The sequence below is a fragment of the Falco peregrinus genome, chromosome 18 (genome assembly GCF_023634155.1).
Source record: "Falco peregrinus isolate bFalPer1 chromosome 18, bFalPer1.pri, whole genome shotgun sequence".
Lineage (NCBI taxonomy): Eukaryota > Metazoa > Chordata > Aves > Falconiformes > Falconidae > Falco > Falco peregrinus.
The window spans coordinates 1,668,388-1,734,353 of record NC_073738.1 but is presented as its reverse complement, the minus strand read 5'-3'; the positions used below and the strand labels follow the sequence as shown (position 1 = coordinate 1,734,353).

General features: G+C 67.0%; 7 protein-coding genes across 8 annotated transcripts; 3 read left to right on the top strand and 4 right to left on the bottom strand.

Annotated features, from left to right (window-relative positions):
* Positions 1-537: 537 nt before the first annotated feature.
* On the top strand, positions 538-10,942 carry TBKBP1 (TBK1 binding protein 1). Its single transcript, XM_055790070.1, is given in 11 exon segments — positions 538-1,249; positions 1,323-1,445; positions 1,525-1,629; positions 2,139-2,292; positions 2,382-2,392; positions 2,394-2,543; positions 2,633-2,682; positions 7,811-7,929; positions 8,845-9,590; positions 9,825-9,836; positions 9,838-10,942. Coding segments are annotated over 11 exon segments (2,217 nt in total). The 5' UTR covers positions 538-619; the 3' UTR covers positions 9,955-10,942.
* A 14,180-nt stretch (positions 10,943-25,122) lies between these two features.
* Positions 25,123-34,559, top strand: TBX21 (T-box transcription factor 21). The gene is given in 16 exon segments (XM_055790011.1): positions 25,123-25,494; positions 25,496-25,570; positions 25,572-25,682; positions 25,684-25,877; positions 32,231-32,385; positions 32,476-32,516; positions 32,518-32,595; positions 32,677-32,826; positions 32,828-32,836; positions 33,406-33,467; positions 33,567-33,714; positions 33,716-33,814; positions 33,816-33,884; positions 33,886-34,044; positions 34,046-34,145; positions 34,148-34,559. Coding segments are annotated over 16 exon segments (1,833 nt in total). The 5' UTR covers positions 25,123-25,422; the 3' UTR covers positions 34,459-34,559.
* Positions 34,560-34,736: 177 nt separating this feature from the next.
* Positions 34,737-42,653, bottom strand: OSBPL7 (oxysterol binding protein like 7). The gene is given in 25 exon segments (XM_055790010.1): positions 34,737-35,238; positions 35,343-35,465; positions 35,544-35,670; positions 35,747-35,888; positions 36,521-36,665; positions 36,757-36,835; positions 36,924-36,987; positions 37,072-37,209; positions 37,748-37,812; positions 37,815-38,024; positions 38,110-38,200; positions 38,781-38,912; positions 38,990-39,070; positions 39,288-39,412; positions 39,525-39,654; positions 39,755-39,847; positions 39,940-40,043; positions 40,130-40,250; positions 40,343-40,462; positions 40,535-40,648; positions 40,769-40,822; positions 40,973-40,999; positions 41,001-41,096; positions 41,321-41,521; positions 42,576-42,653. Coding segments are annotated over 24 exon segments (2,583 nt in total). The 5' UTR covers positions 41,414-41,521; positions 42,576-42,653; the 3' UTR covers positions 34,737-35,129.
* A 503-nt stretch (positions 42,654-43,156) lies between these two features.
* Positions 43,157-45,411, bottom strand: MRPL10 (mitochondrial ribosomal protein L10). Its single transcript, XM_055790027.1, has 5 exons — positions 45,310-45,411; positions 44,953-45,122; positions 44,390-44,554; positions 44,115-44,259; positions 43,157-43,850 (listed from the first exon to the last, which is right to left on the bottom strand). Exons 1-5 carry the CDS (start codon positions 45,344-45,346, stop codon positions 43,486-43,488), a joined length of 882 nt encoding a protein of 293 aa, XP_055646002.1. The 5' UTR covers positions 45,347-45,411; the 3' UTR covers positions 43,157-43,485.
* Positions 45,412-45,797: 386 nt separating this feature from the next.
* LRRC46 (leucine rich repeat containing 46) lies at positions 45,798-48,911 on the top strand (the record flags this gene model as incomplete). Its single annotated transcript, XM_055790028.1, has 7 exons — positions 45,798-45,979; positions 46,055-46,163; positions 46,898-46,944; positions 47,133-47,242; positions 47,960-48,029; positions 48,317-48,477; positions 48,612-48,911. Coding segments are annotated over 7 exons (963 nt in total), but the record flags the coding sequence as incomplete, so codon positions are not given.
* A 97-nt stretch (positions 48,912-49,008) lies between these two features.
* Positions 49,009-51,818, bottom strand: SCRN2 (secernin 2). Of its 2 annotated transcripts, XM_055790026.1 has the most exons (9): positions 51,778-51,818; positions 51,194-51,365; positions 50,912-51,093; positions 50,624-50,823; positions 50,328-50,543; positions 50,041-50,206; positions 49,723-49,900; positions 49,427-49,596; positions 49,009-49,309 (listed from the first exon to the last, which is right to left on the bottom strand). In XM_055790026.1, the coding sequence occupies exons 2-8, from the start codon at positions 51,362-51,364 to the stop codon at positions 49,438-49,440; spliced, it is 1,272 nt and encodes a 423-aa protein (XP_055646001.1). In that variant the 5' UTR covers position 51,365; positions 51,778-51,818; the 3' UTR covers positions 49,009-49,309; positions 49,427-49,437. The 2 variants fall into 2 exon arrangements, with proteins under 2 accessions (XP_055646001.1, XP_055646000.1); XM_055790025.1 differs by having other exon boundaries at positions 49,009-49,596.
* Positions 51,819-57,497: 5,679 nt separating this feature from the next.
* Positions 57,498-58,582, bottom strand: SP6 (Sp6 transcription factor). The gene is given in 3 exon segments (XM_013298459.3): positions 57,498-58,115; positions 58,117-58,239; positions 58,241-58,582. Coding segments are annotated over 3 exon segments (1,083 nt in total).
* Positions 58,583-65,966: the final 7,384 nt, after the last annotated feature.

Below are 65,966 nucleotides of genomic sequence, written 5' to 3'. Positions count from 1 at the left end.
AGTGGGGCTGGGCTGGCCCCAGTGCTCGGGGGGGGGGCTGGGCTGTCGTCCATCGTCCCCCCCACCCCATCACCCTGCAGATATCACCTTCCTCTCCCAGCTTTGTGCTATGAATTATTTGTGCGGTGGCTCCCAGATGTCTGCCCGAGCCGCGAGGCTGCGTGCGGCTGCCCCAGTGCCCACGGGGTCCCCGGCTGGGAGGGGGGGACAGTGCCACGGCACCACTGGCACCGGCACCCGCTGCCGCCTCGCTGGCCCGAGTGTGCCAAAAAAACAGGGAGCTGCAGCAGAGCCACCGGTGGCCGCCCAAAATCCTTGACCGGGGACAAATCCTGCAGTGCTGGGCAGTGCGGCAGAGTGGGCTGGGCAGGATCAGGCCCCCCCGGGGCTGGCTGGGGAGCTGTGCCGTGGTGCAGGGGACTCCCGGGGGGGTGAGCGGCAGTGCCGGTATATAGGGCACGGCACGAGCTGCGTGTGCCGTGGGGGCGTGGGAGGGTGGGAAGCCGCTCGCGTGCGGTGCGGGGTGGGAGGCGGCAGCACCAGCCGCTATTTCTGGCACTTGCTCCCAGGGGGACATGGGGAAAGTCACTGTGTCCCCCCCGGGGATGTTCTGCCAGGGATGCTCTCTGCCACCGCAGCTCCCAGCCTCATCCCGGGCGGTGATGGTTACAGCTCTGGGGGTGCTGGGACCCCTGTGCCCCCCATTCCCCGGTGGGGACAGAGGTGCTGGGTGTCCCCCCGCCACCCAGGGAAGGCTGTGGGGTTGGAGCCACTGCCGGTGGCAGCTCCCAGGACCATCCCTTCCCCCATCGCTCTGCCACTGGGACATGCTGAGCTCCCGCAGACCCCGCTCCATCCCCAGGACCCAGCCAGGCAGCACCGGTCCTTGGCCCCCCACGGCCAGATCCTGCACCCGGTGTCCCCACAGCCCAGCCTGCTCCGGGGGCTGCCCCTGGCCGGGTTCATCCCTGCCGTGGGGTCACCGGTGGTTGTCTGTCCATCCGTCCGTCTGTCCCCCAGGCAGGACATGGACTCCATGTTCGAGGACGACATCAGCATCCTGACGCAGGAGGCGCTGGGGCCGGACGAGGACTGGCTCGACAGCCCCAACACCGACCTCTCGGGTGAGATGTGCTCGGCCTCCCACTTCGCCCTCATCACCGCTTACGATGACATCAAGAACCGGCTGACGGGGCTGGAGAGGGAGAACTCCACGCTCAAGCGCCGGCTCAAGATGTACGAGGTCAAGGTGAGGGGCCAGGGGGGGTCGGGGGGGCGCGGGGCCGGGGGTCCCCGCTGATGTCTTTGCCCTGCGGCCGCAGTACCCGCTGATCAGTGAGTTTGGGGAGGAGCACATCTTCTCCCTCTACGAGGCCAAGGAGACATCGCTGCTCAAGAGTGAGAAGGCATCGCTGCAGCAGCAGCTCAACCAGTTCCAGCATGAGGTGAGCGGGGCCGGTGGGGTCAGGGGTCCGGGGGGGGTCCCCCTGAGCTGCCCACCCACCGTCCCCACCTCCCTCGCAGCTGCAGAAGAGCAAAGAGCGGGAGGAGCAGCTGGAGGAGATGATCCAGGCCTACGAGAAGCTCTGCGTGGAGAAGGCTGACCTGGAGACCGAGCTGGGAGAGATGGTGGGTGCCGGCAGGGACCGGTGCCTGGGGACATCAGTGTCCCCTTCCCCTCTCTGTGGCAGCAGCTGGGCAAATGGCACCGCCATCGTGGTGCTGTTGCTGGGACGCACTGGGGATGCAGGGCTTGGGGGGCCGTAGCTGCTCGCCCCTGTTACGGCCACGCTGAGGGGTTGTAGTGATGCACGTGGTGCAGCTTTATCCCTCTCAATTCCCACTCCTGCCCTGCCAGGGGATGCTCCTGGCTCCAGTGTGGTGCGTGTCCGGCGCTGCTGGGCATCCCTGGCATCCCCTGGGATGATGCTCCGCCAGCATCACCCGGCACGATGCTCTGCCAGCCCAGGGGGCCACCCCTGCCATGCCACCCTCCTCTGGGCTGGCCACGTGCTGGGGACACATCCCCCCATCACCCCGCCACTGCAGCCACCAGCTCCGTGGGGACCCAGAGCGCCAGGGCGGGGGGCAGGGTGGACCCGGGGGACGGGGTGCTCAGCCCTCCCCTCCCCGGGCAGCGGGCGCTGGTGGAGACGCACCTGAGCCGCATCCGGAGCCTGGAGCAGCAGCTGCGGCAGCGCGATGGCAGCGCCTTCCCTGGGCTGGGTGCCCCGCTGCCGGGCCAGGAGGTGCCATTCCTCACCCTGCACCCCAACCCCGGCCTGAGCCACGGTGAGCAGCCCCCCTCCCCACCCCACGGGACCCCCGGACGGGGCAGCCGGGGGCTGTGTGCCGGGGGCTGAGCCGAGGGCTGCCCGCAGTGCTGGAGCGGGCCGGGGGGCTGGCAGAGCCGGGGGCTGGAGGCCGAGCTGGAGGCGGCACGGCAGGAGACCCAGCGCGCCCAGCACCGCGAGGAGCATCTCAAGGCCGAGTGCGAGCGGCTGCAGGCGGAGCTGAAGCATCTGCAGGACACCCAGGAGCAGGTACGGTGCAGGGTCTGGCCACGCGAGACCACCCCACATCCCCCACGGGTGGGGGTCTGGGTGCTCACAGGGTGTCCCCCTCTCCCCAGGACCAGTCGGAGCGGGACATGGCCTGGGTGAAGAAGGTGGGCGATGACCAGTAAGTGCTGGGGGTCAACGGGGGCAAGGGCTGGGCTGTGGTGGGGGTCCCGGCAGGCAGGGCTGGGGGGCACACGGGGCTGCACTGCGGCACCACTGGGCTTCCCGTGCAGGGTGTCCTGGGGGGGACAGGGTCCCTGTCCCTGGGGGCTTCCCCCACTGCAGTGCTGCAGGTGGGTGCGATCCTGCACCCCAGGGACACCGGGGAGCTTGGGGCTGAGCTGGGCTCCGGGCGTGCGGTGGCCACAATCCGGTGGCCACAATCCGGTGTCCAGCACCGTCCGGGCTGCGCGGTGCTGGCTGGGCGAGCGCCGCCGCCTCCAGAGGGCACTGACAGCTTGTGGCTGCCGAGCAGCCACCGCACAGCACCCATCCGGCACCGCACAGCACCCATCCGGCACCCTACCGCACCGAGCCGTGCCATGTGGCCGTGCCAGGCTGCGGGATGTCGGCAGCACCGGGAGGCACCGGGAGCGTGTCCAGGCTGCTCGGCGCCACAGGCTGCCCCTTCTCCGGCTCACCGGCTCCACATCAAACCCCACCAGGGTATTTCTGGTGGCACTGGTGTAACTGGGTGCGGAGCCCTCGTGGTGCTGGGGGACCATCCCTTGTGCCTCTTCGCTGAGCCGGGGGCTCTGTCAGCGCAGCCCCCGGCACCGCGTGGTGCTGGACAGGGACTGCGCACCTGGGATCGGCGGGGTTTGAGCCAAAACACCCCCAAATCTGGGGAGGGCTGGGGCGGGGGCGGGGGGGCAGCACCGCTGTGCCAGGGCAGGGGGGTGCTTCCCGTGGCCGGAGCCCTGCACCAGCATCGCGGGGGGGGGTGCAGAGCAGCTCCGTGCCGGTGCTGAGCCTTCCCCTCAAAGCAGCTGTCCGTAACCTGGTTAATTAGGCAACAGCCTCGTTACCCCCCGCTGTCTTCGAGGGGGGCTGCTGGGCGGCAGCAGCAGGACTTCGCACCTGTGCCCCCCCCCCCCACTCCCCGCCGTGATTCCGGGCGGGATGTGCCGGGCTGGCATCACGGCTCCTCCGGGCACGTCGGGCTGTGCCGGGGCCGCCAGCCCGTGCCAGGCTGTGGACAGATACGAGGTGACACGCGGGGCCTCGCCTGGGAAGGTGCTGGGGTGTGGGGGTGAGAGGGGGGTGTCCCCCTCCTTTTTCCTGAGGTGTTGGATGCTTTTGCCGTTTCTTGTCTCCCCGGCGTCAATCAGCGGGGCGGGGGCGGCCGCATCCGCGCTGGCACCCCCGGGGGCTGCGGCCGGGCGGCTGCCGCCCTGTCTCTCCCGTGCATCCCGGGGGGCGACCCTTGGTAACCTTCCCCAGGGGGGGGTGTGTGTGTGTGTGTCCCTTAATTCACTTTATTTGTCACAAAACTGAGCCCCACTGGCTGGGAGAGCTGAGCTCACCCACCTGTGCCCTCCCCCCCGCAGTGCCCCCCCCCACCCCCCGTCCCCCTGCCCACGATATCCAGCCCCCACCGGGAAATAAAACTTCAGATTTATGTATGAATATACCCCAAACCCACCTTGCTCAGCCAGCCTTCCCCAGGCCAAGGTGGGGAAACTGAGGCACGGCTGGTTCCGTGCCCCTCACCCCCAGGCCTGGGGGCACCTTCCCCCCTCCCCGGGCACAGCCCTCCCCTCCCCGGTCTTTTCTTGGAAATACGGCTCTTTTTTGTAACCCGCTCCGCTCCACCACGGGGTTGGTGTGAAAGGTGCCTTCTCGGCGCTTTCCGTCGCTTTGCCGAATTAGTCACCGGGCTGCCGCGTGTGAGCAAAGCGGGGGTCCCTCTGGCCCCCCTTTTTTCTTTCTTTTTTTTCTTTCTTTTTTTTCTTTCTTTTTTTTCTTTCTTTTTTTCTTTCTTTTTTTTCTTTCTTTTTTTCTTTCTTTCTTCTCCCCCCTCTTTCTCCCCCCTCTTTCTCCCCCCTCTTTCTCCCCCCTCTTTCTCCCCCCTCTTTCTCCCCCCTCTTTCTCCCCCCTCTTTCTCCCCCCTCTTTCTCCCCCCTCTTTCTCCCCCCTCTTTCTCCCCCCTCTTTCTCCCCCCCCTTTCTCCCCCCCCTTTCTCCCCCCTCTTTCCCCCTTCCTTTCCCCCTTCCTTTCCCCCTTCCTTTCCCCCTTCCTTTCCCCCTTCCTTTCCCCCTTCCTTTCCCCCTTCCTTTCCCCCTTCCTTTCCCCCTTCCTTTCCCCCTTCCTTTCCCCCTTCCTTTCCCCCTTCCTTTCCCCCTTCCTTTCCCCCTTCCTTCACCCCTTCCTTCACCCCTTCCTTCACCCCTTCCTTCACCCCTTTTTTCCCCTCTTCTTTTCTCTTTTTTCCTCTTTTTCTCTGCTTTTGTCTCTTCTTTTCTCTTCCTTTTTCTTTTTTCTTCCTTTCTGAGGCCACAGCAAACCCCATCCACGCTTCCTCAGGAGGGGGCCAGGGAAAGGCCGGGAGCCAAATCACTGGGAAAGCCCCGGGGGGAGCCAGGTGGGGGTGCTGGGGATGGAAGGTGCTGGAAGGCTGCGGGGCTTTGCAGGACCCCCTCCCCAGGACATCGCTGCTGACACCCAGGGCTGACACCGTGCCCAAAGCTGGGGGTGCAGGAGGTCGGAGCACCCCCCCACCAGCCCCCTACCCTCTCGCTGCCCAGCTGCTGGCACCGTTTTGGGGAGATTTGCTGGGGTTTAATGACTCTTGCGCCCATGGGTGCCTGTGCCGGGGCTGCCGCCGTGCTCACCACCTCCTGTGCCAGCGATGCTGGGACATCCCCGTCCCTGCTCCCCCGACCCTGCGGCCAAGGGGGGGCCCGGCAGGTGAGGGGGTCATGCCTGGCCCCCCAGCCCACGCTCCCCCAGCCTGGCGATGGCAGCTACGCCTGCGGTTCCTGATTTTATTTCAGTCTTCACCGGCTTCTTGTTTACCAGGTGTGACTCGCTCGAGGTCACCCCTTCCTCCCCGCCCCCCCGCGCTGGCCCCCACCCAGGGGGGCTGTGCCCTGGCCAGCACCCCCACACTGTGGGTTAACTTTGCCGCTAAGGGTGGGGGCCAAGCCCCAGGCCCGGCGGTATGAAGACACCACCATGTGTTGTCCCCCCACCCCCCAGGTTCCTGGGGACCACGCGGTGCCGGGCGGCGGGGGGGGGGCACAGCCCTGCGGTAGGGCTGGAGGGGTGTGTGATGTGGTTGGCATCTCTCCGGGTACCAGCTGTGCCGCAGAGGCGATGGGTATCATTTGCCGGGGCGAGGCTGTGCCGCTGCCCCCCGTAACTGGGTCTGGGGTCCCCCACTGGGTGCTGTCAGCAGGGGACACGCAGCACTCCGTCCCCACCGCGTGTCCCCAGCCCCTCGCTTTGCTGGTCCTGGCTGGGGGGGGTCTCAGCGGTGCTTGGCAGGCCCCCACCCTGGCCACAGCATCGCTGGCAGGGGGTGAGGATGGGGCGCGATGCTGGTGGTCCTGGCAGGGCCACGGGGGTCCCACGCGGTCCCGCTCCCGCCGCAGCAGCGATGCTCCGTGGTGCTTCGGCAGCCCGATGCGCGTAGGCGGCTGGTTTTCGGCGGCTGTTTTGTTCTCACGGCTTATCTGCAGTTGCGTATCAAAACCCCACAGTCTACCCTGAAACAGAGGTTTTTTGGAGGCTGGGGGGCACTGAGACGCGCCCCCCCCCCCCCCCCCCCCCCCCATTTCCCTCCCCTGGCACCAAACCTCTGGAAACCCCTCGCAGCCCCCCTCGGCCACAGAGGGACCCATGGGGCAGGGTCCCTGCCCTCCCTCCGGTGCAGGCAGGGGTCCCAGCAGCGTGGCCTGGGTGGGGGCAGGGGCTGCTCACACCCCCCCCCCCGGCAGCACTCGCTCCTCCGCCCCGGCACTGCGGTTTGGGCGCTTCCTCCCTGCACCTCGCTGTGACTGGGGGGGGTGGGGACTGGGGTGGCCCCTCTATGGCAGCGGCCACACTCCAGCGGTGGGGCTGGGGGAGCGGGACCCCCCCCACTTCAGGGAGCAGCCGCAGACTCGGTGCTGGGTCCCGGGCTCAGAGCCGGGTGCCCACAATGGGCCACAGAGGGGAGACTGAGGCAGGAGAGGTGGGAGCCGGCGGGGCTGCAAGGGGGGGGTCCTGGGGGCAGCTGTCCCCAGGTGCTTGTGTCCTCGGTGCCACAGCAGCAGGGCCGTGGGGACTCTGGGGACACAGCATGGGGACCCGGCTGGGGAAATGGCTTTTTCTTTTTCACTTTCTTTTCTTTTTCTCTCTTTATTTTTCTCTTTTTCCATCTACTTTTTTGCTCTATTTTCTCTGTATTTTCTTCCTTTTATCTATTCTCTTCCTTTTCTGTTTTCTTTCTTCCTTTTCTAATTTCTTTTTTCTTCCTTTTCTATTTTTTCTTCCTTTTCTATTTTCCTTTTTCTCCCTTTTTCTATTTTCTTCTTTCTTCCTTGTCTATTTTCTTTTTTCTTCCTTTTCTATTTTTTTCCTTTTCTATTTTCTTTTTTCTTCCTTTTCTATTTTTTTCCTTTTCTATTTTCTTTTTTCTTCCTTTTCTATTTTTTTTCTTTTCTATTTTCTTCCTTTTCTATTTTCTTCTTTTCCAATTATTTTTCTTATTTTTTTTTTTTTTTTTTTTCCTTTCTTCTTCTTTTTCTTCTTTTTTTTTCTCCCCCCAGTGAGATGGCAGGAGGGCGGCCAGGGGCAGACCTGTCAGCTGCTGTTACGAGCGGCGGCTGCTGGGTCCCGGGGGTGTCACAACGGCTCAGCTGAACTCCGCGCACGGCGCGGGGCGCATCGAGCCCCCAGCCCTGGGGGGGCCTGGGGAGACGGCTTCTCCCTTCGCATCACCGCGGAGGATATGGGTTTGAAAAGCGACACCGAAGTTGGGGAAGAATTGATGACTTTGTCAGGGCTTCCAAGAGCTGGGGATGGGGGGGGGGCACACAGCACCCACCGCCTTCCCGCTCCCGGCTGCTCCCAGTGCCGGGGGAGGCTGCGGGTACACTGCTGGGTGGTGCGCAGCCACAACTTTTTTCCTTTAGAGTTAAAAACCTGAATTCGGGTTAATTCTGGGTGTGCCCCACAGCACCCCATGGCAGGGTGGCCCCCCCCCGCCCCCGCTGGGGAACCGGGGCTGCTTTGCCCTCAGTGATGGTTTGTCCCTGCCGCAGAGTGAACCTGGCGCTGGCCTACACCGAGCTGACGGAGGAGCTGTGCCGCCTGAGGAATCTCAGCTCCCTGCAGAGCCAGATCCTCCGTGCCTTGCTGCAGGAGAAGAACCTCAATGGCGGTAAGCAGGGCAGCTGGGGGGGGGCTGGCACCCCGTGGTTGGACAGGGCCGTGATGCAAAAACCAGGGAGACCGTGCTGGCTACCCTCATCCTGCAGCTGGTGCTGAGCTCTTGTGTGTGTCTGTCCCTGGGAGCATCCCTACCAGGGAGCATCCCTACCAGGGAGCATCCCTACCTGGGAGCATCCCTACCTGGGGAGCATCCCTACCTGGGGAGCATCCCTACCTGGGAGCATCCCTACCTGGGAGCATCCCTACATGGGGAGCATCCCTCCCTGGGGAGCATCCCTACATGGGGAGCATCCCTCCCTGGGAAGCATCCCTACCTGGGGAGCATCCCTACCTGGGAGCATCCCTACCTGGGGAGCATCCCTCCCTGGGAGCATCCCTCCCTGGGAAGCATCCCTACCTGGGAGCATCGCTACCAGGGAGCATCCCTACCTGGGGAGCATCCCTACCTGGGAAGCATCCCTCCCTGGGAAGCATCCCTCCCTGGGAAGCATCCCTACCTGGGGAGCATCCCTACCTGGGAGCATCCCTCCCTGGGGAGCATCCCTCCCTGGGAAGCATCCCTCCCTGGGAAGCATCCCTCCCTGGGGAGCATCCCTACCTGGGAGCATCCCTCCCTGGGAGCATCCATCCTGGGGAGCATCCCTCCCTGGCAGCATCCCTCCCTCGCTGCATCACTCCCCGGGAGCATCCCTCCCTGGGAGCATCCATCCTGGGGAGCATCCCTCCCTCTCCCTTGCTGCATCACTCCCCGGGAGCATCCCTCCCTCTGGGGACCTCTGCGGCTGCATCCCCCATCCACCTGGGGAGTGCATGGGTGAGGAGGGGTATTTTCTGTGCCGCTGAGCTGATGGGGGGTATTTTCTATGCTTCCCCACCACCACCTCCTGCCCCATTTTCTTTGCAGGCCAGCGCCACTCCCCACTGTCCCAGTGCCACTCGCCAGCCCAGCAGCGCCGCTCGCCTGCCCCACAGTGCCCCTCGCCCGCTCCACCGGGACGTGCCGCGGCGCCCCAATGCCAGTCGCCAGCACTCCAACGGCGCTCGCCGGGCCCCCCCAGCCAGTCGCCAGCCCAGCAGCGCCGCTCGCCAGCCCCTGGTCCCTGCCAGTCCCCTGCCCAGCAGCGCCGGTCCCCAGTTCCTCCTTCCAGCCAGTCACCTGCCCAGCAGCGCCGGTCCCCAGCACCACCAGCCTGCCCGTCCCCAGCTTCGGCATCACCGCACCGGCTGCCTGGCGAGAGGATGGAGCTGGGCTACGCCAAACCCTCCAGCCGCCACATCAAGGCCGGCTTCCAGGGCCGCCGCAGCTACTCGGAGGTGAGCAACGTGGCCCTGTACCAGCAGAGCCGCTCGCTCTGGCTCCAGCCCGAAGCCTCGACGCTCCCCAAGCACAGGCCCTATGGCGAGGTGTACCTGGGGGGTGCGGGAGCCCCCCTGAGCGCCCGGGAGCCCTTCGAGGAGCATGTGCGTTTCGAGAAGCAATCGTCGGATGAAGAGGAGTGGGCGCTCCCCAGCCCCCCCAGCCCCGAGGCGGGGGCTATCCGCTGCGCCTCCTTCTGCGCCGGCTTCCCCATCCCCGACGCCGACGCCGCGCACCGGACGGCTGCTGCCTATGCCCGGGCAGAACACGCTCAGTCCTGGCCCTCCATCAACGTACGTGGGACCCCCCCCCACCCCCGGGGCTGTGTTACGGTGGGTTGCGGGGGGGGGGGGGGGAAGAGGCAAGGGAACCCCCCCACCACGCAGGCGGGGTGGTCACCCTGTGGTGTGCCTCAGTTTCCCCATTTCGGACCGGCTGCAGGGCATGGCAGCTGGTGGGGGGAGGGGGCCGGGGAGGAGGCGATGGGCAGCGGGGGGTGGGCTCAGCGCTGCCCTGTGCCCCCGCAGCTGCTGCTGGAGGACGGTGGACTCGGAGGTGCGGAGCTGCCCGCTGTGCCAGCTGGCCTTCCCCATCGGCTACCCGGACGATGCCCTGGTAAAGCACATCGACTCGCACCTGGAGAACAGCAAGATCTGAGCCTTCCCCCCCTTCCCGATCTTTGGATGCTGCATGGAAAACACACGAGGAGCAACACGGCTCCCGAAATACCTCCAAGTCTTCAGTAGCTACAGAAAGACTGAGCCCCCACCCCCACCCCAGAGCCCCTGGCCCCCCATCAGCGGGCCCCTCCGCTCCTGCCTCGCCCCATCCCTGCATCCGCACCGGGTTTGGATGCTCAAATCGGGGCGCCAGGATAACGCCATCCCCGGGTGGCGGCTGGAGGGGACCCCTCTGCACCCTTGGGCGTCATCTGCACCCTTGGGTGTTGCTGCTTGATCTCAGGGAGGATTTGAGGGGCTGGGTCCTGGATCCAGCTCCCAGGACGCAGGTGAAGGGAAGGGGCTGTGCCTTCCCCAGCTCCTCGGGTCAGAGTTGGGTTTGGGGGGGGTGGGAGGTGGGGGGGCAGCTGCTTGTTCTTAGTCCCCCTTGCCTTGTCTCACCGGTTTAAGCATCTTTCCACTCTTTTACATTGAAAGCCCCCTCCCCATTTCTCCCCCCTCCCCACAAGGATGCTGCTGAGGGATAAACCCCGAGGCACAGCATGACACACACACACCCCCCCTTGCACTGGGCTCTGTGGCCTGAGGGCTCTCCCTGACCCTGACACACACACACACCCCAGTGTGGGGACAGTGCAGCCCCCCCAGCGCCCCCCCTCCCTTCCTGCTTTAGCCCAGGGCTGCAGGCGGCTGCTCAGCCTGAGCCCCCCGCCCTCTCACCCCCATTTCCCCCACGTTCAATCTACCTCACAGCTGCCGGGAGAGGGGGAGTTCACAGTGCCGTGCCCCCCCCCCGAGCTGCTCTGCGCTGCATGTGTCCCCCCCATACCACGGCGTGCACCCCCCATGCACCGCCAGGGGCTTGACCAAGTGCAGCCCCCCCACTGCACCGGGACCCCCGGGCAGAGGGATCCGTGCTCTCTGCAACACCACCAACTCCAATAAAACCTTTCCAGCGCCCAAAACGCTGTGGGGGGGCGAAGCCATCTCCTCTTTTTGGGGTCCCTAGGGAGGGAGCGGGGGGCCAGGCTGTGGGTGCACCTCCCCCCAAGGCTGGAGCAGGGGGTGAGCCTGGTGCTGGCACATCCAGCCCTGGCAAAGCCAACTGGTGTCACCAGGGCCCAGCCGCAGGGGTGACGGGGTTCAGGGTGCCCATTGTGGGTGACCTGCACCCGTGGCCCCGTTCCCGGCACGGTGGCACGTTTCAGGTTTAGTGGCCCAGCAGGCAGCAAGAAATGGGACAATCAAAAGCAAAACAAAAACCATTGCCAGCCCCACGGGTGACAGCAGGGACATGGCCAAACCCCAGGCCCCGCCAGTTCCAGCACCGGCATGCAGCCACACCGGCACCTTCAGGGTCCCCTTGTAGCTGGGGACATCCCCCCCTGGGCTTGTCCCAGGCCTGGGGGGGGCTGCAGGGTGGGCGCGGGGGGGACTGTGGTTGTGATGGTGCTGGCACGGGTGCTGGGCTCGGCTCACCCACAGCGCCCATGGCACAATGGCACAGCCCTGAGCCACTTACCTTGGTGATGCTCGTGGGGTGGCCCACGGGGGATAAAATGGGCATGCCCCCCCCCCCCCAGCCCCACATGGGACCCCGGTGTGGAGCAGAGCTGCCCTTCCCTGTTATTTGGGTGAGGGGAGTGGAGGGGCTACGCCAAACCCCCCAGGAGGAGCCGACGGGTGAGCAACATGGCATGCGTCGAGCGTGCAGTCCCGAAGGTGGCAGGGCTGGGACCGTGGAGGAAGCAGAGACCCCTGGTCTCTGATCAGGTGAGCAAAACGCCGAGTGGGGTGGGAGGGCAGCGCCGGGGGGAGTGCGGAGGGAGGGGATGCGCTTGGGCATGATGGCAGGGTGATGGTCGCAGAGCATCGCGGGCAGCTGGTGGGAGTGGGGAGGGCTGCCAGGCTTCACACCTGCGGTGTCCTGCTCGTCATCAGCCTCGCTAAAGCTGCTCCTCCTCCCCAACGGTGCCACCAAACCAGCCCAGGGTGGGGACACCCCACAGGGCTCAGGGGGTGGGGAGTGATGGCTGGGGTGAAGGTGGCGGTGGGATCCTCCTGGTTGTCCTGGGGGGCTGCCCGGGGAAGCCCACTCCCACCGCCATGGGTGCCACTGCTCCGGCAGCACAGCCGAGACCCGCTCCTCCGTGTTACTGTAGGGCCTACAGCCCCCCCGCCTGCGGGCTGAGGGGCAGGGGGCTGCAGGGGCGGCCCTCGGGGGGTCTCGGTTGATTTTGCACCCTGGGGGATGTAGGTGCATGACCTGGGTGCCGAGACACCCCTAAACTCAGCCGCTCGTGGGAAATCCCAGCTCTCATCTAGCCTGGCTCCGGCAGGGAGCATCCATGTGATGAGTTGTGACCGTCCTCAGTCCCCTCTGCCCAGGGGAGGCTGCAGGGTGGGGAGGGGGCTCTGTCCCCACTCCCCAAGCAGGATACGAGCTGGTTCCCCAGCCGCTGCGGCACAGCAGGCTGTGGGGCGATGGTGTGAAGGAGATAGGCTCGGTGCTGCCGGCGAGGCAGTGGCACGGCGGGCGTTATCGCCGGCTGATCTCTGCATCTGGCAGGGGAGGGGGGGGGAACAGCAGCCCCGAACAGCAGCCCCTACCCCACGGCTGAGCCGGATCTGCCCCCCAGCTGGGCACCGGCTCGTGCCAGGCACCAAGGGGGCTGAGCCAGGGGGACACACGCCGTGACCCCCATGGGGACATGATGCTGCAGGGAAGGGTCCCAAAAAGAGCAAATTGGGCCGGGGGGTTGCACCCACCAAGGATGAGGCCTGATCCATACTCGGGGTGGTGTAGAGGATGGCCAGGCTCCTTCTGTCCCCATCCACCAGTTTAGACTGGAAATGCACTGGGATGGGGGGTGGAGGTGTGGCCCAACAGCGGGCAGGGGGTGTCCAGCCCCCACCCTGCCCTGCCACCCACTCCCCCCCCCCCAGCTTCTCTCACTTTTTTTGAAATCACGTGATAAATGTCAAACGGCGGGTGCCGTTACTCATCCTGCCACCGACTCAGCACCGCTTTCCTCCGGGGGCGGCAGCCGCTGAGTCAAGAGGCTGCAGGGCTCCCCCGGGGGCACTGAGACCACCAGACCCCCCCCCAAAACCACCAGCCCCTCGCAGGCTCCTGGGCCCTGTAGGAGGAACCAGGCGGCTTGGGGACATGTGTCACCCCGGGGCAGATGCGCCCCCATCCCGAGTGCGTGATGCTCGTGTGACTTCGGGGGGTCCCAGCACCTCTGCTTTGGGGTGTTCAGCTCCGAAGCCTGGGGGCTGCCCTTTGCATGGTGCTGGGGGGGGGGAGGGTGATGATGAGGGGCTGGTGGTGGCCCTGGGATGCTCATGCAGAGCACAAGGCTCCGTGCCCGGTGGCTGTGCTGTGGCCTGTGGTCGCGGTGCTGAGCAGCTTGCCACGTCCCGTGAGCAGGATGCGGGCACATCACCCCCTGCACACCCCACCCTTCACCAGTGGGGACCACCCTGCCTCGTCCCCGCTCTGTGTGGGGAAACCCTGAGACATCCCCACTGTGAGAGGGACCGCTCCCCCCCACCCCGATGCCTCCCGCAGCCTGGGACCGCCGTGCCTCAGTTTCCCTCACCCACCCCGCTGCGGCTCCGTGGCCCGGCGTGCAGGGCAAGCGGGGCTGCCCGGGGAAGGGGGGGGGCTGCTCTGTGTCTGTGTGTGCGGCCCCGTTTTCCTCTGACCCCCCCCCCCCGGGTGCTGCCGCCTCCTCGACACCTCGCAGGAGGGAGCTGCAAACCGCAGCGCTGGGCTGTGGTTTTGGTCTCACCCTCACCCCCCCAGGGTGGCAGGGCTTTAGGCTGGGGCACCCACCCAAGCCTGAACCGGGGGCTCCTGGGGGCTGCTGCACCCTGGGGTGCCCGACCACCCCTTGCAGGGCTCAGGGTGCCACGATGCCACCCGTGTGTGACACCCCTCCCTGCAATCCCGGCCCCCAAACCCACCCTGCAGTGCCTCTGCAGCTGCCCTGCCCCCAGGGGTGCTGGGGGGGGGGCGATGTGGCCCTGCTGTCCCCATGGCTTGGGGCAGGGGACCAGGTGGCTGCAAGCATCCCCCTACTGCCACCAGCATCTCACCCTGCAGTGGTGGCTGGCGACCAGGATGGGGTGGTGGCCAATGCCTGGGGCGGGGGTGGGGGGGTCCCGCTGGCAGCGAGGGGTGGGAGCACCCACATCGGCGTTCAGGGGGTCTTGGTGGGCGAGGCCTGTGGTCCCCAGTGCAGCTTGGCTGTGCCAGCTGCAGTGACAAGAGACAAGCCACCATGAGGGGGCTGGGCAGTGGGGGGGCTTCCCGCAGCGCCACGGGCTGGGGTCCGTCTCCTCCAGCCTGTCCTGAGGGCAGCGGGAGCATCCCCAGGGGAATCATCCCCGGAACACCAGGGATGTCACAGTGTCTGCACAGGGCATCGTCCCCAGGAGCCCCCCACGTGTGGGCAGCCCCCTCCCCACCCCGGGGCCGTGCCCCCCAGCCCTGGTGGGCCAGGCTGCAGCACGCCTGGCTCCGTGCCAGTGTCCCCGGTGTCCCCAGCCCCTGTGCCAGCCTCGCAGCAGGTCACACCTGCCATTTCCCATCCAGCAACTTTCTTTTTCTTACTATTTTTTTTCCTCTCTCCCAGCAAAAAACCCCTCTTATTTTGGGCAGGTTGAAAAGTTTCTTTTTCCAGCAGGTTTTCAGGGTTGGTTGTGGGTTTTTTTTCTTTTCTCTTTTTTTCTTTTTTTCTTTTTTTTTTTTTTCTCAGCCTTTCTATCTTTTAGGGGGAAAATGAAACGCTTCTCACTACTCGGGTCCTGCTTTCTCCAGCAGCTGGGTCCTGCGGCACGGGGAGGGGGGCAGGGGATGGGACCAGGGATGCTCCTGCCCCATTGCTGGGTGTTCAGGGCCAGATCCAAGCAGGGAAGACAGCGTCCTGGTGTCCCTGGCTGTGTGTGCCGTGAAGGGGGATTCTCTGATGTCTAGTAAGGGTTGTGCTGATGTCTTGCCCTGGGTGTTCCGCACTCCTTCCCGCTTTGCCCGCCGAAGGGCTCCGTGCACTCATAGGGATCACCCACGTGCACCAGCCGATCCCCTTTAACCGAGCTGCAGGGATCCCCCCGGCTCCAGGAAGGCTCCAGGGGGGACCCCCGGGCTGGGGGGCTGTGGCGGCAGCGTGGCCTCTCCGTCGGGGTTTATAGGAAACGGCGCTGCAGGGAAGCGCCCGGCGCTCCTGCCCGGGTGAGCGTTTCTTTCCAGCCGTGGGCGCCGAAAGGCCCCTCTCTGCCACGGATCCGGTGTGAGTCAAAGCCGGAGCCCTGGGGTTTAACCACAAGCCCCAGAGCTGCCATGTCACAGGGGAGCATCGCCAGAGGCGTTTATAAGAAATGGAGAGGCTGCCCTGCCGGGGAAGGGACCCCAGCTGGCACGGGGGGCTTCGCCCGTGCCCTCCGGGAGAAGCCCTTTGGCCCCATGGGCAGAGGTTGCAGCGGTGGCTGCAGGCTCAGCTCCTGGCCCACATCTTCTGCAGAGGACCCAGGGCTGCTGCTTTCAGCTTCTCAGCTCAGCCCTTTCCCAGGGATGCTCAGTGCCCGCATCACCCCAGGGTGCTCCCATCACCCAGCTGGGTGCCTGGTCCCTGCATCACCCCTGGGTGCCTGCAACCAGGCTGTGCGCCCAGTGCCAGCATCACCCTGCGTGCCCACACCAGCCCAGGGTGCTCCCATCACCCAGCTGGGTGCCTGGGACACCAGTCCAAGGCTGAAACAGGGGCTCCTGGGGGGCTGCTGCACCCTGGGGTGCCTCACCACCCCTTGCAGGGCTCACGGTGCCACGATGCCTCCCATGTGTGACACCCCTGCTGCAATCCCAGTCCCCAAACCCACCCTGCAGCACCTATGCAGCTGCATCACCCCTGAGTGCCCATGTCCAGGCTGGGTATCTATTGCCAGCATCACCCTGGGTGCCCGCATCAGCCTGGGGTCCTCATGTCACCCTGGGTACCTGCACCCAGCTGGGTGCCTGGTCCCTGCATCACCCCTGGGCGCCTGCAGCCAGGCTGTGCACCCAGTGCCAGCATCACCCTGCGTGCCCACACCAGCTCAGGGTGCTCACGTCACCCTGGGTACTTGCATCCAGCTGGGTGCCTGGTCGCTGCATCAGCGTGTCCAGGCTGGGTACCCAGTGCCAGCATCACTCCCAGGCGCCTGCATCCACCTGGGGTGTTTGGGCCCTGCATCACCCTGGGGTGCCTGCATCCCCAGGGAGTCTGGTCCCTCCCCCACGAAGGATGCATGGCCCCCGGGGTGCCCAGCCCTCCTGCCCTGCAGGCAGCAGCTGCCTGTGACCCCCCTGCCAGCTCCGGCTGTGGCGGTGGCACCGCTGGCTGCGGGTGCCTTCCTGCACGTGTGCCGGCAGCTGCTTGGCCTGTCACAGATGCTCCTCCTGGAGAGACAGAAGGTTTTCGCACGTGCCTCGTCCTCCCCAGCCCCAGCTCCCCACAGCCTGGGGGGGCCGTGGTGGCTCCCACAGTCCCCGGGGACCTCCTGCCCTTCACGCCTGGGATGTGCTGATCCTGCTGCCCTGGGGAGGATGTGGTGTGTCCCCTCCCGGCCAAGCCACCCCGGTGTCCGTCCTCACCCCTGTGATGGGATCAGCTCTTTATTATCCGTCTGTGGTGACCCCCACCTCCATTCCCAACCACCGGGGGGGGAGCACAGCCTCAAATGACGGCGGGCAGGAGGGACACGCAGCCCCGGCTGCCATGTGCCCAGCGCCAGCCATCACAGATGCTGCAGAGAGACAAGTGCCACCAGGCCCCCCAGGGACCCACAGGCTGCCGGCCGGGGCCCAGCCTCGCGCGGGGGACCCGCCATCTCGCTGCAGGGAGGTGACGGAGCCAACACGCCGTGACATGGGCCTCGTGCCCCCCCTGCCACGGCCAGCGCCTCGCCAGCGCCCGCCGGGGGGTACTTCTTGGCTGTCACAACCCATCTGCGTCGGGGGCAGCGTCTGCTGGCGCCGTAAGTGGGGTTAAACTCGGGGTCACCCGGATCGAGCATCCAAGGCAGGGGGTGTCTCGTGGAAGACAAATGCCTCCCCAAGTCCCCCTGTGCCCTGTCCCCCTCTGTCCCTGGTTGTCACCAGAGCGGGATGCCGGAGGTGATGCTCTGTGGTGCAGGGAGCGCTGGGGATGTAGGGAGGGACAGCAAATGTGTCCCCAGTCCCTGCGTGTGTTTCTTGCGGTGGTGGCCCTGTGGCAGATGTGTCCCCAGGAAGCTGCTCCTCAGTTCTGGCTGCAGGTCCTGGCTCCTCACTGTGGCCAGGGGACACATGGGACGGTGACGGCCACGACCCGCTGTGGCCCCGCTCTGGCCGGTGGCCCAACATCCAGCACCAGGCAGGTGCCCGGGGCCATCGACACCCGCGCCGGCAGCCTGAACTCCCGGTGACCCACCACGGCCACTGCCAGCACAAGGCCACCCCAGGCACCAAGCCACCCTAACGGGGCGCACAGCCCCAGCAGTCCCTGAACCCTGCCCTGAACCCCCCCAGGAACCCTCGGGGTCCCTCTAAACCCTCCAGCGCCTGCAGGAAAGTGGCACTTTGGGGACAAATCCAGCCCTGACGGTGCCAGCAGGACCATCCTGACCTGACACCGAGCCCTGGTGCTTCAGAGGAGCCAAGCTTGGGGCAGGTGGGATTTGGGGCTGGGGTCCCACCACCCCGGCAGAGACACACGGTGCCGACGGCGCATCCCGGCCCCTTCCATCCCCATCGCTCCCCCCCCTCATTTCGCGCCCCCACTGCCACCCGGGCTCACGCCGCGCCGGCTGGACCCACGGGCAGCTCTTTAACCGCTGGCTGAAATGAAACCGGCTCCGGCTCCTTCCCCCTGACCTATTTTTAACATTTGATTGGATATTTATTATTTTTTTTTTTCCCCCTTCTTCCCGCGCGCCGGCCCCGGGTGCGACCGCGGTGTCAGCCCCGCGTCACATCAATTAACGCGCGCGGGGCATCATTTGTCACTTTGCATTTTCCCGAGACCCCTCACCCTGCCGCCACGGTGGCGGTGGGCACGCGCCAGCCTGGGTGCTCCCGCTGTGGGATGGGTGCTGGCCACGCTCTTCCTGCCCGTTTCGGGGTGCACAGCTCCGCATGGTGGGGACCCACCGGCTGGTGCTGCCACCCGCTTTGGTGGGATCCTGGTGCTGGGTAGGAGGGTCCCCGGCAGGGACGGGGACACCGGAGCGTGGCCCCCCCGGCCCCTAGCAGCCGGTGCCGACACCTCCACTTCCGTCGCAGGGCCCCCACGGGTATTTTTATCTCCCGGCTCTGCCGTTTGGCACGCAGTGAGTGTCCATCCCCACTGCTGCCCTGCCTCCAGCTGCCTCCCCCAGCCCGCACCACCCCCCAGGGCAGGATTGGACCCTCTGGAGCTGCGTCGGACCCTGTAGGACTGCATAGGACCTGATGGGACCCCATGGGGCAGGATTGGACCCTATGGAGGATGATCAAGCCCTAGATAGCAGGATAGGGCCCTGCAGAGTAGGATGGGACCTTGCAGGAGTGGATAGGACCCCAAGTAGGCAGGATGAGGCCCTTCCTGACAGGACAGGACCCTGCAGCGCAGGGTGGGAACCTATGGAGCAGGATTGGACCCTGTAGGGCAGGCTTGTTTCCTGCAGCGTGGCTGGAAAGCAGGACTAGACTCTCTGCGGCAGGATCAGACCCTGGCAGGGAAGATGGGACCCTGCAGGGCAGGATTGGACCCTACGGGATGGGATAGGGTCCTGTGTGGCAGGACCTTCCAGACCCAGCTGGGTTTCTGCGGGACACGATGGGACCCAAAGGGGCAGGATTGGCCCCCCGTGGGGCAGGACCAGCCACCACCAGCTCTTCTGCTGGGCGGCAGCATCCTCAGCCCCATCCTGGAGGGGTCCAGCCCCCCACATCCCCCATGTCCCCCATGCCCCCGAGCCCGTGGGACCCCTGCATGGCCGGACCCCCGAACGGGGGCTCTCGGGAGGGCCGTGGCAGCGGCGTGGGTGATGCCGCACACGCGTGTGCCCAGCGGGGCTGCACGTTGTCAGAAGCTATAGCCCGTGTCGGAGCCACCGTCCCCCCGCCCGCTCAGCACACATCACTCCCCGGCCTTCGCCTCCCGCTGACGAAGAGGAAGGGCCGGGGGCCTGAGCCCCAGCCCCACGCGCCCACGTCACGCTAAGCTGGCCAGACAGGGGCTGCAGCCCCCCGGCGCTCCCCACAGCCGCGGCTTTTCACCCAGGATCTGGCTCCCGCTGAAGCAAATCGCCTCGTACAGGAGGGGGGCGAGGGGGCCGTGGCGGGGGGTGACACAGGCTCCCCCCCGGCCCACTGGGTGCTGGCGGGGGGGGCCTTGGTATAACCCAGCGGACACACCCCCCCCCCCGCTCCGCTGCCGTGCTGCACGCACGCACGCGCACACGGCAGGCCTCCTGCGCGCACGCGGGCACGCTCGTGCCGGCAGCCTTGCACGCACATGGCTGGCTCTCTTGCACACCCACAGCAGCCCCTGTGCACGCATCGAGCCCTTGCACCACCCGTGCACACACTGAGCCCTTGCACACACCGAGCCGTGCACACCCGTGCACACGCTAAGCCCTTGCACACCCATGCATGCACAGGCTCCCTTGCACACCCACAGCACACCCCAGACCCCTCACACACACGCTGGCCCCCTCGCACACCTGGGCACACACTGACACCCTCGCACACCCGTGTCTTCTTGCACACACACACTCCCTGGCCCCTTGCACACCCAGGCATACTCACACACAAGCTTCCCTGCACATAAGCACACAGAAGCTTCCTTGCACGCCTGTGCACAGCCCCCCCCAGCCCTCTTGCACACACCCCCACCCCAGACCCCTTGCACACCCACACAGCCCCATGCTCATCGATGCGCTGCCCCATGCACGGGGGGGCGGTGGCACCCCAGACACGGTGGCACCCCGGACACGGTGGCACCCCGGACACGGTGGCACCCCAACAGGGACGCGGTGGCTGCTCCGTGCACACTGCCACCACCCACGCAGGCTCCCACAGCCAGGGCGAGGAAGAGGAGGAGGGCCAGGACCCAAGCTGCGGTTCAGTCCCTGGAGCTGTGGGCAGGATCAGTCCCGCAGGCAGGTGGCAACGCACCCACCACCGCTGAGCTCCGCAACGCTGGGTGCTGGGGCTTCGAGTGGCCGGGGATGAAGCAGGGGGGGGGCGTCCCTTGGCCAGACCCCACGGTGGCACCCCGCGGCAGGGCCCCCTGGCAGCGTGGCGGCGGTGGTGGCGGGGGCGCAGGGGGCGCGGGGCTGAGCACCAGGAGGGTTTTGGATGGCAGCGGCTGGAACGATGTTAATGACTTTTCTTCCTGTTGCTCTCCTTTTACACCGAGGGCAGCTCCGTAACCAGAGCCGCTTCCTTCCCCGAGATTAAGGAGCCGTCTGCTGGGCCCCCCCCGGCTGCTGACCCCCCCGGCACTGCCACCAACTTGTCACCCCCCGGCTGGCCCAGGCAGTGCTGGGGAAGGGGCAGCACCCATGGGTGCTCCCCCTTCCAGCAGGGGCCGGTGGCTGGAGGCGCTGAGCATCCTCCCAGCCCTGGTCAGGATTTGTCCTATCAGAAGGTGGTTTGAGGGTGCTCAGGGGAAGCCCCACGGTGGGACGAGCTCATCACGCCCCCCCCCCCCCCCCCCGCTCCCCTCCTTCCCCCCGGGCCCCCCCGTGGGGCTTCCCCCTGCAGTGGGGCTGCCGAAGGCTGGGTTGGAGGGTGGTGGCCACCTGCCAGTGCCGGGTGGTTTGGGGCAGGAAGGAGGGCGACAGCACCAGGGTGCAGGGTGAGGTGTGGCGGTGGGGGGATGACAGGGACCCCAGGACCCACCAAAGTGGGGGCTGAGCCCCCCAAACCGGCCACTGGCTCTGCCTCATTGCCCACCCATCACCACCCGTGACTCGATTTCCCCTGCCCGCCCCTGACTCAGAGGGCACGGTTGGTGGCATGGGACCTGGGGAGGGGGGACACACACACACAACAGGGTGCCTGGGGTGCTCCGACTGTGGGATGGCCAAACTGGGGGTGCAGGAGGGGGGCTTTGCAGGGTAGGAGCCCAGGTAGGCTACTGGGGGGGCTCAGCAGCATTGTTCCACTCCGGGGTACAGCAGGGATGTGGCTCCATCTCACCCTGTGCCCTTCAGCCCCTGGGCTGCAAAGCACCCAGGGCTGGATGCAGCCGGGTGCAGGATGCAGCCCCGGGCTGGGGTGCGCTGGTGGTCCCCCGGGTGGGTGGCAGGTGGCCAGCCTGGCCCGGCCGCGCTGCGGTTTGCATTCATGCCCTCCATGAACTTCTCAGCAACGCGCTGCCTTCGAGCAGCAGCGAGATGCAAATTCCTCTGGGGTGGGGGAGTATTTTTGGTTTTCCCTGAGACAAATTTAGCCCCCCGTGGGTGCCCGGTGCCTTCGCGCTCGTTTTAATAATGAAAACAGGAACAATGCCATTTACTCAGAAAATAACCCCCCAGTTTCCCCTTGGTCCCCAGCAGCCAAATTCCCACCGGGAAGGCAAATCCCCACAGCAGCACCGGCACCTGCCTGGGGTCTGGGCTGGAGGGTGGCATGGGGACGGTGGGATGTGGGGACATGGGGGACATGGGCTTGCAGCCTGCGTGGGGCTGGCTCCTGCCCAGCACCTCTGCTGGGGGTTTGGTCCTGCCGGCACTGGGGCTGATGCCCAGGAGCAGTGAGATGCGGGATGGAGCCGTGTTGCAGAGGTGACGTGGAGCAGGAGGGGTCTGGGGTAACCCACCCACAGAGGCTCTGACCCCCATCCCATGCTGGCACTGGAGACCCCAAGGATGGGGATGTTCCACCCTGCAGCTGCAGCAGGAGAAACTGAGGCACGGGGCGATGCTGGGGCTTGGCCCTTAGGAAACTGGAAATCCTGCTGGGGACGGGCACGGGCTCGGTGCTGCGGCTGGCTCGGGGACGGCTGCGGCCGGTGGGGCAGAGCCTGTGCGGCAGCAAGCGTGGCCCTGGCCCATGGGGCGTATCCTGCACCGTCAGCCACATCCTCCCCGGCCCCGCCACGGGCACCAGTGCTCGGCGAGCGCCGGAAACCAAGTGGGTGTCCAGGAGGGTCTCGGGCACGGGGGGACACATGCTGGTGCCCACAGCCAGCAGCCCCACGCTCTCGGGGATGCTTGGATGTGCAAAGTGCAGGGTTGTATCAGCCATCAGCAGAGGGGAAACTGAGGCACGGGGCTGAAGCGAAGGAATTTGGCCCCGAGAGGTGCCAGGGGTCCTGCCCTCCAGGAAGGGCCCTGTAGGTGAGGGTGCCCCGGCCAGCTCGGCTGCTGTGAGCCATTGTCCAGCTGGAGGGAGGTTTGGATCCAACTCTCAGTGCTCCCTCACCATGGAGGGCTGAGCTCAGGCCACTTGGCGCAGAGACTGTCCCCATCCCAAGGGACATCGAACCTGGATCCCGGGCTGAGGGTGCCCCAGAGCATCTCTGTCACCGTCAGACAGGGCCGTCGGAGGCTGTTCGAGGTGACGGCCAGGACACGGCTCCCAGCTCTCCTCTCCCTCCTGGCCCTGAGCGAGTCCTCCCTGCGCAGGGACACTTGTGGACAACCATCGCCCCAGGAGTCCCGCTGTGTCTCCCAGGGAGGGCTGTGTCCCCGGTGTCACTTTACTGTGTAAGGCGGGGGGAAACTCAAGGACATGACACCCTGGGGACAGAGCCATCCTCCTTCCTGCACCCTGCTGGACCCCACTGTGGGCACCAGCCAGGACCGGGACCCCCAGGGGCAAGGGGGACATGGGGGTGGCGGTGGCAGGTCCCCATCCACGGGCGCAGCGGGGATGCTCGCGAGCCCAACACCCCGTCTGGGTGGCTGCCACGGCTGATCTCGCAGCGGGGGGGGTGCCTGTGAATTTATCCTCGCCGGCGATGGTATAACGGGAATGAATTAGCACGTCGTGACGTCAGGGAGCACATGTGCTGCAGCACTTGCTACCCCCCTGTTAATGAGTCGCTCCCCCCCATCCATACCCCCCCTCCACTCTGGCCTTTATTTTTCCTCCTAGAGAAATTTTCTGGAAATTTCCTTGTTTTCTTCTTTTTCTCACTTGGGAACTCAGCAGGGGGATTCCTGCCTGATGGCTGGGGAGGGGGTGGCGGTGCCCTGGCAGCCTGGGGGTGCCCGGGGAGGCAGGGGACAGCTGCCACGCTCTGCCAGGGACACAGAGGCCAGGCGCAGCTGTGCCGCAGAGGGGTGCACATGCGTGTGCGTGCACACACCAGGCCAGGGGTGAGCTGGGGGGGGGCTGCCCTAACTGCAAATCCCCCCCCCCGCCTGCTGCTGCCGCATGCCCCACCGCTGGCCCTCTCCCCCACCGACTGCTGGGGGATTAGGGGCCAGGAGGAGCTGGCAGGGAGCCGGAAAGGCAGGGAGGGGGTCAGCGGGGGGGGCTTTGCATAGAGATTGAAGCCCAGGACCCCTCCGAACAATGACACCGGTGAAAAGCTGGTCAGAATGGCTGCTAAGCTTGTGTCTGATGGGCCAATACACAACCCCCTGCGAGACCACCGCTCCTGCCCAGAGGTGACTCACCGTGGGGACGTGGGGGTCTCATCCATCCACCCCCCATGGCCCGGACACAGCCCCCACGCATCCTTAACTCCCCATTTCCTCCTGCAACACAGCCGGACCCCTCTGTGGGGGAAGCAGAGCTGTCTCCATCCCTGTCCCCTTCCCCATCCCTGTCCCCATCTACGTCCCTGTCCCCATCCCCATCCCTGTCCCCATCCACTCTCGCTGCCCCCTGGCAGCACTGTCACTGACCCCAGGGCCACAGAGCCCAGGGGATTTAGATGTGGGTTTGGTAGAGACCCACATGTGCCCCTTTCTCCCCCCTCCCCACACAAGACCCCAACCCCAGAGGGGTCCCACAGGCATGGGGACGGCTGGGCACATCTCTGCACCCAGGGGGCCGAGCCAGGAGGAGGACACACAGGCGCATGGCAGTGTCACCCGTCCTTTCCCTTTCGTGCAGCGTGGGAGTGACAGGCGGGGGGTGGCACCCAGCCGTCCCCCACCCCTCCACAGCACTGCCCCACTGGGAATGGAAAGTATTGACAGGCGCTGAGCTGGGGAGCTGCCAAGGGAAGCGGCCCCTCCAGAGCAAAATGCCACCATGATGGCTCCAGGGGACATGGGGACTCCCCCCGGCACAGAGGGGTCAAGGGCAGGTGCCGGGAAGGCCTGGCCTCAGGGTGGGCACAGGAGAGGGCACGGCTTGTTTGAGCTCCCTGGGGAACTCGGACCCCCCCCCCCAAATCCAGCAGAAGGGGAGGAGGCCAGGAACCAGACGAGCCCCCCAGCCCTGGTTCCCAGGGGCTCGACCGGCCCGAGCCACCCCCTGTGTGACACCCCCCTTCCTGTGACACTGGGGGGGTGTCCCAAAATATCCACGTGTGGTGGTGTGGGGGGCTGTGGCGACACCCAAGACCCACACAGAGGCTGCCCCAGTCACCCCAGGGAGGGAAGCCCCCCACCTGCCCCTCCCCAGGCCCGGGCAGCACCTCTGGGCAAACAAGCTAATTAATGGATTAATTAAGGGTCCTGGGAGGAGGGGGGGCAGGGTGTTAAGTTGGCCCTGTGTCATCCCAGAGCTCCAAAAGATGGGCAGGAGCCCAACCCAACCTCATGGCCACTCCATGCTCTGTTGCCCCACAGTGTCCCTGTCCTCTCCTGTGTCCCCACCCCTGCCACTGTCCCATGCCCCCCCCCCCCTCCCCCCTCCCACCTCCCCACTCCCCCAGTTTCCCATGTCCCCGCGTGTCCCCCAGCCCCTCACACGCCCCGTGTCCCCCCCACCCCTCCCATGCTCCGTGTCCCCTGCGTGTCCCCCCCGCCCCCCCGTGTGTGTCCCGCTCCCCCCGTGTCCCGCTCCCCCGTGTCCCGCTCCCCGCCCCGTGCCCCTCCCCGCCCCGGTGGGGGGCCGCCCCCGGGGGGGGGCGGAGCTCCCGGCGCGGAGCCGCTTCTTTGGATAAGAGGCGCGGGGCCACGGCGATGGGCAGGTGGAGCGGTGTGAGGGCACCGGCAAGCGGCACCGGCGGGGCAGCTCCCCCCCCGCCCCCCCCCCCCCCCCCGACGGCACTTTTGGGGGCTTTCCGGGTGTTTGGGGATTTTTTTTTTGTCGGGGTGTTTTTTTTCGCCCCTCTTTCCCTTGGCTTTCCCCGGGCCGCCACGGCTGGTCCCCCGCCCCGCACCCTCCCCGGGGCCGCCGGGCATGGAGGGGGCGGCGGGAGCCCGGCGAGGTGGGCACCGCTGAAGGGCGCCGGGCTCCGCGTCCCGGGGCCGCCGGGGGGGCCCGCATGAGCGGCTGAGCGGGGCCGGTGCCCCCCGCCCGTCCATGGGCGCGCTGGAGCCGGGCACCGGAGCCCCCCGCCCCGCCGTCCCCATGCTCAGCGCCGCCGCCAGCCTTCGCCAAGGAGCCGCCGGGCCCCCGGGACGCCGCCGCCGCCTACTACGGTGATGGGGGGGGACCGGAGCCAGGAGCACCCCCCTCTCCCTTACGGCACCGCCGGTGGCTTCGGTGCTCGGTTCCTGGGGCCGTGCCCGCCTTACCGGGCTCCGCCGCCCCCCGCCGCAGCCCCGGTGGAGGGTTACGCGGGGCGCGGAGCTGTACGCGGGGGCAGAGGGGGCGTACGGCGCCGGGACCGGGCCGCTGTGCCCCCGCACCGGGCCGCTCTGCGCCCTGCCCGGGTACCGGGCGGCCGGTAAGGTGCAGGTGATGCTCAACAACTACCCGCTCTGGGCCAAGTTCCACAAGCACCAGACCGAGATGATCATCACCAAGCAGGGCAGGTGAGCCGGGGGGGGGGGGTGGGGGGCACCAGGGGGGGAGGGTGTCCGGGCGGGGGGGGTTCTTTGCGGGGGGGCACCGGGACAGACCGGCAGCAGCACTGGGACCCGTACAGGCAGTGGGGAGGGGAGGGTGGCGGTCCGGGGTGGGCAGGGGAATAGGGGGTGCTGGGGTGGGTGCGCTGGCAGTGGGGGTGCGGGACAAGCCGGGGGGGCTGCGGGGTGGGGGGTGATCGGCACGGTGGGGGGCTGGAGGTTCCTGCCTTGTCACCCCAAAGTGCTGGAGGTGTTTGTGAGGCTGGGGGTCCCCATCTGCCCGTGCAAGGGGGGGGGGGGGGGGGCTGTGTGTGCAAGAGGGGATCCCCATACCTGTGGGTTTGGGGGTGATGTCTTTCTGTGGGGGTGAAGCAAAAAGGTGGGGGAGCAAAGTGGACCAGACTCCCCCCCCAGGTCTTGTTTTCTAGGGGAGTTGAGGCTTGTTGGAAGCAGAAGGGGGTCTGGGGGTGTCCCCACCTGCGTCAGGGTGGAGCAGGGGGGGCTGGACCTCCCGTGCCCAGGCAGGGTCTGTTGTGCCAGGAAGCTCACGGAGATGGGGCCGGGCGGCAGCGGTTACCCAGCCCCGACCCACGGGCCGGATCCAGCTCAGCGCTGCAACAAGTAGTGACGGTGCGGTGCCTGCCACCCCACGAACACGGCGGGGGGTGGGGTGGGGGGGTGGCACCCCCTCTACCTGCTGTCCTCCCCCTCCAGGATGGAAATCTCCCCCTGCTCTGTGGGGCAGGCAGAGGCCGGGTGCCCCCCATGTGCCTGGGGAAGGGGTTCGGCAACATCCCGGGTGCCAAAACAGGCGTTGGTGACACCGCAGCCGGGCACCTGCTGTCCCCTCCGTGCTGCCTCTTGCTCACAGGCTGTGGGGTTCCAGGGCTTGCAGCAGGGTAGGGGGATATATGGGGGGCTAAAGTCTACCCCACCTCTGCCAACACTCCTGCTTATGGAGTCGGGGGGGTGGGGGGGCTGTGATACAGGCTGGAGGGGCTGTGGAGTTGCCCCGACTTGGAGCAAGGGGAGCCCAGAGTGCTGGTGCCCACCCTGCGCCTGTCCTTCGGCCCCACGCTGGGGTGATGGGGGGGGTGTGTGTGCTGCGCTTTGGGGGGTCTCAGTGGGATCATGCAGGGGTGAGGAGGGGAGTGTGAGCATGGGGGGGCATGGGGGGCTCAGCCCCCTCTGGATCAGGGGCTGTGCTGTAGCTCCTAAAAATCCATGGTAAGGGGGAGAGAGGGCAGCCGGCAGAGACCCCCCAGCTCCTCCTGCTGCAGCGACTGCCCCCCAGCCCCCCCACCCCCACCCCCCATTGCCATTCCTTGGCTTAGGGGTTCTCCTTCTGCACGGTGCCGGGGCTCGGCACGGGGGCTGCCGGCAGCGATGCTCTGTGCCCTCTCCCCTTCTCTCCCTTGGCCGAGACAGACGATGTCACTTCGATGCTGAGACCAACCTGCTTAATGTGTTGGAAGTCTAAACACGTTAGGGCCGCTTGGTTTGCCACGGCCGTTCCCAGGCCTGCTCCCCCCGCCGGGCTTGGGGCCGCTCAGCAGCGAACCAGCACCGTCACGGGTGGGCTGATGTGTCCCCAGCATCGACCAAGGGGCTGGCAGGGGCATCGGACCCTCCAAATGGTTCTTTCTCACCCACCATCATTTAGGTCCCACTGAAATCTGCCCCGTTGCTTTCCTTCTCGCTTTGCCCAGCCCTTACAGCTGATGCTGGGGCAATGCCCGTCCCCGCTGTGTCAGAGCAGCTCAGGATTTGGCGCTGAGGGTCTGGAAACCGGGGTGCTGCCCTCTCTGCCCTGCTGCCCATCTGGGCTCTGTCACCCACTTCCAGCCTGAAGCCAGGCGATGTTGGGGCTCTTCTGCCAGCTCCACCCCCCATGGCAACTCTGCAGAGGGGCTGGGGGGTGTGTGCCCTGTGCTGGGGTTGGGGGCTCATGGCAAAGCCAGCCTGGGAAGATGTCAAACTCAGAGCCACAAAACATCCGTTTCCCCCGACCCCGAGCTGCTTTTGCAAAAATCTGTGTGCAGGGCCAGGCTGCAGCTCTGCTGAGACACAGGAAAAACCACAAAGCAGGGGCTTGGGGGGCACGTGTGCCTCAAAGCGGGCACCCCCCGGGCTGGGGGGCTCTGGGACAGAGCAGGGGACGTGTTCCATCGGCAGTGCCCGTGCCCCGTCTCATCGGGCTCTGCCAGTCCCTCGGTGCCGGCGTCCCTGGGTTGCAGCCCCCCGTGTCCCCATGGAGAGGGGCTGAGGCCAGGTCGGAGATGGCAGCACCCAGTCAGGTGTTGGGGTTGACCCCCGCTGGCACCTTCCCTGCCCACTCCCACCTCTCTGTCGCGGCTCTGACACCATTCCGTGCCATCACACGCCGTCCTGTGCCATCCCACGCCACCCCACACCCACTCATCCCAGGCAAAAATAATTTCCTGCTGGTTTCCCACGCGGGTCCCTCTCCCTCCACCCCGCAGGGCGCTCGGGGCTCAGCCAGGGCAGGATTTCTGCGGAAACCCCCAAGGACTCGCCATCGCCCCGGGGAATTCCTGCCACAGGGTTCTGCTGCAAAGCCAGGGCTGGCTTTGCTTTTTGGGGGGACACGGGGGTGGCTTTGCCTTTCGGGGGGACACAGAGGCTGGCTTTGCATTTGGGGGGGACTCGGTGCTGTCTCTGGGGGTGCAGGGGCTGTTTTTGCATTTGTGGACACGGAGGATGGCATTGCCTTTGGGGAGGATGCTGGGGGTGGTTTGCGCTCGGGGGATACGGGCTGGCGTTGCCTTTGCAGGGGACATGGAGGACAGCTTTGGGGACATAAGAGCTGGGTTTGCATTTGGCAAACACAAGAATTAGCTTTGGTTTGAGGGGTGCCAGGGGTGGCCGTGCAGTTGCGAGGAGACAAGGGCCGGCATCGCCTTTCCAGGGGGACTTGAGGACAGTTTGCCCAGGCCAGCAGCGGCTCTCCCGGTGCACGCCGGGCTGGGGGGACCCGGTGCCCAGCTGGCAGCTCTGTGGGGCTGGAGGCAGTGGTGTGGCAGTGCCACTATGTAGCTATGCCACCATGTACCTGTGCCGTGCCACACAATGCAGCCACGTAGCACTGTGCAGCCGTGCCATGTCACCGTGCCGAGGAGCCTCACCATGCAACCATGCAGCTGTGCACTGCAGCCGCTGTGCCATGCATTGCCGTGCAGCCGGTGCCATGTCCCCGTGCCGTGCTGAGCAGCCGTGCCATACAGCTGTGCCATGCAGCTGTGCGGCGGGGGCGGCGGGCAGGTGGAGCACAGTGGGGGCTGTGCCGATCTCCCACACGACCGTGGTTCTTGCAGCTGCTTGGGCTGGGGCGCGCTGGGTTGCCAGTGGGAGAGGAGGCAGCTCAGGAAGCTGGCAGCCCCCCCGTTGTGCTTGCAGGGGTGCAGGGGGGCATTTCTGGCTGGGGGCGCGGTGGCACTTCTGGCCCCACGCAGGTTTGCAGGCAGTTGACCCCCAGATTTCTTTCTGCCTGGGTTCATCCTGGACCCCCTGTCCCTGCTCCTGGTGTCCCCATGACCCCGGGTTCCCATGTCAACCTTGACACCCACGTCCCTTGGATGTGCGTCCAGCTCCCCCTGGCTCCCCTGCCCCATGGCCTCACGTGCCCTGTCCCCACCAGCCCCCTGAGTCAGGGGGTTCATGCAGGGACAAACCTGGGGGCAGCCTGAGGGCCGGGAACCCCTTCTGGAGCTCCAGAAACGAACGTGTGAAGGGAGGGAAACCAGAAGTGGCCACTGGCTTTTGGGGTGCACGGGGAGGTGGCAGGGGCATCCTGCACCCCACCACGGCACCTCCCAAACCGCAGGGACCAGACCCAGGGGAACCAAGTCCTGCCAGAGCAGCAGCCCCGGGAGCTCAAGCACCGGGGGATTTAAAAATAAACTCGAAGCATGCATGGTTTCGGGTCTTACCCCCCACCCTCCCATGCCCCGGCCGAGCCCTGCGGTTTGCACCGCGGCAGCGGCTGAGCTGTGACTCTCTCTCGGCTCCGGCAGCAGTGCGAGGCTTGGGGAGCCGGGGAGCCAGCGGTGTGGGAGCAAGCAAGGTGCAAAAAAAAAAAAAAAACAAAACCCAAACCCAGAAAAAGGCTGTTTTCTTCCTCCCTGCTCCTTGCAGCAGCTTGAAGCTGGTGCAACGCTCAGCCTGGCTGCTTGCCCCTTGGCCAGCCGTCACCCTGGCTGATGGTGTGCTGCGAGCTGGTGCTGGTGAGGGTTTTGGCACGTGGAGCACGGTGGTGGCAAGGCAGTGCCGTGCAAGAGCTTGGCAGGGGCTTGAAGGCAGCACAGCCCCTCGCTGCTGCCCTTTGATGTGGCTGCAATTTTTATCGGTGGCAGGAACCACCTTCCCATGACAGGGCCAGGTCTCGCTACGGAGGAGGTGTGAGCCCCCCGGGCTGCCCGCTTTCGGCACACCAGTGGTAGGACGGGGTCTGCGCGGGCTTGGCCGGACCCTGGGGTACCCGGGATGCTCGGGGTCCCCATCCATCCCGGCCCCGGGGAGCACATGTGCAGCTCCTCACCGTCAGCGCTGCTTTCTTTTTCTTTTCCCCTCTCTTTTGCAAGGGCAATTTTGAGTCAGCGCTGCCTGGTGCGGGTTGCATGCACTCTTTCCACCGCTCTTTGCATGTTGCTTCCCCGGTGCTGTGGCATTGCCCGAGCCACGCTTCCTGCAGGGGCCACGGCTGGTGCCCCCCGCTCCTGCCCCAGCCCCTTGCTTTGCTCCTTGTCCGTGTTTTGGCCCTCTCGGCCCCCCCCGGCTGGGGCGCAGGGGCAGGATGGGGCTCAGCGGGGCTCTCTGGTGTGTGCTGCCATCCCTGTCATGAGCTTCCAGGTCTCTGCCTTGAGGTTGGTGGGAAACCCTGGTGAGCTGGGGCCTGGGTGGCTGGGAGCTGCCGGGGGAGGGGGCAAGGTACCCCCTTCCCATGCTGCTGGGGAGGTAAAGTACCCCCCCCCCCCCCCAGCCCCCTGCCAGGGGTGAATGGTGCTGGTGGGCAGCCCCGCTGGCTCCATCCCTCGCTCCTGCTGGGATGATGGCTGGGCTGAGGGTGGCTCCAGGGAGCAGCCCCCCCTCCCTGCCCCAGCCCGGCCACCCGGGGCCCCTTCTGGCACTGGGGAAGGTGGAAGCCCCCAGCCACACACGGGACCCCTCGGCTGGGTACGGTTTTCCGGGCCTTTTTGGAGAAGCCCCAGCAACCATTTTATGAGAAACATCGATGCTTTGAGGAGGTGGGGAGTGGGGGGAAAATGCAGTCCCCTCCCCCTGTCGGTTGTCCCCCTTCTCACCCACCAGGTTACCAGCAGATGGGAAGTGGCACAGCCCGAGAGAGGGAGGGGGCTGGGGGGGTGCGGAGCTGCAGTCCCCCCAGCCCTCTTCCCCAGGGTGGGGGGGTTCAGGATGAATTCCCGCATCACCCCATGTGTATCTTACCCTTGCAAAGCTGGGAGGAGGGCTGAGGGCCCCCACATCAGTCTGTGCCGGGGCAGGGGTGGGGTCTGTCCTGTTCCGTGCCAGCGATGGTTTGGTAGCGTGGGTGACACTAACGGGGTAGCCGGGCAGCGGGGCTGCTGCTGGTGGTGCCGGGGGGGCTGCTGGTGGTGCTGGGGCTGGTTTCCAGCTCCAGCTGCCAAGAGCCAAAACTCCAGCGGGTACCAAAATGCTGCAGTGGAGGAGCCGTACTCTGCTTGGGGGACAGGGGGCTGAACCAGTGACCCCAGCCATGGCTTGAGGCCCCACTGTGATGGCAACTGGGGCTTCTGGGGCTATGGGAGCCAGTGACAGAAAGAGAGGGACTACACTTGGAGTGTGAAGTGTCAGATCTCCCACCCCAGAGCTGAGATTTGTGGTACCCCACCCAGCCCCACCGGTGCGTGGGGACAGCGGGGTGCAGCCCCACAGGGGGTGGCAGCTGCAGCCCTGTGGCCACAGGGTCCCCCCCGTCTGTCCCGTCCTGTCCCCTTCCTGCCCTTGGCACAGGCTGGCGCCCAGCCCGAAATAGCAGCGGTGTTGGTTTCCGATCCGGAAGGTGCTTGGGGAGGGGGAGGAAGATGCCGGTGGGGGGGGATCAGCCCGAGAGCATCCCCCAGCTGCCAGGGTCAGTCAGCTCCTCACGGGCACCCAGCCGGGCATGGAGGGGGGGGGGGGGGGGGGGGCAGGCATCACACTGCCTCAGTTTCCCCATTGCCACTCGGCAAGACAGAGCCACCCCCCCTCCCAGTGCAGCCCCTTGCAGCAGGGGTTGAGCAGGGGGGTGACAAGTGCCTGCACCTCTGTCCCCTCCCCAGGCGCATGTTCCCGTTCCTCAGCTTCAACCTCTCGGGGCTCAACCCCGTGGCCCACTACAACGTCTGCGTGGACGTGGTGCTGGTGGACCAGCATCACTGGCGCTACCAGGGCGGCAAGTGGGTGCAGTGCGGCAAAGCCGAGGGCAACATGCCAGGTAAGGCCACCCCCGCCATTCCTTCCTCATCCCCCTCTTCACCATGCTGGGGCAGGGAATAACCCTGTCCCTGCTGCCCCCCCAACCCAGGGAACCGCCTGTACCTGCACCCCGACTCACCCAACACGGGTTGCCCACTGGATGCGGCAGGAGGTCTCCTTCGGGAAGCTGAAGCTCACCAACAACAAGGGCGCATCCAATGTCGGCCAGGTAAGGGTCCCACCACTGTGCCAGGCTGTGCCAGGTCTCCACATGCCCCCCATGACCACCTGCTGCCCCCCCCCCCCCCAGATGATCGTGCTGCAGTCGCTGCACAAGTACCAGCCCCGGCTGCACGTGACGGAGGTGAAGGAGGGTGAGGGCGAGGAGGCGTACCCCTCCCCACACACCCACACCTTCGCCTTCCCCGAGACCCAGTTCATTGCCGTCACAGCCTACCAGAAACGCCGATGTGAGTATGAGACACCCCCTCCTCCAGTTCCCAGCATGGGCTTACCCCCCCTCCAAACAGACCCCCAGCAGCACAGGACCCCCAGCATCCTCCCACGGCCACAGAAACCACTGATACACCCCAGTATTGCCCCAGCATCACAGCAACCCTGGTAACCCACCCAGAGCAGCCCCTGGTACCCCCACCCCCCAGTATCCTTTAAGGTCCCCACCATCAGGGAAACCCCAATGGCATCCCCCCAGACCCCCCCATGCCCCCGCCAACACTCTGTCCACAGCATCTCCCTAACCCCTGGTACCCCCCACATCCCTTCAGTATCCCAGTAGCCCCACCAGTGCCCCCTGCATCCCCCCAGCATCCCAGCACCCTGCAATGCCCCGCCACCAGCATCCCAGCAATTGCCCCCTGGCCCCCCCAGCTGAGGCTGAGCCCCATGGGTGCTGGGGTGGGCGTCCTGGGGCAGGCAAGGGTGGGGACCACTTGAGGGAAAAGAAATGGAGGGAACATCCCTGGGCAGGGGGGAGGCTGCCATCAGCCCCAGCACCCCCCAGCTCTGTGTCCCCCCCAAGATCACGCAGCTGAAGATCGACCACAACCCCTTCGCCAAAGGCTTTCGGGACAACTTTGACTCGTGAGTGTCCCCCCGCTCTCCCACCAGCCCCCCCCCCCCCAGCCCTGGCTGGCAGGAGGGCATCCCCCTGACTCCCACCCTGTGTGTCCCCCCCCCCAGGATGTACACGGCCTCGGAGGGTGACCGCCTCACCCCATCTCCGCCCGAGGGTCCCGGCTGCCAGCAGCTCCTGCCAGCCCCCCGCTTCCAGCCCTTCCTGCCCGAGCAGTACCCGCTGCCCCCCGGGCGCTTCTTCAGTGGGGAGCGGGGGGGCTGCGCTGCCTCTGCCCCCCAAGGACCCCCCGTGCTGGTACTTCACCCCCCAGCAGCCGCCTGCCACCGGGGCTCTGGAATATGGTGGCTACGAGGGGGGGGTATGGGGGGGGCAAGCTGGTGCCCTACGGGGTGAAGCCCTTCGCCCTGTCACCTGCCCCACATCCCCCCCCTGCCCTACTACCCCGAGGGGCCGGGGGGGTTCGGGGTGGCGGGGGGCTGGAGCCCCGGGCAGTACGGCCCCAAGGGCAGCCCCGGGGCTCTGGGCTGGTACCGGGAGCCCCGGGAGGAGAAGGGGAAGGAGGCGGAGGGCTGGCCCCCCGAGCCCCCCCGCCGCCACCTCGGGGGACTCCTCGGACTCGGGGCTGTACGAGTGCAAGCGGCGGCGGGTGTCCCCGTACCCCTCCAGCGCCGAGAGCTCCCCCCCACCCCGAAACGGGGACCTCTACGACAAGGACCTGGGTGCCGACAGTGGCTACTATGGCTTCTACAGCAACTGAGCCGCACCAGGGGGGCTCAGACCCCCACCCCGGGCACCCCAAGGCCACAGGAGCTGGGTGCAAGGGGTCCTGCGAGTGCGTCCCCCCTATTTAACACCCATATCCTGGGAAGACTTGAGTGGAGGGGGGGCTGCAGCCAGACAATCAGCCCCCAGTGCCACCCCGGTGGGGGCGCGGGGGCGAGTGGGGAGGGGATGTGGGGGGGACGGTGCATTTTTTTTGTCGTCGGTGGTTTTTAAGCGGGGGGGGAGGTTAATGCTGAAGTATTTATTGAGCCCCCACGTGCCCGGCGTGGGGCTGGGGGCAGCAGCATATCTTGCAATAAAGGGAATGCTGTGGGGCACGGCTCTTTGCTCTGTGCACATGGAGGAGGTAAACTGAGGCACCAGGGGGGGGTAAGGGACTTGTGGCCCCCCCACCTTGCTGGGGGGCCCCAGCCATCCTGGCCTGGGATGGGGGTCCTGAGCCCCGGGGGTGGTGGCAGGGAGAAGGAAGCTCTCTGCACACTCCAGCACTTTGCAGCCTTTATTAGAGCAGCCCCTGTGCACAGCTTGGGGGGCCAGAGGGGTCTGCCCGCCCGCGGGCACCCCACGACCCCCTGCTCCCCCCACCCCACTGCGAGCCAGGGACCCAAGCATCCTGTGCCCCCAAGGCAGGGGGGCCCCGCCAGCCCCTGCCCCAAAGTTCCCCAGCCAGCCCCAAGGCTCTGCCCCGGGTCGGGGGGGAAGCACCACCTGTGCCCCCCCACCCCCTTCATTTTTTATATCACAGTTTTGCTTGAACACCAGCAAAACGGCTTGGGGGGGCCGGGACGACGCACTGCACCCCCAGTGCTGGGGGGGGACCAGCCCCACTGCTGAGTGCCACTGCTGTAATGAGCTGGGGGGGCTCAGCACCCGGGGGGGGGTTGCTACCAGAGCACCGCGCTGTCCAGGTGGGCGAAGCCGGGGTCCAGGCGCAGCTTCCAGTAGGTGTTGTTGGTGACCCAGGACTCCTTGCCGTTGGCATCCGTCAGCCGCCTGGGGGTGGCGGAGGGGGGGCTTGTGTCACACCCAGGGGGGTCTCCCCATTCCCTGAGAGATCCCACATGCCCCTGCGCCTCACGCAATGCCCCCGGCCCCACCTGAAGAAGCGAGCCTGGTGCGTGATGTTGTTCTCCTCCATGACGCGGCGTCGGTCCCGCTGCAGCTGCTCAATCTGGCGCTTCTGCGTCTCGGCCGCCGGCACGTTGCCTTCCTCCAGGTAGCTGGGGGGGGGGGCACACGGCTGTAACGAGCTGGGCAGCCCCAGCCACCCCCCACCCCGGCGCTGGGGGGCTGCTCACCGCTGGTCGGGGCGCAGGCGGGTGTCGGTGGAGGGCAGGACCCGCCGCAGCTCAGGCGTGAGCTCGTTCAGCTCCAGGGCGAACTGGGTGAAGCCATAGTTCCTCTCGTGGTCACGGGGCATGGGGTCTGCGGGGGGGCACCGTGCTGAGACCCCCAGGGCAAGGGACCCCCCGCTCAGCACAGCCCCCTCCCCCGTCCTTACTGGCTCTCCAGATGCACTGTCCGGGGGCAGGCCCGCGGTGCAGCCCCTCGTGCCACTTGCCGGCCAGGCGCTCCACCACCGTCCCGCTGCGGCTCAGCACGGCCCCCTGCACCTCGTTGGCCCCCGCGCCCCAGTACCGCGCCTGCGGCCACGGGGATGGGGGGCAGGAAGGGGGGGCCCAGAGTGAGGGGGGGGGCACTGGGAAACGGGGGGGGCACTGGGAAAGGGGGGACACTGGGAAAGGGGGGGGGCCATGTGGTGGCTGGGTTCATTGGGAAAGAGGGGGCCACTGGGAAAGGGGGGGGCCACTGGGAAGTGGGGGCTCTAAGTGAGAGGGTGGAGTCATTGGGAAAGGGCGGGGGCCATGAGTGATGGGAGGGGCCATCAGGAAAGGGCAGGGCCATGAGTGATGGGAGGAGTCATCAGGAAAGGGCAGGGCCATGAGGGGTGGGGTGGGGTCACTGGGAAAGGGTGGGGCCATTGAGAAGGGGGGCCATGAGCGATGGGTGGGGCCATTGGGAAAGGGGGGGTTTCTAAGTGCGGTGGTGGAGTCATTGGGATGGGGCGTGGCCATGAAGGGTGTGGCCACTGGGAAGGGGCAGGGCCATTAGGAAAGGGCGGGGCAACAATAACACATTAAGTTGTGCATGGGGTGAAGGGGGCGGGGACACAGCCCAAGAGGCGGGGCCAGGCAACGAGGATGCAATGGGGAGTGGGGTCAGGGACACGTGGAAGGGCGTGGCTGGGGCGGGGCCGGGGTGGGGCAGGGCACACCTTGCAGAAGGTGATCTTGCAGTGGTAGGAGGCGTCACGGGTGTTGCGGATCAGCACCTCTCCGTAGTGCTCGATCCAGCGCGGGCCGCTAAGGACGTTGTGGATGCACGTCGTCACCTTGTTCCACTCAAAGTGGTCCCCAGTCCTGCAGGCACCGCCACACCGTCGGCCGGGGGACACCCGGCAGGGGGCCACCAGGGGGGCAGGGGGCCACCTGCCTGGGCTGGGGGTCTCACCTGGGCAGCTGGACGTTGACGGTGCCCACGGGGACAATCTCCAGGGACTTGCCCCAGAATTTGTTCTTCCACCTCATGTCTGGGGGGGGGGGGGGGGGGGGGGGCGGGGAGGATGTGAGACCCCCCTTGTCCCCTCCTGTGTCCCCAACACCCCCCTCAGCACCCACCTTGCCAGAAGATGAAGTTGTCAGACTCGGCGTGGCAGGCGGAGATGGGAGGGTGGTGGCAGACCTGGAGGAAGAGGGACATGCCACCGCCCTGTCCGGCTCCTCCACGTCCCCGTCCCTGCGTCCCTGTCCCCAGCCCCGTCCCCACCTGCTCGCTGATGAAGCGGAAGCCGCGGTCGGGCCGCACGCACTCGTAGGTCTCGCCCAGCACCGGGTTGAAGGGCTTGCTGCCCGCCCGGTAGTAGGTGGAGGCGTAGGCGGACACGGCGAAGGCGGCGACGTAGACCTGCCACCGCAGCCACCGACCGCTGTCACCTCGCCCCTGCCACCGCGCCCGGGCGGGGCACCGACGGTCCCGCCCCAGCCCGGGTGTGGTTTTCCCGAGGCTCCGCCCATAAAGGGCGTGGCATCTCCGAGCTCATGCAGCCCCCTGCCCCTTGTCCGTCCCGCTGTGGATGGGGAGCCCCCCCTGTCCCCCGAGCCCCCCATGTCCCCTGTCCCCTCCCGCTCCCCCATGTCCCAGGAGCCCCCCTTGTCCCCCGAGCCCCCTAAATCCATCAATTCCCCAAGTCCTCCCGCGTCCCCCAAACCCCCAAACCTTCCGGAGCCCCCTGTGTCCCCCCCGCCCTCCGTGCCCTCAGCCTCCCCCGTTCTCCCCCTGCCTCCTGAAGCCCCCCAAGCCCCTGAACCCCGCCGTCTCCGCAGCCCCCCGTGCCCCCGAAGCCCCCCCGCCCCCAAAACCCCCGGAAGACCCCTTGCCCCCGGAGCCCCCCGAGCCTCCCCCCGCCCCAAACCCCCCTGCAGCCCCCCCGCGCCCCCCCCACCATGCGCTGCCGGGGGTCGCGGGCGCGGCTGGCGCGGTCCAGCAGCGCGCTGTACTCCAGCTCTCGCAGAGGCGCTGCAGCGTGTTGAGCGGCTCGTTGAGCTGCACCGGCAGCGCCACGCGTGACAGGTCCTTGCCCACGCTGCTCCGCAGCAGCCCCCACAGGCTCACGTCCCCCGGCGGCGCCGGGGGGGCCGGCAGGCAGCTCCGCCGCCGCGAGTCCGGCCCCGGCAGCTCCAGCGGCGGCGGTTCCACGGGCACCCCCGGACCCTCCGCTCCTGCCGGCGACCGGGCGGTGGGGGGACGGCTCCGCTCCACCGCCCCCCCCCCGCGGTGCCAGCCCCGGTGCCCACCTCCCTGTACCTGTCGGGGGGCGGCCCGGCCCCCCCGGCTCGGCAGCATCCTCGCAGACGCTGGTGGTGACCTCGCTGATGCACGACTCGTCGTCCGAGGGCTGAGGAGGCGCAGGGGACCGTCGGGGGTCGCGGGGGGGGGTGGGTGGGAGGGGTGGGTCTGGGGGTTACCCCACCGACACGGGGCAGCACAGGAGGGGCTGTACCGGGAAGGGCCCCCCTCGGGAGGATGGGATGAGACCTGGGTACCTGGGATGGGGGCGACGGGCAGGATGGGGAGGGGGGTGGCGGCTACCAGTGGGGCCGCAGAAGGGCAGAGCAGAGAGGTGGGGGGGGGGGGGCACCGGGAGCACCTGGCCCCCACCACCAGGCTCAGAGCCTGCGGAGACCCCAAGGGCCCACAGGGGGGTGAGGGGGTGGGGGCTGCAGGGGTCACGGGGCCACGGGGGGGGGGGGGGGAGAGGGGCTGGGGGAGACATGGGGCCCAGGGGGGAACAGGGGCTGGGGGGGACGTGAGGGGCGGCTCATGGGCCAGCTACTGGGGAGGGGACGGAGGAGAGAGAAGGGAGAAATGAAGGGAGAAACAGCAGCAGAGTGATGGCAGGGGGGTCTGCAGAGCCCCCCCAAGCCAGTAGAAACACACACACCCCATAGCCCCGCCCCCAGCCGAAGACCCCCCACCTCGTTCTCCGAGGAGCTGGCAGAGAGGAAGACTTCGCAGGCGTCGAAGAATTCAGTGTGCGAGTCGGCCAGCGAGACGATGCTGCGGTTGGAAAGCTGCTGCTCCCGGCCCTTGGCCAGCAGCGCGTCCGGCTGCAGGGACAGCCACCACCTCAGCCCCCCTGCTCAGGGGGGGCAGCCAGCCCCTCCACCCCCCAGCCCCTCCTGACCTCGTCGGGGTGCAGCGAGGCAAAGGAGTCCAGCGTGGTGTCGGAGGAGACGGAAAGCGAGTGGAAGCGGCGCAGGGTGGCCTGTGGGGGCAGGGGGGAGGCTGAGCCAAGCCCCCCTGGCCTGTCCCCTCCTGCCAGCACAGGGCTGACAAGGAGGGGGGGGCACTGCCCCACTGCTGCCTGGGCTCCCAGCACCAGGCTGAGACCCGGCCAACTCGCTGCACCCCACCAGCACCAATCCCTGGGTGCCGGTGGGACCCAAAGCTGGGGGCAGCCCTGGCCCCCTGCGATCCCTCACCCCGGCATTGCCAGCACTGCCCGGGCGCGGGGCTGAGCGCCGCCGGTCCAGCGCCTGCTGCATCTCCTCCAGACGCGCCCTCTCAGCCATCAGCGCGGCCACCACGCTGCTGAGCGAGCCGTGCACTGCCAGGAGACGGGGGCAGGCGGTCAGGCTGTGGCACAGCACCTCAGTGCCCCCCTTGCTGCCACTGAGACCCCCAGTGGGGCTCAGTCCCCCCCCCCCGCCCCATCCCACCTTTCTGGGCCAGGATCCAGAAGCTCCTCTGCAGCTGGCTGTACTCTGGGGGGAGGCTGAAGGGCAGCTGGCTCTGGGACGGCTCCAGGTAGCGCGAGAGGTTGGGGACGGAGCCGTGCAGGCGGCCCACCTGGGGTGGACAACGTGGGGGTCAGTGGGGCTCTGGGGGGGCTCCGTCTCAGGGCAGCGGCCCAGCCGGCGGCAGGCAGAGCTCGCCGGGATTCCCTCACCCTGCCGATGGTGTCGTCCTTGGCAAAGCTCTGGGTGCACCAGATCTTGGTGGTCCTCCTGCCCTTCTTCGGCCTCTCCGCAGCGGCCGAGGGCTGCGAATAAGAGGAGGGGGCTGGACGCAGACCCTCCCCAGGAAGGGGGGGGGAGGGGGGGGGCTGCTCGATGATGCTGCTGTCCCGCTCACCTGGCTGCCAGAGATGAGGGGGGCCGAGGGGATGCGGTGCAGGGCCTCCAGGCTCTGCAGCATGCCCGTCAGCTCCTGCAGCTTCGCCTGGCACTCCGACAGCTCTGCGGCGGGCACCGAGCGAGTCCGGTCAGGGAGGGGGGACAGGGCACACCCCCCCCACCCTGCACCCCCCTCCCACCCCGCTCACCGGCCGAGCAGCGCTCCAGCCCCTCGCTGTCCTTCAGCCAGGCGTTCACCTTGTCCCGGGAGCTGGCGAGGGTGGAGAGGGCAGGGGCACTGCCCGAGGGCAGGATCCGTGTCCACTGGCCCTGCAGCGGGGGGAAGGGGCAACACCGGGGCTGCTCTCAGGACCCCCGCGCCCGACCACTGCCTCGCATCGCCACCCCGAGGTGTCACCCACCTGTGCGGTGGTGGGGGTCCTCCCCACAGGCCCCCCCCTGGGGCAGGGCTCGGGCCTCTCGCCCTGGTGGTGGGAGCAGAGGCTGCTCACCCAGCTAGCGAAGAGCTCTGGGGACTTGATCTGTGGGACAGGGGCAAGTTCAGGGGGACACGACCCAACGCCCCCAGCCCCGGCTCCAGCCCCCACCGGCACCTTGAGGTGGTAGATGTTCTCCTCCGTGTCCAGGTCGACCCGCTGCGCCTTCTTGTTGACGGACATGACGGACTGACGGACGTCGATGGCACCATGCAGTTTGCCCTTGAGGACCTGGGGGAGCCCGGGGACACCTGTCAGGGGGAAGACCCCCTTCCTCATGGGGCCCATGGGGTCTCCCCTGCCCTGAGCCCACGGGGAGGCTGCATGGACGCAGCCCGGCCCCACACTCACATCCTGGCGCGTGGTGGCATATTTCAGGATGCCGTTTTCCAGCACAAAGTACCGCTGGGGGACAGAGAGGATGATTGTTTTGAGGGGGGGGGTGCAGAGACCGGTCCCTGCCGCTTCCCCATCCAGGGGCCCAAATTGCCCGGGGCTGGGCACGGCACCCAGGACCAGCCGGGTGATGGCTCCCGGTGCCAGCTCTGCCGTTACCTTGTGCCAGCCCTTCAAGGGCCATTTTTCTCTTCTTGAGCAGGTAGCCCTCGTGCCGTGGCGGCTCCTGGCCCGGGCTGCCCTGCGCGTGCGGCTCCTCCACCACCTCCCAGCTCTCCGAGCCCTGCGGGGACAGGGGTCAGCGCAGGGGTCCCTTGGCACCGCAGGCAGACTGGGTGCTCCCTACCTAGTCCCCAGGGTCAGGGACAGTTGGTACCTCCGGGGGACCTCTGTATCACCCTTCCTAAAGTGGGGTGAAGCCCCCCAAAGCCCCATGGCACCCCTGGGCCAGCCCTCATGCACCACTGGGGTCCTGCTGAGTGCTCCCCAAGCCCGGAGTCCCCTAACCTGCTGAATGCTGCTGTGCTTGGAAGACACGGTGCTGTTGGAGCGCGACAGGGCCCTTTTTGGAGAGGACAGGTCCTTCTCGTGGCTGCCCATGGCCGGCGAGCAGACAGAACAGGGGGACCGGGCAAAGCCCCCCCTCCCATCCACGCTGAGGGGCTGGGGGTCCAAACTCAGCTGTCACGGCCTGAGTGGTGGGAGCTGCTGCAAAGAAGGGACACCCCATCAGAGAGCCCGGAGAGGGCATCTCCCACCCTGCCCACAGGTTTCCTGCCCTGCCGGACACCTCATTCCTTCCCTCATGGGGACAAGGGGTGGAGGGGATCCCCCTGCCCCCCAGGAGCCTTGTGGACGACTGTGGTTGGGACCCAGAAGCTTCTGCATGAGCTGGAGCCTTCGACCCACCCAGCCTTATCTTGCCTCTGCCGTCTGGCCCTCGCCTGCTGGCGGGTCCAGAGTCCGACTGTGCCACGCTGCTCCCGCTCCGTCATCCCGTAGACTCGGTGCCATGGGGCAACGCCACGGCGGGCACAGCCAGGAGAGTGACCCGGGGCACAGAATCCAGGATCAGCCCCGGTCCTCCCAGCACCCCCGAGCCAGGACATGACCCCCCAGAACCCCAACCTGGCCATGCTCCCTCCCGGCAAGCTGTTCCCTTTGCCCTTCTCAATTACAGGAAGGGGAAACTGAGGCACAGGGAAGCTGCCCACCCCCCCCCACCATACCAGTCCCCCCCAGCACTACTCTGGTGTCCTGGCCACTGTTGTAGGACAGGTCCTGGGATAACCCTGGAGCAGCAGCCAAGCCCTGGCACCGGTAACCGATAGCCATGCCACCACGCACCCCTGCTCACAGGGGAGGAGAATGGGGGGCCCCTCCGCAGCCCAAACCCCCCCACCCTGCCCGGCTTGACAGCTAAGGGACAGCCCCCGTGGGTGCTGCCAGGGGGCAGGACTGACCCCCCCCCCACGGGGCCGATGCCCCCGGGGGGTCTCCAGCCGCCCCCTCTGCCTGCAGCCCCTACCGGGGGGTGGGGGCACAGCTCCTGCCTGCTCCGGGCAGGGCACGACCCCCGGTACGACCCCCGGCAGCGCGGGGTAAAGCCCAGCCCCGTGTCCCCCCGTCTGCCCCTCGCAGTGTCAGCCCCCCCGGGGCAGCGGGGGCCCGATCCGGATGCCGGGGGGGAGGGGGGGGGGCTGACATCGGGGGCGGGGGCACGGGGCTGGTCACCCCCCCGCCCCCGGTTCCCGGTGCTTACCCGGGCGGGCGGCGGGCGGGCAGCTGGGGCCGGGGGCCGGTCGCATCCTGCCCGGCGGCTGCAGGAACCGGAACACGGAAGGAGGCGGAGGCGCCGGGCCGGAGCCGCTCGGCTCTGCCCCCTGCACCGTGGAGGACCGGAGCCGCCAGCGCCGGGTGCCCACCGGGTCCCGGTACCCACCCCGTCCTGCTGCCGCACCGAGCCGGACCCCCCCCGCCCGGTAACGGCGACAGCTCCAGCCGCGGAGCCCCGCCGGGGGCACGACTCCTTCCCGGTACCGGGGGTCACCTTAACCATGCTGCGCCCCCCCCCCCCCGCCTCCACCAGCCCAGGGGAAAAGAGACGACCCCCCCAGCTCTGCCCACGCGCGGGAGGGGGGCAGGCAGTACCCCACAGGGCTCCCGCCCCCACATTCTGCTTTACCCACTGCCCCCCCCCCGCATTTCCTTCACCCACCCCACAGCACCGCTCTGCCCTCTGCACCACAACCCCCAAGCAGTGCCCGATCTCTCCCCATGGTATCGGGGGGGGGCAGGAACCCCCCACCCGTCCCCCAAATCCAAGACGAGGCCTCCAGCATCTTCAGCACCACACAGCTGACTTTAATGGACAGGACAGCGAGCCCACCGACATGGCTAGCTCCACCACCCATGTGGCTAGCTCCGCGTTACAGCACACTCGCCCTTGCTGTCCCCGCTCCAGGGGGCTCGGAGCACCCACCACCCTCCCCACCAGCACCACTGTGGGTCCCCACCACGCTCTGCCTCCTCTGGCCGATCCCGGCGACCCTCTGACTGCAGCCCCTGGAACGCAGCCCGGTTGTTCCCAAGTGCCACCTGTGGCAGGAGCGAAGGGAAAGGCTGGGGCTCCCCAACAAGACGGCAGTGCCACTGGACCCAAAGTCCCACCACTAGCTGCCCACCCGGCACAAATCCTTCCATCCCTGACCCCCCAAACCGCAGCCGGTGAAGGAGTCAACTCCCAGCCAAGACACGGGGCCCGGCTGGGGGCCAGGGGCCAGAGTCAGTGAGGCCCCCGAGCTCTGGGCAGGGGCAGGCTCAGCTGGGCTCCCCGTCTCCCCAGCCTGCAGCTGGCGGATGTGCTGATCCAGCAGAGCCGTGAGGTGCACGGAGCCGCACTGGAGCAGGGAGGACGTCTGGGAGGGCAGGAGGCCCAGGGCACCCACTGTCTGCCCCTGGGCAGCCTCCAGAGGAGGCAGCTTGGCAAATTTCTCCACTCCCTGCCTGCTCAGGATGGTGTCATCGATGCAGGCGGCTGGAAGAGAGGAACAGAGCTGAGGACAGGAGATGGGGGTGCCAGGGACCTTTCATCTTCCACAGGCACACAAGGGAAGGTTTGCTCCTGCAGGCAGGGCTCCCACCCCTCGCCATCCATCCTCTCATTTTAACAGACAGGGCAGTGATCCCGCAGACCCAGCTCCATTAGCGTGCACTCTGCTGGAGGCCGCAACTCTCCCCAGCGCCAGATGAGAGCCCTGAGCCTGATGCCAGCAGATGGGGACACAGGGAAGGCTCTCACCCAGGAGGTTGACCTGTGGCACTCCCTTCAGCACCCGTAGCATCTCCCTCGCCTTCGTTTCCGGGCTCACCAGCAGGATATTGCGTGCCACAAAGAGAGGAAGGAGATTCTTGTACTTGGACTGTGACAGCACAGGTCTGACAATCTGGGGGAGACAGCTCTCAGAATAAAGCAGGGGAGCAGAGGCCACTTTTCACCCCAGCAGGCAACACACAGCCATTCCACCCCTCCTCCACCTTCCTTCCCCCTGCAACTCTACCAGGATCTGCCCCTACCTCATTCAGGACGAACTTGACCTCAATGCTGTGCTTTCGGAGGTAGTGCCTCATCAGCACCATGTCCTCATCGGGCATGGAATTGTACTGACACACAGCAATCATCCGACTGTCCCGGAACACCTCTTCCACCTGCCGCCGTAACAGCCGGGCGTAACCATTGTCCTGAGGGAAGCGAGCAGTGATGGGCCACAGGGAAGGGGCAATGCCTGCTGCCCCCTGCCACTCCAGCTGCAGCTGGACCTGCTGCCGGGAGATGCTGCCATGGATCGGGAGATGCTGCCACAGCTCAGGACTCGCTTTGTTTCCAGCACCTGATGACCAGCCGGGCACCTCCCAGCCACCCACAACATGATGAAAAGGGGCTTTAAACCCCCCCCAAAAGCTCTCGTACAGGTGTCCGGCCCAGCTAACCCTGGGGCAGGGCTGTCCTGGTGGTCTGTACTGCACCCGGTGGGTGCTGCGGACCCTGTGTTAAATCCCCGGAGCAAAGCACACACACGGGGCGTGCAAAGCCACCCGGACTCCTCAGACACCGAGACCCCACAGCGCCAGAAAATTACCTCCTGGCTCGCCTCCTTCCTGGGGGCCAGGCAGTGCGGTGGGACGGCGGGCCGCGGGGCCAGGTACTCGGTGACGGCCATCAGCTTCTGGCGCTGGAAGTGCATGGCCTTCCAGTGGCGGGTGACCGCCTTGGAGCCGCGGCGGACGAGCTGCAGGGCGGGCAGCCAGCCTGCGGAGAGAGGCACAGTGGCAAGGGCGCAGCGGGCCGCGCTCAGGGCCGCCGCCAGGCCCCCGCGGGCCTCAGGGACACGCCGGGCCGCCCGCACGCCCTCCCCCGCTCACCCACCGCCCGGCCTCGCCGCTCGCCCCTGCCCGAGCCTGCGGGAGACGCGCAGCCCCGGGGAGGAGCCGCTCACCCCGCCGCCATGGCACGCCGCCGCTCAGCGCCGCCATCTTTGCCGCGGGGGCGCAAAGGCTGCTGGGAACGCGGAGCAGCGGCGGCGCGCGGGGGGGGGGGGCGCGCGACTTCCGCCCTGCCCCTTCCGGGGCCGCCCGTCTCCTAGCAACGGGCACGCTGCGGCCTGCGCTCCCCCCGGCATCCCCGGGGGTCTCCGTGCCCCCCAGCCCGGGAACCCCGGCCCCATGATCCCCTCAGGCCCTGCGGTCTCTCTGCCCCACCTGGGGGGCCCAGCGCTGCTCCCCCCCAGCCCGGCAGCCGTGTCCTCGCCGACCCTCCCAGCCTGCAGGTTTCTGCCCCCCATCACCTCAGCACCCTTCCCTTCGCAGAGAGCAGCGGAGGCAGGCCAGCCCTCACAGCACACCCACTCAAGGGCCCAAGGAAGAAACAAGGACCCCAGGAAGCCCCCTACCATAGCTGGGCAGGGCGAGACTTGCTTGGGGGTGAGTGAGCCATTGCGGGGCTTGCTCACAGCTCAGCTGGGGGGCTGGACCCTGCTGGCCTGGACTGCATCACTTGGGGTTTCCCACAGGCCGTAAGCAGCCATTCGCCGGGGTGACCCTCACTGACAGCTTCATTGCCATGAAGAACCTGCCTTGGCCAGTGGAGCCCCTGTGCGCAGGGAGCCGGTGAGGATCCGCCCAGAGCCCATCTTTGCCACCCAGGCTGGCAGGGAGGGGTCCCTGAGCACCCCCTTCCTCTAGATCTGTGGAGCTGCTGTCCCCCTCAACTCTCCGCTTGGACCGGGAGAACATCTGTGCTATTGGGAGGCTCCAGAGCCTGCAGGAGATTCACAGCCTCTACCTGCAGCAGGTAAGGCCCTATGGCAGGTGCAGGCAGCAGAGATCAGCCCTGGTCCCGCGGCTAAGTCCTCCTCGGGGAGACTGCAAACATCCCCAGCTCTGCTCCAGGGTTTTGACTTGCTACATGGCCAGAGGGTCTGGCAGTACTCCCCTCTGATGACAATGCTACTGATAGAGCTCAAGCAAGGGTCTGGCATCAGCCATTCAGTGCTTTTTAAGCCCACACAAGGAGCCTTAGTGTCCTCCTGAATGCTTCTAGGCTTTCCATGCCATCACAGCCCCATACTTATAGAGGAATGAAGGCAGTGGGTTGATTAGCATTGATAATATGCAGCAGTGGCCTTGCCTCGAAGGCAGCGGGTTGGTTGATATGGACGATGTGCAGCTGTAGCTCGTTCCTGCTAAGTAGTTAAATAGCCCTGAGGAGTGTGGGAGAGGTCTTCTGACAGAGGAGTGTGGTCTGACCTCTGCAGGAAGGTGAAACCTGCAGGGACAGTAGAATCTGATTTATAGTAAAAGCCTTGTTGCAGCCAGCTAGTTTGTTTGTGCTACAACAATTGGTGCCCCATGTGAGGCTCACTGAGTTGAACTCCAGCTGCAATGCATACTCTCTTCATAAAGCTCCTCTGGTGGGTCATTGTGTTGCCCCTGTGAGACTGGGGCAGTCCTGGGGTGCTCCTGAAGTCTGGGTTTTTTTCATGTAGCAGAAAAATGTGTTGCTTTTTTGTTGGTTTTTTTTTTCAGAACCAAATTGAGAAGATTGAGAATCTAGACTGCTTTCCCAACCTGCGGTACAGGCAGCTCCTCTCCCCACAGAAGTCATTTTTCCATGATCAGAGGAGTATGGGGCTCCCCACTTCCCCTGGCAGAGCCAGGGGGGACTGTGTTGCAGCCCCTGACAGCCTGGTGCTGCTGGCTCTGACCCTGGGGGCTGTGGCATCCCCCCACCTCACATCACTTCTCTCTCTGTGCTCTGCAGGTTCCTCTGCCTGGCTGGAAACCACATCCCTAGAGTGGAGAACCTGCGGCCCCTGCGACACCTGCGTGTTCTGGACTTGTCCCACAACCAGATCCAGATGCTGGACCCAGGTGGGAAGCAGGAACAGGTCCAGGCATGGCCTGGGTCTGCCCAAGAGGTGCCTCAGGTTACCGGGGAAATGCGAACAGGCCCCTGGTCCAGGCTCTGCTAGGGCCTTTGGCCTCGGCTCCCAGCCAGAGCCCCAGCAGAGCATCCCTGGGTCTGGCCTGCACATTCCAGCGTGACACCAGAGGAGCCCTGTGGCCAGGTTTGAGCCGTCAGCTCTGCTGGCAGACTCCAGGTGTCTGCTTCCACCTTGTGTCCCACTTCAGCAGAACATTCTAGCAGCTTAGATCAGACTTTGGGATTTCAACCTCATAGCAAAGCTGCTCCAGCCCTGAGAACCCTTAGTGTACCTTCCAGCCAGCTCCTCCTGTGTGTGAATTTTGGCAGAAGAGGGAAGGACAGAGGGATGTCTCCCTCCCTTCCTCTGTAGCGTTACTGTTGTGGCCAGGCCTTCCGCTTGCAGACTTGAGTGAGAAAGGGAGCAGCGAGGGCCTGGGAAGGGGAAAACCCCAGTTCTCACATAGGAGTATGCGCAATACACATTCCTGCCCTCTCTGCCTCACTTTCCCCAGCTGTGAGGTAAGAGACTGCTTCCCACAACAGGGCTGTCACCTCGGGAGTGGGTGAAGAGCTGTGGGAGATGGAAGGGTGCAGGGGTTTGGGGTGGGGTAGGGCTCAGGTCCCATCTCAGCACCTTTCTGCCTTCCCTTTGATCTCTGCAGATGAGCTGCCCCGCTGCCTCCGACTCGTGGACTTAAGGGGAAACGAATGCACCCACCAGCACGGATACAGGTGGGTCAGGGGGGCCTGCTGGGGAGAGCAGAGGGGGACAGCAAGTCCCCCAAACCATGCGAGCCCCTCAGCAGGCTACAGCCACCCCCCCCCCCATTATAAAACACAGCCTAACCCCCCTACCCAAACCCTAGAAAGCTGAATCTCTGCTTTCTGCCTGGGCCAGGCTGTGGGGTGGGCTGGGCAGAGCGGTGCTGGGGAGGGGTCGGTGCCACTCCATCGTGCTCCCAGCCCCGAGGCGATGCCACGTGGCGGGGGAATGTCTGCTCTTCCTCTCCTGCTTGCAGAGAGCTGGTGGTGGGAGCCCTGCCACACCTCCTGCAGCTGGATGCCCAGCCCGTCTGTGCCAGCGTGGGTGAGGAAGAGGAGGAAGGAGGCTCTTCCAGCAGTGAGGATGAAGATGATGAGTTGCTTTCTGAGCCGAGTGACCCTTTCACTACAGGCAAAGGTGCCCAGACTGAAGGACACATTACACACTTGGGGGTTAAGCAGGCCTGTCCCCAAGGGTGACAGGAATGGCAGGGAGCCTGGGGGGGGGCCTGCCAGGTCTGCTATAATTCTCCCTCCCTCTGTCCCTGGCAGATTTCTTTGCGGATCTGCACTGGGAGCTGGCTGGGCACTCACGGCAGAGGCAGAGGGAGGCTCTGGAGGAGCACCGGACCCGTCTGGAAGAGCTGGAGGAGCTGCGGGAGCGTCAGGGTCTGCTGCTACCCCCTGCACCGCTGAGCCCAGGCCGGGAGGGAGCAGCCTTCGTCACAGCCCCAGCACCCAGGTGGTCTCAGCCTTGTCCCCAAGCAAAGCTGGGGACACAGCTGCCACCTCTGCCAGGACCCAGCAGGCAGCACGCCTGCCTGAAGCCCCAGTGAGCTACTGGTGGGAGCCAGCCCCAGACCAACGCTCTGGAGGAGGAGACGTGCGTCGAAGGAGAGAGAAACAGGCAGTTACCCCAGCTAACCCGCAGCAGCACAGCACCGCGCAGTTGGGATTAAAGCCTCTTTATTCCTACAGCAATTTGCCTGTCTGCGATGGAGCCCCCAGCCCCGCAGCCAGCCCCAGAGGGGCCAGGCACAGGCAGCTCTGCCTGATGGTGGGAAAAGACACAGGGCTGCAGGCAGGACCCCAAATCCTGCTCCACGTCCCTTGTCCTTCTCCTTCCCCCGGCACCTGCGTTCCCGGCCATGGCTGCCTCTCAAACTGCTGATTCCTCCAGGGCAAGTTAGGGGGCTTGGAGGCTCTGCACCCCCCAGGCAGGGCTGGAGATGCCAGTTGAGCTGTTCCAGCTGTGCTGGCACATTTTTGGTGGGAGGAGGTGAGAAGCCAGGGCTGGGCACAGGGAGGGTTTTCTCCATACCCTATCCAGGAGCAATTCCACAGGGAGGGGGCGCGAGCCCACCCACCTGCGCAAGGTTTATGTGTAAAACTTCATCTCTGCCTCCACGCAGTCGAAGAAGAGGTCGGCCAGCTCTTCTGAGCTGGGGGTCACCTTCCCTCCCAGCAGCGCGTTCATCCCCTCCAGACCCTGCTTCTCCAGGTCCCGCAGCGTCTGCAGGAGCTTCTGGCCCTGCTCCTGGCAGGATTGGGGAGGGAGGAGAGCTAAGACCACGCGCTCTCAGGACATCTCGCTGCCTCCCACATCACCGGGGGCGATGTGAGGGTCTGGGGGCAATGGCAGCCGCAGAAGGGTCTGCGGTACCTGGTCCCTCTCCATCAGCTCCAGGGCTGCCTGGTGCCGGCAGTAGAGCTCATGCCGCCGATCGACTGTGTTCTGGAACCGTGGGATTTGCTTGGCAGGGTCGTCGCGGAAGGTGGGAGATCTCACCTGTGGTGCGGGCTTGAGGCCGGCCACAAAGACGAAGGGCTTGAAGACGGACCTGCCAGAGAGGAGCACCGGGGCCCTGGGACCAGCCAGCACGAGGACGGATGCTGCTCCCCAGGGATGCTCAGCCTGGGGCATGGCTCTGCCTCATCCCTGTCACCCCCAGCGTGGGGCTGTCCCCACCGGCGTCCTCACCTGGAGGGGTCAGGGGTGGCTGTGAAGAAGTGCACACAGGGCAAGGCGGGGTCCTGGGGCAGCACGGACACCATGCTGCCTGCCGTGTGGAACCCCTCCGAGTCCACGCAGATCCCACTTTCCTTGTCCCGCAGGATGGCCATGAACGTCTCTGCCATGATGTGACCTGTGGGCGAGGCACAGCCACGTCACTGCCTGCAGCGCAGCCATGGCCACGGCTGCTGCGGCCGCGGGGGGGTGGGGAGATGCTGGGGTGAGCCGTGGGTGGCCCCTGTCCCTGTCCCCACCTGCGTGCTGCCGCAGCAGCTCCTTGCCGGCGCAGTAGCGGGCCTTGGCAGCCTCCATGCGAGCGGGCTGGTGCGGCAGGGAGAAGACCTCGGCGAAGTTGAACTCGGCAGCCCCGCTCCACCAGCCCTGGCTGTGCGCTCGCTGCCGCAGCCCCGCGTGCTCGGCCGTGATCTCCCTCCCGATGCTGAGCTGGTTGGAGATGTTGCGGCTGCCCTCTGCAAAGTCCGGGGTGGGGGGGGTCAGGGGCAAGGAGACAGGGTGCCCCATCCCCCCAGGACAACCAACACCTGCTCACCTCTGATCTGCTGGGCTGCCCAGTACCGGCCGGCCGTCTCCAGCACCCAGGCCTCGGTGCGGTCAGCCAGCAGGAAGGTGTTGTGGTAGACAAAGGGCACCGGCTCCTCCTTGCAGCTCCCACCCTGGCCGTAGCGTTCCAGCAACGCCGCCATCACCTGCAGAGCCTCCCGGGCAGAGCTGCCCCGCTCCAAACCCAGCCTGCCCCGCCGGCAGCACCCCGTCACCGTCAGCCAGCGGTGGGGGACAGCGGGGCGGCTGGGATGGGATAGGGACACGCGGTCCTCACCTCACCAGGTCCATCCCCAGCAGCGCCTCATCCTCCCCGATGGGCTCACGGGTCCAGACGCCCTCATTGCCCACACAGACACCGTGTTCATTGGCGCCCATCTCGGCACCCCACAGCCAGGCGGGACGGCTCAGCACCACCGCATGGGTCCTCTCCACCTGCTCGATCTCCAGGTAGGTGCACTGGGAGCGGGGGGGTGGGGGGGAACAGAGAGTGGGGCTGAGACCTGGTGCACTTGCTGCACCGTCCCCTGGAGCCACCCTGGTCACAGCGTGGTCTCACCTGGACTTTGTCCCCGGGATGGTGGGTGGCGGCGGGGATGTAGACAACCTCCTGGACTTCGTGCCGCGGCCGGTCGGCGTTCTTGCCGAAGATGACGGCGGGCGTCGCAGTGTGCGGCGGCAGTGCCACGAAGCAGTCGCAGGATGAGGGTGCAGAATCCTGCCCCACCATGCTAAACCCGGGGGGGAGGGGGTGGGGGGGTGTATGTCACCGAGGGGGGTGTCACCCCGTCACCCCCTCGTCCCTGGCGTGGATGTGTCCCCAGGGTCCCTTTGGGGCTGGCAGATGTGGGGACACGGAGGGTCTTCAGGGGGTGGCTAGGGGATGACGTGGTCCGTGGACCTGGGGGAACATCACGGACCGCGGCCGGGGGTGGCCCGGGGGGCATCCCCTGCCCCGGGACCCCGCAGCTCTGCACCGGCCGGGGACGCCCACCCACCCGCGCAGCCCCGGTTCCTGGGACCCCCCGCACCGAGCGCGGACAGGACCCCTCCCGCACAGCCCCGGTTCCCGGGACACTCCCCGCCTCCCCCCGCCACGAACCCCCTCTCGGGACCCCGCCGGGATGCCCCGGTCCTACGGACCTGCCGCCGCTCTCGCCCCGCCGCCGCCGCCCGGTCCCGCCCCCCCCGGCCCGCCCCGTCTGGGCGACGGCGGCGCCCCGTGGCCGGAGGCCGCACGGCGGCAGCGGGCGGGGACCGGCCCCGCCCCCCCCCGGGGGACATGGGGGGGACCAGACCCCGAGGGAGTCCGGGGGCGCGGGCGCCAGGTCCCTCCCGTGGGTCTGGGGAGGTCCCGTGGGGCAGCACCCGCTATAGGTAGCACCCCGTCTTGGCAGAACCCCCGTAGATAGCACCCCCTATAGATAGCACCCCCGTGGGCAGAACCCCGTCTTGGCAGAACCCCCTATAGATAGCACCCCCTATAGGTAGCACCCCGTCTTGGCAGACCCCCCTATAGATAGCACCCCCTATAGGTAGCACCCCGTCTTGGCAGAAGCCCCTATAGATAGCACCCCGTCTTGGCAGAAGCCCCTATAGATAGCACCCCCTATAGATAGCACCCCGTCTTGGCAGAACCCCCTATAGATAGTACCCCCTACAGGTAGCACCCCGTCTTGGCAGAACCCCCTATAGGTAGCACCCCGTCTTGGCAGAAGCCCCTATAGATAGCACCCCGTCTTGGCAGAACCCCCTATAGATAGCACCCCCTATAGATAGCACCCCGTGGGCAGAACCCCCTATAGATAGCACCCCCTACAGGTAGCACCCCGTCTTGGCAGAACCCCCTATAGGTAGCACCCCGTCTTGGCAGAAGCCCCTATAGGTAGCACCCCGTCTTGGCAGAACCCCCTATAGACAGCACCCCCTATAGGTAGCACCCCGTCTTGGCAGAACCCCCTGTAGATAGCACCCCCTACAGGTAGCACCCCGTCTTGGCAGAACCCCCTACAGGTAGCACCCCGTCTTGGCAGAACCCCCTATAGATAGCACCCCCGTGGGCAGAACCCCGTCTTGGCAGAACCCCCTATAGATAGCACCCCCTATAGGTAGCACCCCGTCTTGGCAGAACCCCCTATAGATAGCACCCCCTATAGGTAGCACCCCGTCTTGGCAGAACCCCCTATAGATAGCACCCCCTACAGGTAGCACCCCGTCTTGGCAGAACCCCCTGTAGATAGTACCCCCTATAGATAGCACCCCGTCTTGGCAGAACCCCCTATAGATAGCACCCCCTATAGATAGCACCCCGTGGGCAAAACCCCCTATAGATAGCACCCCCTATAGGTAGCACCCCGTGGGCAAAACCCCCTATAGATAGCACCCCCTACAGGTAGCACCCCGTCTTGGCAGAACCCCCTACAGGTAGCACCCCGTCTTGGCAGAACCCCCTATAGATAGCACCCCCTATAGATAGCACCCCCGTGGGCAGAACCCCGTCTTGGCAGAACCCCCTATAGATAGCACCCCCTATAGGTAGCACCCCGTCTTGGCAGACCCCCCTATAGGTAGCACCCCCTATAGGTAGCACCCCGTCTTGGCAGAACCCCCTATAGATAGCACCCCCTACAGGTAGCACCCCGTCTTGGCAGAACCCCCTGTAGATAGTACCCCCTATAGATAGCACCCCGTCTTGGCAGAACCCCCTATAGATAGCACCCCCTATAGATAGCACCCCGTGGGCAAACCCCCCTATAGATAGCACCCCCTATAGATAGCACCCCGTGGGCAGAACCCCCTACAGACAGCCCCCCCGTGGGCAGTACCCCACTTGCGCAGCACCCCCGTGGGCAGCACCCCCGTGGGCAGCACCCCGCACGGCACGCCCGCCCAGCGGTATGCAGGCAGACCTGCCGGGCAGCACCCTGCCCGCAGGGGGGACCCTGGGCGCCCGCCCGGCGCGTCCCGGTGTGGGAGGCTGGACCGGAGGGTGCAGGATGGGGCCCTCCTGGCAGGGGAGCAGCTGGTCCTCAGCCGGCTCATCCCCACCCACCCAGGACCCTCCTGCATCCCCATCCCCAGCAGCCCTGGAGGCCCCAGGCCAGGGTGGGGGTCAGCGTGCAGGACCCCCGGGTCGCTTGGCAGGGACAGATTGGGAGTCAGGGTGCTGGACCCCCACGTCCCTTGGCAGGGATGGGGGGGGGTCAGGATGTCAGACCCCGGGTCTTTTGGCTCCAGGCCAGGGTGGGGGTCAGCGTGCAGGACCCCCGGGTCCCCTTGGCAGGGACAAATTGGGGGTCAGGGTGCCAGACCCCCGGGCCCTTTGGCAGGGATGTGTGGGAGTTAGGGTACAGGACCCCCCGGGTCCCTTGGCAGGGATGGGTGTGGGTCAGGGTGCCAGACCCCCGGGTCCCTTGGCAGGGACAAATTGGGGGTCAGGGTGCCAGACCCCCGGGTCCCTTGGCAGGGATGGGTGGGGGTCAGGGTGCCAGACCCCCGGGTCCCTTGGCAGGGACAAATTGGGGGTCAGGGTGCCAGACCCCCGGGTCCCTTGGCAGGGATGGGTGGGGGTCAGGGTGCCAGACCCCCGGGTCCCTTGGCAGGGACGGGTGGGGGTCAGGGTACAGGACCCCCGGGTCCCTTGGCAGGGATGGGTGTGGGTCAGGGTGCCGGACCCCCGGGTCCCTTGGCAGGGACGGGTGGGGGTCAGGGTACAGGACCCCCGGGTCCCTTGGCAGGGATGGGTGTGGGTCAGGGTGCCGGACCCCCGGGTCCCTTGGCAGGGACGGGTGGGGGTCAGGGTGCCAGACCCCCGGGTCCCTTGGCAGGGACGGGTGGGGGTCAGGGTACAGGACCCCCGGGTCCCTTGGCACAGACGGAGCCGGAGAGCCGGGGCATGGAAAACACGCGGCGTTTATTCCAGTACAAAACCCAAACCCACAGCCCTGCAGCCTCTTCACAGCACAAATGCTCCCCTTGCCGGGTGGGGGGCACCCCTCGTCCCCGGCCACAGCACCCCGCGGGCCACCCCGCTCCCCTTCACCCCCTGCAGCCGCCCTCCACCTGCTCGGTGGGGGACACCCAGGGACCCCGGCTGGGCCGGTTCCTCCCTGCCCCGGGGAGGTGGCTTGGGGGTGGGAGACGCGGCGGTTCGGGGCGCAGGGCCGGGATCCCCACGCCGCAGCAGGCTGGACTGGTTTCGGCGGGTGGGAGCCGGCCTCCATCCTTCCCCACCCGGTTTTACAGCCTTCATTGCCCCATCGCGGCAGGCAGGGCCCGGGGGGGGTGTGGGGGCAGAGCACACCTGGGGCCCCTCCTCACAGCCCCCCAGCTCTGAGCCAGGCAGGTGGCAGCTCGGTGAGGCTGAGCCCCAGCGTCGCTGTGGGACAACCCCCCCGCCCGGCTCGGCGGTTCCCTCTCCAGCCCACCCTTGGGGTGCCCCCGGTGCAGCCTCCCCCCAAAAAACTTCCCCCCAGCCACTGCAGCGCAGGGTCCCCGTCACACCAAAGCCCCCGGCCGCTGCTGGAGCTGGGTTCAGCTACTAAAAATCCGATGGGCCACCGGCACGATGCTGTGGCAACCTGGGGAGGGTCTTGAGCATGCCCCCCCGGGGTCCCCTCAGAGATAAAATCCTGGTCAGGGGCACCGAGGGGGAATTTTGTGCTGGAAAAGGCAAATGCCGGAGTCGGGGATGTCCTTCAAGAGCTGAGGGCAGCCCAGGTCACCCGAGTCCTGTGGAGGGACAGTGGTGGCCGTGCTGGGGCCGGGGCCACATCCTCGCAGACCCCCCAGTGAGACTTCACCTCACGCTGGGTTTCTCCAGCCCCGTGGCCCATCCCTGGCCCCATCAGCACCTCCGTACTAATGGGGACAGGGACAGGGATGGGGACAGTACCCTTTGAGGGGTCCTACCCCCCCCCTCCCCAACCATAAGGCCCATGGCCACAGCTTTGGCCCAAGACGTCCACTCTGCCCGAGTGGCAAAGTCTGGCTTCACCTTAATAAAATAATAATAATTAATAATAATAATAATTAATAATAATAATAAAACAATCAAAACCGAAGGTTTCGGGGCGCCCTCTGGGCACGGACCCCACTCGACTTCACCTCTACCCCTTCCCCCCAGACCCTGGGGTGCTCCGAGCCCGGGCAGCCCCCACAGCCCCAGACATGACCCCCCCCCAAGCCCCCAGGATGGGGCCATGCCAGGAGATCAGCCCCCCCCAAATCTCCCCCCATCCCCACTTTCCCAACTGGTGTGAACTGATGCCAGTTTGGGGGGCACAGAAGTCAGGGGAACCTTGGGTGCCCCCTGCAGCCTCTGAGCCCCATCCCACCCGACCCCAGCGCTGCCCCCCAACACCCCCCCCCGGTCCCAGGTTCAGCATCTCCTGTGTCCAAGGGGTTCTGCCAAAATTGGAGGGGTAAGACCCAAAAGGTCTAAAAACCAAGATTCATGGACCACCAGCCAGGGGTGAAGGACAGATACAGGATCCCCCCGGGCAAGGGGGACAGCCCCAGGGGAGGAAAGATATGGGGGGGGGGTGTCCCTGGGAGATACAGGGACCTGGGAAGGGACAGCTATGTGGTCCCCGGGGGGACAGGCAGCATGCACGGGGGGGACATGCAGAGGTTCCCTGGAGATATGGGACCCGGGGAGGGACGGCTACGGGGCCACAGGGGGACAGGCAGCATGCACGGGGGGACAGCAGGGGTCCCCTGGAGATAGGGGGTCCCTGAGGGACCCATAGCACACACAGGGGGATGGCTGCAGTCCCCAGGGGGGTGCCCGGGGAGGGACTGCAATGGGGTCTGTGGGGGACAGGCAGCATGCCCGGGGGGGGGGGATCCCGGGTCCCCGGGGAGGGACGGCCACAGGGCGCCAGGGGGGCAGGCGGGGGTCGCGGGGCGGCGGGCAGCATGGCCATGCCAGGCCAGAGGAATGTGGCCATCCCGGCTCTCCCGGGACCGCGGCCGCCCGTGTGCTTCCCGCCCGGGGCCGCGGCGGTGGGTGTGGGAAAGCTGCAGGTGTGTGCTTGGGCAACCGCCCCCGCCACGCCACGCGCCCGCCGCCCCCACGCCCCCCACGGCCCCCAGCTCACAGGCGAGCAGCGCTTCATTTTTCCCCATTTTAACCTCGGTGTGGGCCCAAAATGGGATTCACAGCCCCCAGCCCAAGTGGGGCTCCAGGGGGTGGGGGACCCCTGCCAGCCCGGCATCCCCAGCCGAGGCGGGGCGGCCGTTGGCTCCCCCAAACCCCCGTGTCCCCCCCGTGGGACAGGGTGACCGGTGCCAACGCCCCATGAGTGGTGACAGAAGAGGGCTGGTGCTGGGGGGCTGAGCCTGGGACGCCAACAGTTTGGAGGGGGCCATGGGGAGGGGGCCGGGGGGCTGCAGCCGCCCTCCCCGAGCAAAGGCTCCCGGGTTTCTCCTCTCTCCCTTTCTCCTCCTTCCTCCCCTTTGGGCTGGACGTGCCCAGGCAGCGCCTGCTCCTTCGGCTCCCATTGATGTTCCTCCCACACAGCCCTGCCGCCTGCCAGCAGCCTCCCGAAAAAAAGATTTGGGAAGCTGGGGGAGGACGGGGGGGAACCGGGGCGGGAGAGCGGGAGCGGGACAAGTGAAACTGCCGCGGGGCAGCTCCGGCGCTCCCCAACCAGCACCGCCACAGCGGGACCGGGCTGTGCCACCGGCGTGGTCCCCCCGCCTTGCCACCGCTTTGAGCACAAGGTGCCAGCCCTGTGCCCCCCACCCCAACATCCTTCGGAGACCGGCCCCAAAGGGTCCCCCTGACCCCCGCCCGGGGTCCTCCCCACCTCCATCCATGTCCCCCCCGGGGCTCAGCAGCTCAGTTTGTGGGGGCGGTGTTACCCCCCCTCGGACTCCCTCTTGCCTCCCTTGCTGGCCGACGGGTCCCCAGCGCCCTTGACCTCAGGTTCGCCCCCGTCCTTGCCCCCATCGTGTGTCTTCATGTGCTTGCCCAGGTGGTCACTGCGCATGAAGACGCGGCCGCAGACGGGGCAGGCAAATTTCTTGGCGCCGGTGTGGGTCTGGAGGTGCCGCTGCAGCTCGTCGGAGCGGGTGAAGCGTTTGCCACAGAAGAGCCAGTTGCAGACGAAGGGTCGGTCGCCGCTGTGCCAGCGCAGGTGGGCTTTCAGGTGGGAGGTCTTGGCGTACGCCTTGCCGCAGCCGGGGATGTGGCAGTTGTGTAGGTGTTTGCGTTTCGCCCCCTCGGGGCAGGGACCCCCCCTTTCCGCCTCCTGGCAGTTGGGGCAGCGACACGCCGCCTGCCCCCCACCCCGCGGCACGGCACGACGGGCACCTTTCGGCCGCCCACCGCCCTCCGTCTCCGGCCCCCGGGGCTCGGGGGGTCCCTCCAGTGCCTTCGTCCCCTCCGGTCCCAGGAGATGCTGGGTGGGTGGGGGCAGCAGGTGGGCAGGGGGGGCGCAGAGCTGGTGCTCCCCCCCGCCATACCCCCCCCAGGGCCGGTGGCAGCCCGGGGTGCCCAGGCACCTGCAGCCCCCCACCCTGCCCAGGGGGCAGCTCCATCCAGCTGGCTCCAGCGTGGAGGTCCCACCAGTTGACACCTCCCTCCTCACCGGGGGCGCCAGGGGGGGGGGGGCCGAAACCAGGGCTCGTAGGGATGCGCCATGTCCGGGGCAGCCGGCAGCAGCTTGGCGTAGGCGCCGGGGGCGGTGGGGCCGTCGGTGGGCAGCTCTAACCTCGGGGGGCCATGGGGCTCGTAGGTGCCGGGGTTGGCGAACGTGGTGTCGTCGGGACCCGCCAGGGACAGCTCCGGGGGGGGCAGCGGGGAGGTGAAGTCGGCGGCACCGGCCGCGGCGCTGCCGTGGGGCTGGAAGGGCTGCAGCGGCTGCAGGTCCAGGTGGCTCGGGGAGGCACGGGGTGCGTCGGAGGGCTGGGTCCCCAGGGTGCTGCAGACGGCTGTGAGCATTGCCGAGGCGCGGGGCGGTGGCACAGACAGACCTGCAGGGCCAAGGAGGGACGGGCGGGGAGGTGGGGGGGGAGAGAAGAGCTGTGAGAAGATGGGGGGGCTCATCAGGTAACCCCCAGCACCTCTTAACCCCCCTGCTCTTGTGCACACCAGCACAGTGTGGGGGTTTGGCACCAGCAACAGCCCTGACACCGATTCCTGTCCCACACCGTCATGGTCCCACCATGCCACACAGGCGGCAGCGTCCCCAGCACCCATCACCCCATCACCCAAAATCTGGGCGACACCCCTGCCCCACCAAGGGGGTTTCTCTGCTCTGCAGCCTGGTGTGGCACTAGGTAGAGGGGACACCCCTTAGCACCCATCCCTGTGCCCATGTGGACCCTGTGCCAGCCCCTGGCGCAGACCCGGTGCTAGTAGGTGACGTCTGTGCCTAATTCCAAAATCTGAGGGAGTCACCGGTATCTGCCTCGTCACCTCCCTGGCCATGTCCCTCCAACACAGCCAGGGTCCCAAAGGGACCTCAGTGGCATCCCCAAGCCCCAGCCACCAGCCACGGGGGGACACGGCACCCACAAGGCCACCCTGGCTCTCCTGTGACCCAGCCAGGCTGGGAAACCATCGCCCCCATCTCTGCCCCTGCCCCAAGCCCCTGGTCCAGCTGGGAGCCCCCAGACTGCCAGGGGGGCAAAGCGCAGCCAGGGGGTGGGGGGCTGCACCCCCGGGCTGGTTGGCAGCAGGATGGGGGAGCAGAGCCAGCCGCGGGGAGACCACGGAGCCCCAGGGCTGAGCTGCCGGCAACCCTTTGAAGCCAGGCTCTGGGCTGCCATCACCCGCAGCCCTGGACCCCCGGGGCACCCGTTGCGCCCCCAGACCCCGAGGCACCCGCTGCCTCCCCGGCATGGCGGCCGTGACTCACCGGGAGCTGTGCAAACCCCACTGGAGATCGGCCCCACCCTGGTGTCGAAATCCACCTGCCGCCACCGGCTCCCGCCCCCCGACTTCCCACCGGCGCCACGGCGGGAGGAGGCCGAGACCCCCTCCCCACAAACACCCACTGTCCTCTCCTGTCACCGTCACCCACTCCCGGCCACCCCCTTGCTATCCCCCGCCAGCTCCCTGCCACCCACAGCCCCTGTGGGACAGGGGCAGACCCCCATGGAGACACCCAGGGGGTGCTGAACGCTTTGGGGTGGGGGGATCCCCTGGGCAAAGGGGCTGGACCCCCAGAGCCCCCTGATGCACAGCACTATGAGCGCTAGGCAGGGAGGGAGTCTCCGATGCTGAAGACCCCCCCCCAGCTGCACTGGGACACCCACCTTCCCCTGCCAGTCAGCACCAGGGAGGGCAGGGGGACCCCAAGGAAAGGGGCAAGAGCTGGGGGGTGCCAAAATCCCCCCAACGGACCCCACCTCCACTACCAACACCCGTGGGGGCTTGGCCTCGAGCCAGTGCTGGGGCAGTTATGGGTGGGATGAGCCCCCCAGAGCTGGCAGCCCGAGTGGGTTTTGGGGTGCTGCTCCCCAGGGGGGGCTCAGCTCTGCCCACACCAGCCCTTGGGGGGGCTTGGCACCAATTTCAGGGCTGGCTCGTGGGAACTGTCCCCGTCTCCTGGGGCTGCCAGCAGGGTAGGAGAGGGCCGGCACCGGAGTCCATCGCTCCCACCCAGCAGTGGTCCCCAGCGGGGTCCTGAGCCCTGCCAGCCCCCTGCGCCCCGTGGGTGTGAGATAGGGGTCAAAACCCTGAACCCCCATAGTGACAGCCCATCATGGGGCTTTGGGGGGGCAGCTGGCCCTGCACAGGGCCCCCCCTGGATGTGGGGACAGAGGTGACCCGTCAGAGATGTCCCCCCGACCCCCAACCCTGAGGGGAGAAAGGACCCTCTGTGGGGTCCCGGGCAGGTCCCACCCGACGCAGACCCGGCACAGCCACATCCCAGTGGGCTCTGAGCCGTGACAGCCACAGCTCCCCCGATGCACCCCGCTCCCAAATGTCCCCCCCCGGCTCAGGGGGTTCCTACCGGGGCTCCAGCTGCAGCCCCACCGCAGGCACTGAGCCCCACCACCCGGTCCTGAGCACCACTGAGCACCATCACCGCGGCTACACGCTTCCCAGCTCTGAAGCCAGGGAACGGGGGGACCGGTGCTGGGCTGGGGGGGGAACTGGGAGGACCCCCTGCCATAGCCCTGCCCTGCCTGCCCCAGCCACGCGTGGAGTCTCCTAGGGCATTTTTCCATCCGGGAATGATGACAAAAATCCCCAGGGGGCCCCCAGCGTCCCCCTCCCTGGCGGGGCTCGACGACGCGTTGGCCATTTCACCGCAGGGAAACTGAGGCACCGGCGAGTGATGCGTCCCGTGAGTCACGGTCCAGGCTGGGCAGAGGCGGCTCTGCCCGTCTCCCAGCCCCAGCCGGTGCCTCGCCCCGCGGCGGGGCTGGGCGGGCGGCTGCCCTCAGCCCCGGCTCCGGCCCCCCCGGGGAGCCCCGACGGGTGGGTCGGAACCCGTGGTGGGGCCGGGGATTGCGGCTGTGGGGTGATGCTGCGGTTTCGGGGTGACGCGGTGGGGTTTGAGAGTGATGCTGCGGGTTCGGGGGTGATGCCGTGGGGTCGGGGGTGATGGGGGTGTGAGGTCGGGGAGATGCCGTCGGTTCCCTGCGCTCAACCCACCGTCCAGCCCACAGCAACGCTCCGCGGGGCCGCAGAGAAACTCCCCGGGGCTTTGGGGCGGGGGGGGGGGCAGGCGGGCAGCAGCGGTGGCGGGGCGGGGGAGCCCAGCCTGCCCGGCCCCCCGCCTCGCACCCGGGGCTGGGCACCGGCGCGGGTCGCAGCCCCACGGGAGGGGGCTCCGCGCTGTAAATGGCGGCGAGGGGTGGGGGACACCCAGCAGGGGCGTCGCGGGAGGCGAAGGGGCCGGGAGCCTCGGGGCTCGGTGGCCAGTGGACGCGGCGGGGGTGGCAAGCAAAGACTTGCCGGGGCTGGGCTGGGCCGGGCGGCGGAGCCAAGCGCAGCGCGTTCCCAGCCGCCGCTCGGGGCGGCGCGGCGCACCGGGCCCGTCGGGGGTCCCCGCCGGGGGTCCCGCGGCCGCCCCCCCCTCCCGCCGCGCCGGGGCGATGGAGGCGGGCGGCGCCGGGGGGTACGTACGGGTCTAGCGGCAGCGAGCTCCCGGCGGCTCCGTCCTCATCGGCGTGGCGTGGGCGCTGGCTCCCGACGGGACCCCGAGGGACCCGCGCGGCTCCCCAGGGACCGGGCACCCACTGGGCCGGGCGAGCAGGAATGGCTGGGTCCCAGCCCGGCTCCCGGCTCTTCCCTCCTCCCCGGCGCCCAGCTCCTCCCCTCCCCGGCCCAGGTGATTTTAACCCTTGGAGGCAGAGCCCCAGCCCCGCCGCTTGACAGGAGCCGGCTCCCGGTCCCAGGATCCGGCGCATGAAAGCGGAGGGAGGGGGACGGGAAGTTCGCAGCAGACACCGCAAACAGGGGGGTAATTAAAGAAGAAAGAAACAACCGCCTCCCTCCCGCGCCCGTGGCCGCCCTCCTCCTGCCATCCTCCTGCCAAGCCCCCCCGGGGACCCCCAGGCACCCCACGGACCCCAGGCACCTGTCCCCCCACTCCAGGGATGCCATGCAGAGGTGGCCGTCTGCTCCCACCCCCCGGGGATGTCGCCCGTGGGTGAGGGGCTCGGTGTGTCCCCCCGCGTTGTGGCTTGGCCCTGTGCCATGGGGCAAAAGGGACAGGGACGGGTGCAGGGGACAAGTTTTGGGGCCAGAGCTGGACCCACAGTGGGGGGGAGAGGGATGGTGATGGCAGGATGCACCATGACCCAGATGGATTTGGGGCAGCCCAAAAGGGTCCAGGGGGTCCCGGCTGGGGCTGTCCCCACTCGGCCAGGAGCATCCCACCCTCCCCGTTCCAGTGCCCCCCGCCACCAAGGCTGCCAGCGTGGGGGGCTGCCGGGAGGGAGAACCCCTGGGATCTGCCAGACAGCAACTCCGAGGCCAGAGGAGCCATTTAATCACCGGGCGTCGTGTCCCCATTTCCACAGCCAAAATCCCTGGGCCAGCACGGGCCTGGCTGCTGGTGGCCACAGCCCTACAGGGACCCTCATGGCCCCAGGGGAAGCCCACGCCACCAAAGCCCATGGGGAAAGGTGCTGGTGCCTCGCCGGAGCCCGGACCTCGGCCGGCAGCACGCTGGCGCGTGGGAGCCCGCATCTCCCCGCTGAGCTTGCCAAGCGCCCGGCCGGGCGGAGGGCGCGGGGAACTCCTTCGCCCTGGGGAAAACTCTCCTGGTTTTCGTCATCCCAGGGATGGCTCCACCACTGCTGCCGAAACGCGGCTGCCTGTGGGCTGAGCGTGGCCCCATGGCTTGGCCAGGCACCGGGATGGGCACTCCGGGCTGGGGACCCCCGGCCAGTGACCCTGGGATGGGCAGGAGCAGGGCAGGCAGCAGGGCTTGGATGTACATGGATGGCGGTGAACACACGCTCTGGTGCTCAAGTGCTCTGCAGGGCACTTGCAGGATGTGGGGGGATGTGGGGGGACCCCAGCCCCAGGGTCTTGCCACTGCTCCTCCCCTGTGTCTGCCCACAAGGTGCCGGGGGCCATCCCTGTGGCCACGGGGAAGGGGGATGCTCCTGCTGGAGGACGCCCGAGCGGTGTTTGGGCTGGGATGGTGGCCCTGGGCTCCCCGGCTGCCTCCCAGGCGCCGTATTGCGGCCGCCAGCAGCTCTCCAGGGCAGGGAGCAGTTCGCAGACTTTGCATGGACAGCTTCAGGTACCGGCCAGCCTGATCCCCAGCCTGATCCCAATCCCCATCCCAGCTGTGCTATCACGGGGAGCGGGACACACTGGCCTCCATTTCCCCCAGCCCTGATCTCCCCTTCCACCAGGAAGGTTGCGCCTTTCCCAGTGAACCATGCACATGTGGCACATCCCGTGTCCCTTCGCTCTGGGGTCTCCTCCCAGTTTCCCCAGTGCTTCAGGGACTGGTGGTGCAGGAGGGAGATGGGTCTCTGGCCAGGGGTCCCACATGCTGGCTGCCATGGCTCCTTTCCCACCTGTTCCCAGGGCCCAGCCTGGGGTCATGGAGGGGCTGCAGGGCAGCAGGGCACTGTGTGACTCCTCTGGGGACAAGGACGAAGACCTAGGAAAGCCCTGACCCACTCGTGCCACCAGCAACGGGGCCGCAAGACCTCCCCTGGGATCCTCCAGATCCATCCCAAAGCACCGCTCCTGGGCTGGGGGGAAGAAGCTGCCGGGACGTGGCCGGGGGCAGCGGGGGGCTGAGAGCCTGCAGATGGATGGGGCAGTGGCACAGGGCTGGGGGGCACCGGGAGGGTCGGGGGGGATCAGGGGTCTAGGGGGGCCGCGAGCTCCTGGAGCCACCTCAAGCGGAGCTGGAGCTCCATCTGGGACCACACATGGGGAGGAATCCCGCTGATACTGGAGGATTCCAGGGGGTGCATCTCCTTGACACGAGCATCTGAAACCCCAAGCTGTGCCTTGAAATTACAGCTAATTACAGAGCCCCATTTGCATAAATTACAAGGCAAGAGGCAAATACCTCCGATCCCCCGATCCTTCCCCGGTGCTCAGGCAGCAGCAGCTGCTCCAGCCGCTCAGGGGGGCACAGAGGGGTGGCTGGGGGGTCCTGGGTCCCATGCGGAGGCAGGGTGGGAGCAGGAGGGGTTGGTGCCCCCTGAAACTGCAGCTGGGACCCTGGTGGGCAGGTGTGCAGGAGGCAGCGGCCACCCCCGGTGCCCCCAGCCCCTGCCCCACCGCTGTGGCACAGCCTGGCCCTGCTGGGGGGGGGACATGTGGCCCTCACTGCACCCCGGTGGGTGATGGGGGGAGAGAAGGGCTGGCACGGGGCACGGGCAGCGCGGGGCTGGAGGGCACAGCCCTACAGTGTGTGGGGGTTGGGGGCACCCCTGTCCCCAGGGGGAAATGGGGAGCGGGGAGTGGAGGGATGGATGGACAGAGGGGATGGATGGACAGAGGGACAGAGGGAGGGATGGACAGAGGGGGATGGATGGACAGAGGGACAGAGGGAGGGATGGACAGAGGGACAGAGGGGATGGACGGACAGAGGGACAGAGGGAGGGATGGACAGAAGGACAGAGGGGATGGACGGACAGAGGGACAGAGGGAGGGATGGACAGAGGGGATGGATGGACAGAGGGACAGAGGGAGGGATGGACAGAGGGACAGAGGGGATGGACGGACAGAGGGGATGGATGGACAGAGGGGATGGATGGACAGAGGGACAGAGGGGATGGATGGACAGAGGGACAGAGGGGATGGACGGACAGAGGGGATGGATGGACAGAGGGGATGGATGGACAGAGGGACAGAGGGGATGGATGGACAGAGGGACAGAGGGGATGGACGGACAGAGGGGATGGATGGACAGAGGGACAGAGGGGATGGATGGACAGAGGGACAGAGGGGATGGACGGACAGAGGGGTGGAATGACAGATGGACAGAGGAGTAGAGGGATGGATGGACACAGCAGTGGAGGGATGGATGGACAGAGGGGTAGATGGACAGAGAGGTGGATGGACAGAGGGGTGGAAGGACAGATGGACGGAGGGATAGAGCGATGGATGGACAAAGGGATGGAAGAATGGAGGAGAGGTGCCTCCTGGGCCCCCCTAGGAGCAGGGGGATGGAGGGACACAGGAGGGATGTCCCCTGAGGCCCCAGCAGGATGTTGGGGGACAGAGGGACGGCCAAGGTCCCTCCCAGCCCCGGGGCCACACTTCAAAGGCCTCCTGGCTCCGGGGAACGGCCGGCAATTTCCTCCGCTGCCATAAAACAAATTGGTGTCTGTGGGGGGAGTGGGGCTGGCTCCGTGCTGGGAGCGTGTGCGTGTGCATGCGTGTGCATGCCCGTGTATGTGTGTGTGCAGGGAGTGTCACAGCCACGCGTGTGCCCACGTGTGCGGGGGGGTGTGAGCCCCCAGTGCTGTGCCAGGTCCCTGCGTGTGTGCACGTCTGTGTGCGTGTGCGCCGCTGCCTGCATGCACCCCCCCACATGCTCCACGGAGGCTGGGTGCCCAGGAGCAGGGTGCCCGGGGGGGTGCCTGGGGGGGGTCTGCAGCGGGTGCCACGGGGCTGCGCCGTCTGGGTGGCTCCAGCCTAGGGGGAGTCTCAGGAGCGGCCGTGGGGCCTCAGACGGGGAGAGAAGCTCCCCGATCCTCCCCCGAGGCTTCGGGGGTGCTGCCCCCGGCCCCGCACCCAGACAGCCCCCGGGGGGTGACGCTGAGCTGACGCTGAAACCCCTGCGGGGTGCAGCCGGGGGTGCTGGCAGGGACCCCCGTGCCTGCTGGGGCTGGCATGGTGCGGACGATGCCAGGTGGGTCAGGGAGCAGGGTGGCCTTGGGTG

Bases quoted from the DNA above. Each gene is read 5' to 3' on its own strand.
- MRPL10 (XM_055790027.1), bottom strand. From the start codon at position 45,346: ATGGCGGCGCTGAGCGGCGGCGTGCCATGGCGGCGGG. The intron at 45,123-45,309 runs GTGAGCGGCTCC...CTCTCTCCGCAG, and splicing joins CGGCGTGCCATGGCGGCGGG to GCTGGCTGCCCGCCCTGCAG. The intron at 44,555-44,952 runs GTAATTTTCTGG...CGCTTCCCTCAG, and splicing joins GGAAGGAGGCGAGCCAGGAG to GACAATGGTTACGCCCGGCT.
- SCRN2 (XM_055790025.1), bottom strand. From the start codon at position 51,364: ATGGTGGGGCAGGATTCTGCACCCTCATCCTGCGACTGCTTCGTGGCA. The intron at 50,544-50,623 runs GTGAGCAGGTGT...CGGACTTTGCAG, and splicing joins GGCAGCCCAGCAGATCAGAG to AGGGCAGCCGCAACATCTCC. The intron at 50,207-50,327 runs GTGGGGACAGGG...CCTCGCCCACAG, and splicing joins GCTGCTGCGGCAGCACGCAG to GTCACATCATGGCAGAGACG.